Source organism: Tenrec ecaudatus, chromosome 3 (assembly GCF_050624435.1).
Source record: "Tenrec ecaudatus isolate mTenEca1 chromosome 3, mTenEca1.hap1, whole genome shotgun sequence".
Lineage (NCBI taxonomy): Eukaryota > Metazoa > Chordata > Mammalia > Afrosoricida > Tenrecidae > Tenrec > Tenrec ecaudatus.
Genome location: NC_134532.1, coordinates 139,032,520 through 139,104,608, shown reverse-complemented (window position 1 = coordinate 139,104,608; position 72,089 = coordinate 139,032,520). Strand labels below are relative to the sequence as shown.

The following is a 72,089-nucleotide window of genomic DNA, read 5'->3' as shown; positions in this document are numbered from 1 at the left end:
CTAGGTGGGCACTGGCTTCTGGACCTACAGGGTGGTCTGCTATTTTTTCCTTAGTTCCTCAAGCAAGTGTAAAAATCCAGAGGGAATATGCCCAGTTTTCATAAAATGCCCAGGAAAGGGAGCAGCCCACTTCCCCTCCTTCCTGTGGGCTTTTAGGCATCATGGTTATGAAATATGGCTGCAGCATTCTTTTAAATCCTTTTAAGTAGCAGTCATCCTGCTCTCCCCCTCCCTCTCACCCCCCTCCCTGATACTATTAAGCCCTTCACAGGTATCAATCGTCGGGAAGTAGGAAGAACTGCACTTTAAAAGGATTTTAAATAATGTCTCCAAGAAATATAGCAGCAGATTGTTCAATGGGGGACTATCAGCCAAGAGTGTGCTACAGGCTGGGCAGGGAGTGTTCTTTTTAAAAAGGTCTTGAGATAATGTAAGTGTACTTCTTGGCAACATTACTCAGAGCCATTTGAAGAGGAGATATCGTTGCTGCCCCTATCCCCTGGGAGTATGCACCCACAGAAGAGGCATGAAAGGGACACGTGACAGATGATGTTCCCACACCCTTGACATTGTCTGGACACAGAGATTTTAGCCTCTATCCAATACACAGAGAGTATCCAATACTCAAGGTCTTACTTAGTAAAGAGATCTTCCCTTAGTCTAGGGATCAAGGTCAAATATCTCCAAGAAAATATTTGAACATTTACTTAGTTACCTTTGGGGGGAAATGACATTTCTGTGCTTTCCAAGAGGATCGTGTGAAAGAAGTATTAGTTTCCTTTCGCCATTGTTCCTTCGCTTCTTCAAAAACACTTGAAATCTGAACTAATCAAGCTCTAACCAGCCTATTGTATCTTCTTTAAACCACCTACTCCCGTACTTTCCAACCAAACTCCCTGCCTTGAATCTTTTCCGACTCACAGGGACCCTATAGGACAGGGTAGGACTGCTCTTCTGAGACTCTAATTCTTGATGGGAGTAGAAAGTGTTCTCTCTCCTAGGAGTAGCTGGTAGTTGTGAACTGCTGACCTTGCAGTTCGCAGCCCTGGTAGCATAGTTGGGCTACAAACCACAATCTCAGCATTTCAAAACTGCCAGCCTCTCCCACGGAAAAAGAGAATGTGGTCAAGAGCTATAGTCTTGGAAACCCCTCAGAGGCCGTTCCCCCATGCTGTGTAGGGTCAAACAGAGGAAGCTGGTGCTGGGTCTCGGCATTGACTCCAGGCAGTGAGCAGGTTTGGATTCATTTCCAGTTCCCTCCTTCCTCCACTCGCACTCAGACTTATAGAGTGGATAGAGGTGGGAGAGTTTATTTAGTATGTTGTAGAGGAAAGAACCATGACTTTGGAGTCAGAAAAATCTTGAGTTTAAAACTTTTAAAACAATTTCCCCACAGCTGTTGAGTTTAGGAAGATGCCAGTCCTCTGAGCCTTAGCCTTCTTTCTCATTTTGAGACAAAAACACCTGCTAAAAAGCATTGTCACTAAAGTTTAATGGAAACAAATCATGTGCCTAACACCTTCCGTGCTGTCTGTGGAGCTTTAATGGGGTGGGTTTTTTTCCTGTTGCTTTAGTTGTTGAGAGTGTAGGAAACGCCCATACTTCTTTTGCAGATTGAGTCTGATAGCCCTCAGAAACATCTTTAATGGCTGCTCCATGCTGTCTGAGAACCATGGACCACGTGGAACCTTCTCCTAGAAGTGGAATCACAAGAAGTCAATAGAAATGTTTCGAGGGAGCGTGGAAATCCTTAGGTCATTTTACAAGGAGACCCTGCACGGATTTCCGTGGACTGGAATGTCAGGCGAACACTGTTGTGTCCTTTTTTTCATCAGAGATCAAACATAAAGCCGGCAACAGAGCTCAAAATGCTCGGTTTTCCTTTGCAACCTTTTAGAGTCTTAAAACGTAGAAATTCATTACCAAATGTATTACATATCCATTTGCATCCTTGGCAAATTGTTGCCTATTAGGGCCAGGATCAAATAGTGCCACCAAAGAAGGACACTGAGCTGACAGGTAAGTTGGAAAAATGCAACTCAAATGATGTGAGGGAAAATGATGTTCCTCTCGCTTTAGACAGTGGAACAGGTCTTGTGTCATTGACCACAGTGACAGAAAATCAAACTGAACCCCATTAAAGGGAAAAGCCATCCATTTCAGTTAGCCCGGCAGGCACCTGGAAGCTCCTCTCAGTATAAAAAATGGAAGGGCACTGGTGAAGTGGGAGGGCTCGGTTCTAATGACTATGTTTGCACCTCCTGGGGAGGCTAGGTCTCTTTTTTAAATATGAGGGATTGATTTTGAAAATAGTCTTCTCGGCTTGGCTAGTTCCTTTCCTGACTCTCAGTGACAAGAGGACATGATTAGGTGAAGACCTTCTCAGTGAGCTCAGATGAACCAAAACAAGGGAACCATTTTTTTTAACAGCAAAAAGCTGGCAGGGTCTCGTTTTTAAAAAATCCTTAGATTCTAATGTATTAAGCAGTAGTGCTACCTTAGGAAACTTGTAAGAAGAAAGCACCAAAGAAGTAAGAGAAAAGAAAAATCCTTTGGAGAGTTTCTGAAAGCATTTCAAAGGATTTTGTTAAAAATCTACATATAACCTCCTCCCTGGTTGATGGACAACAGAAAAATGGGTGAAGGGAGATGTTGGGCATGGCAAGATATGACAAAATAATAATTTAGAAATTACCAAAGGCTCTTGAGGAAGGGAGGACCGGGGAGGGGGGGAAATTGAGGAGCTGATGCCAGGGGCTTAGGTGGGGAGCAAATGTTTTGAGAATGATGAGGGCAATGCATGTACAGATGTGCTTTACACAATTGATGTATGTATGGATTGTGATAAGAGTTGTATGAGCCCCTAATAAAATGATTAAAAAACAAAACAAACAAACAAACAAAATCTGTATTATTGATACCAACAAAATATTGGTAAGAAATAATCCCTTTAACTCTTTTTTTCTGGGGGACACAATAGACACTGGTTTTTGCATCCACGCTTAATGGTAGAAAAACTAAAGTTGATTTTTAAAATATATTTATTTTAAAAAGTAATAGTCTGAAACAACTAAAACACTTTGAACTCAACTAAACTGTGTGCAGTCAATATGCAATCTGAATGCTGAGTGCACACTTTAAGAAAGTGAACTGTCGGAGAAGAAGGTATGACCAGGACCAGAAGAAAGCTTCTTAATATCCTACGATATGCAGATGACACACCTGGACTGCTGAAAACGAGGGGGGCTTGAAGCACTTGCTGATGAAAACCAAAGACTATCACCTTCAATGTGGACTGCAACTCAATATAAAGAACACCAGCATTGTCACCACTGGACAATAGACAGCATCATAATAAGTGGGAAAATGTTGAACTTGTCAGCAAGTTCATTTTCTTTGCAACTGCAGTCGACACGCCGGGAGCAGCAGTGAGACAGTCAGCCCGTGTACCGCACTGGGCAAATCTGCTGAGTCCGACCTCACGAGTTGCAGAGCAAGGATTTCGATCTGAGGGCTAGGGCGCACCTGACCTGAGCTAGGGTGTTTTCCATTGCCTCATCTACATATGAAAATTGTATAATGATTAAGGAAGGCGGCAGAAAAATTGGATGATTTGGATTATGGTTGAAGAAGAAGAGTGAAAGAACTGTGAGCTAACAAATGAACAAACAATGCTTTGGAAGCAATACAGCCCATAGGTTCCTTGGAAACAAAGATGCCCAGACTTTAAATCATGACCCATAGAAATGTTGTCAGGAGAAACCAGTGCCTGGAAAAGGCTATCGTACTGGTTCAAGTTGAGGGTCAACAAGAAAGAGGAAACCCCCAAACTCGATGTGTCGGCACAATGGCTGCAACATAGGTAACAGCTGTGAGGATGGCCGAGGCTGCGGCCGTTCATTCTGCTTTACTCCTAGTGTACCATGAGTCACAAGGGGTTAGTAGCACCTTGCAATAACAATAACACACTACATGAAGTGCAAGAGAACTGTAAGACTGATGTAAATGTCCATTATTACCCATGAGAAACAGAAGTTGCTTCCACCATAGACCCTAATCACCAGCATCATCATCAGGATTACTGTGAATGTTTTGCAGGGTACTATAGAAAGGCTTATTCTTTTATACCATCCAAGAATGGCATTCAGATGTATTTCTCCCTAGGCATATCTAGATTTCAATTTAGTTTGTGGATTACAATAACTCAGAAGTCAACTGAAGGCAACCCAGTATTTCAAGATTTTTACGTTTAAAAGATGTTTCATGCAGCATCACACCTGCCTTCTCATGTTTCATAATGGATATTTTTTTGCTTTCTTTTTTTAAAATCTTTTTATTGGGGCTCATAAAGCTCTTATCACAATCTGTACATACATCAATTGAGCAAAGCACCCTTATACATTCGTTGCACTCGTCACTCTCATAATTCACCTTCCACTTGGGTTCCTGGAATCAGCTCGGTTTCCCTTTTTGTTCCCCCATCCCCCTCCCTCCCCGATCCCACCCCTGGTCCCTTGATAGTTTATAAATAATTATTATATCTAATCTTACACTCCCCGGCGTCTCCCCTCACCCGCCTCCCCATTGCCCATCTCCCAGAGAGGAGGTTACACATAGATCTCCGAGGTCGGTTCTCCCTTTCTACATGCCCTTCCCTCCTGGTGTCGCCACTCCCACCACTGGTGTTGAGGGGTTCGTCTGTCCTAGATTCCCTGTGTCTCCAGATCCCCACTGCACCGCTGTACATCCTCTGGTATAACCAGGTCCGCAAGGCAAGGTAGAATTGGGGTCATGATGACTGGGAGGGGAGGAAGCGTTCAAGAACTAGAGGAAGGTTTTGAGTTTCATTGTTGCTACACTGAACTCTGAGTGGCCCATCTCCTCCTCACTACCCCTCTGGAAGGGGTGTCCAGCTGTCTACAGGTGGGCATTGGGTCCCCATCATGCACTCCCCCTCTTTCACGGTGATGTGATTCTCGCCATCACCCCACCTTTGATGTTGGAGACCTGGTCTCCTCTGTCCTTCATGGTCACCTATGTTGGTGTGCTGCTTCCGTGTGGGCTCGGTTGCTTCTGGGCTAGATGGCCGCTTGTTTGCTTTCAAGCCTTTAAGTCCCCAGACGCTATATCTCTCAGTAGCCGGGCACCATCTGCCTTCTTCACCACACTTGCTTATGCACACTTTCGTCTTCAGCCATTATGTGAGGAAGGTGATCACACAATGATTGTTTTTGTTCCTTTGTATCTGCTACATGGTCCATTCAACACCTTGTATTCGCTTAGGCCGTGTGCTTCTTCCATGTGGGCTTTGTTGCTTCTGAGCTAGATGGCCGCTTATTTGCCTTCAATCCTTTAAGACCCCAGACGCTATATCTTTTTTTGATTTTAACTTTCTAGTTAAATATAAACTTGTAATGCATCCGCAATATCTGCTGTTGCAGTAAAGCAAAGATATGCACATTGTCTACTTAAATAAGAGAAGGGCCAAGCCTTTGAGCAGATGATCTTCAAGACTAGGCTATGAGCTAAGAATAGAGAAAACATTTCTTTGGGCAGGAGGTGTTATTGTTGGGAAAGAGAGGGGCAGATGTGGAGATAGAGGTTCCAACCACAAAGTAAAGAATGAGAAAACACCATCCAGCCCCTCTGAATCCCATGGTACTTGGAAACAGAACAATTAAGTGTAACATGACTTTTAAAAAAGGAAAAGAGTTGTTCACCCATGTTAGGCAAGAATCTTCGTGAGTTGACACTGAGTTGAGTTCAATAGTTGCAATTTGCTTTCCCAGCATTGCTGCTTCAAACCAGTGGTTCCCAACCTTCCTCATGACGTGACCCTTCAATACAGTTCCTCAATTTGTGGTGACCCAAACCATAAAATTATTTTGCTACTGTTATGAATCATAATGTAAATATCTGATATACAGGATGTATTTGCATTGTTAAAAATTGAACTTAAAGCACAGTGATTCATCACAAAAGCAATATGTCATATATTGTGAAATATTTATTTCTAAGGATAAATAAATGGAATTTTGTCTTGAAGCATGGTGTAGCTGGGTACTCGTATGTGGGCGTATCTGCATGTGGGCGGGCCTGCCTGGAGACGGATAGAGAAGCGGTGTCTCTGTTCCTAAGAGCATGGAAAATATGTGTTTTCCGAGGGTCTTAGGCGACCCCTGTGAAAGAAAGGGTCGTTCGACCCCCAAAGGGGTCGCGACCCACAGGTTGAGAACCGCTGTTTTAAACAGAGGAAGTCTATCCGAAAGGTGGCAAGTCTGTCCTCTTGCTCCTGGGCAGACAGTCAGTCTGCACTGGTTGCCTTACTCAGCCTGATAGCTGGGTTGATTCCAAATAACATGGGGTTGGAAGACCCGCAGCTTCAAACATCCCCATGGCATCTGGATGATTCACTCGGCAGCTTGAGCTATTCCAAATGTTGCTTTTTGTGTGTCGGAGACAAAGAATAAATACATTGGGTGTGAGTGATGGGCAGCGAGGGAAAGCTGGAATGTTTGCTCAGACTCAGTTTTTTGTGAGCTGAACAGCTTTCCAAAGCCCCTTTTTTTCATGTCTCTCCAGATGTTCCTGAGGAAGATGCAAATGAGCATATTTTAATGTTGCAAAACTGTCATAATTTGTTCAAGGAATCTCTACTGAATGCCATCAAATCCAGAGAGTCTACTCTCTGAAGGGGACTGTGGGTAACTGTAGATCATATCATCAGAGAATGTTTATCAAAATGCACCCTTTTATTTCAGAACAGCAAGCATGCTTCCAATATTCTCATACCTACAGTATTATTTTGTTTTCTTATAAATACCAACTCGTAAGGGTTGGCCTACAAACATGACCTGTGAGGCGTCCCTTCACACCACTACCTGTGATGTTTATAAATGGCCCCACTTTACAGATGAGTAGCTGAGAAGAGAAAATATAAGCGACTGGCCCGCATCATACCTGAATGGGATCAGGCATAAAAGCCAACATTTCCCTTTCGGGTTTTCCTGCCATTTATGTTGGCTCCTTAGTTATTTTTCAGGATGCATCATGTATAGGGTGGTAATAGTCTCAAAAGGGCACCCTGTGGCTAACAGCAAAGGTTCAAACCCAGCCGCTTTGGCAGAGAGATGTGGAGGTATGTTTCCATCAACATTCTGGTCTTGGAAATGCCATCGGGCGGTTCTTCTCTGTCCTACAGCAGTGCTCTGGGTCAAAATTAACTCAGTGGCACACAATCACGACGGAATCACAGGCTGCCATTTTAACTGTACACAGTGGATGCAAGTACAGAGGCTCCACCTGACTGGATCCTTTATTGAATGACAGCAACTGCTCCAACTTGGGCCAGCCAGCACTGAAGCTGCAGAGCAATTAAAAAGAAGCGGAGCGATAGAAAGATCCTAGAATTTTGATTCTTGGAAAATCCTATGGACGTGCTATAGGGAAAATATGCCTAAATATACCTAGCGATAAACGTACAATGGAAAAAAGGAATTTTCTTCCAGTACTTGTTGGCAATGAATATATGATGGCAAAAAATAGAAAAACTATTTCATCTAAATGTTTGTAAATATGTTTTGGAATCTGAATGATACAGTTTAGAAGTATATATGTGCAGAAGTATATATGTGTAATATCTCTAAATTTCATCTAAAAGTGAAGAATTTGGACTAAAAGATCTGTGTATGTCATATTTTAGCTCATAATAGCTGATAATATTATGATTCATATTTTTATTTTTCTATTGATAAAAGTAATTCTCTAAGATTCTTATATGAACTTTATACTATTAAGTAAACATATATATAAAATAATGCCTTACATTTTTTGGTCTTCTTTCCCTAATTTAGACTTAAAATTCAAGACCAGAACTCATATTTATCAAAGTATCAGATTATAAGTGATGTTCCAAAATGCAATTACATGTATGATCAGCTTTGAGAAAATCCTATGTATGTAAATTTACAATTATTTCATTAAAAAATAATTCACTGAAATTTTATTTAAATAATGTACTCTCCTAGTGCATTTTAAATTAGATTATTTTAACCAAAAAAATGCACTTGACATGTAAATTCTCCATAATTCAATTTTTTATAGTTATACTTATGTTAATGAATATCATCAACTTGGTAGAACAGCTGAATAACAAAAATTGTGAGTCTGGTTTTTCATATAAATTCATTAAATCAGTAAAGGGGAAAATATTCTTCATTAAAAACCTTGGCTTAGTTCAAGAAAGAAAATTATCTTACCTGTGCAATAGCTTTGTCATAGTTTGTTTCGCACTTTTAATACTGTCTGACACTCTTGCTATCAAACCTTGGCTAATCTTAGCAGATGTTTTTTGGTCAATGAAGGTAGCAAAAATAATGCTGTAGGAGTTCATAGGTTAGATCTAAAAGGGTAATAGTATCCACCTGGTTGTTTGGGATACTCATGCTGGACAAAATTATTCACCTTGTTAAGAAAAAAACTATTCCACAGAGACTTCAGTGCACGAGAGGCCATGTGAAGGTTCTCAGGTTGACACTCCCAGGTGAGCTCAGCAATTGGTCATCCCAGCCCAGACTTCCAGGTATGTGAGTGAAGAAGCTTCCAGAGATTCTAGCCACAGCCATCACCCTGACCTTTGAGTCTTCCTAGCTAAGGCCTCACTCACCCATTGTGGCACAGAGAGAAGCCAGCCTTAAAATGAACTGCTCGAATTCCTAGCCCAGATCATCCACCAGCATAATAAAATGCTTGCTTTAGTGCACTATGCCTTCGGGTGGTGAGTTCCACAGCAGTAATAACAGTACAGTCTGGAATGGGCCTTCAGGTTAGGATATGCATGCCAGTAGATTATTGTGACTGTTGATGCTATCTTGTCAACCTCAACTCATCGCCACCCCGTATATGATCTCTGAAACTGTCCATCTTTACCGGAATGGCTGGTGGGCTGGAGTCAGCAACACTGCACTGAGCAAGCCCCCAACACCTAACTGACAGCATCATGTAGCTCCTAGTGATTCTATGTTGTGTCTGTGTGTGGGGGGGGGGTTGCTTCCAGCCAGTCAGTTTCTATTCATAACGACCCTATACACGGCGGATGAAACACTGCCAGGTCCTGTTCCACCCTCACAATGGTTCTAATGACACCACAGGAAATAGTAAAATGATCCCATATAGTTTGCTAGGCGATAAAGCTTCACAGATGCAGGTGATGCTGGTGGTTAGGTGCCATCAAGTCTCCCTTTCACTCCATGGATGACTCACTCATTCAAATACCACTTGGTTGATGTTTTCTGGAAAGTGTTGTTCAATGATACTTTGTTACTACAAAGCCCATAATGACTTTTAATTGTAGTATTTACAATTATATGCTTTTAAAAGTCTCAATGGATGTCACTTTCTCCTTCTCAGAAAAGATACAATATGTTTCTCTCTAAACCTCTACATCAGCACATAGTTTATATTTTCCTGGGATAGGCTGAGTAATAAAATGCTGGCTTCTGGAATTAACTCCTGCCATAAACTAGTTGAAAGTCAAATTCACTGTCATGGAGTTAATTCCAACTCATACTTACCCTCTATGACAGAAGAGTTAGTACTGCTCTTAAGGTTTTCACATCTCTAAGTCTTTACAGAAGCTGAAAGCCTCGACTTTCCCCAGTGGAATGGCTGGTGGACTTGCACTGATGACTATAGTTAGCTGCCCAACTCATAGCCCACTCTAGCAGCAGCACTGCCCTTTCTAGTGGGAGTGGCTGTGCTCTTCTCAGACTGGTGGTTGTTGTTATGTGCTGTTACAGCAACCCTATGTACAACAGAATGTAACTAATTAATAGAGGGGGAAAAGCTACCACTAAAAGTCACAAAAACAGCACTAGATGGTATAGCTCAACAATAATGGAAACAAAGAAATGTTAAAAGGCATATCAAAGAACTCAAAAACTGTACCACCCTGAGAACACAGGCACACAAAACAAAATAATAACCCAAATCCCACTTGTCACGGAGTCGATTCCCACTTATGGTGACCACGTGTGTCTAGTAGAAATTTGTGCCAAAGACATTTCATTGACCAACTTTTCAGAAACAGATTGCCAACCTTTCTTACAATGCACCTCTGGGTGGATTGAACCTCCATCTTTCATTAGCAGCTGAATGTACTAACCCATTGTATTACTCAGGTACTCCAGCATCAGGACAAAGAGTTTTAAATACATCAATACTCCTCAATGCATCGTTGCTTAACATTTGTAATGAATAATGATCTCACATCAAAAATTAAAATTAATTCAGGTTCAGTAGCTGCAGCCGATTGTTGAGAAGTCGCAGGACCAAGCAGGATTTCATTTCATTTCATTTTGCATGTGGTCATCATGACTCAGAATCCGCTCCATGCTAAGACAACAATCTTCTGGTTCACAAAGGGTCTCGTATGTTTGGGGGAGCCCTGCTGGCAAAGGGTGAGGAGTTGGCCTGCAATCCAAAATCACAGCCTCTCTGAGGGAGAAATGGGGGGATTTTACTCCTGTAAAAACTTACACTCTTGGAAATTCACAGGGACAGTTCTCCTCTGTTCTACAGAGTTGCCAGGAGTTGGCATGGACTTGATGCCAGTAAGGGTTTTTTCCCCCCATATATTTTATAATTGTTTGTTAATATTAAACGAATACTACTCAGTGTGAGCTAACAAAAATACTCTTTTAGAAGGTATTTAATATGTTATTTAATTCATTACCAATAGTAAGAACTTATAAGGTACATCAACAGGTTAACTCTCAACAAGTTACTCCATAGGGGTAGAGTAAAAATTTCCTTGACTTAGATGGTTGTTTAGATAGACACTATTTTAACATCTAGAAAATGATGAAGATTAATGATTAGAATTTCTATTTCTCTTGTGTCTCGCTATAAAACTATAGTGAAACTTTATTAAATAAGAACTCAGTAAAATGCAATGTTGAATTATTTGCAAAGAGAAGAGGCTAACATTTGCATATGAATTATCTATGTGTAATTACAGCAATTATTAGAAACCAGAATCTCTAGGGAAATGCTTTAAACGAATTGCCGGAAGGGACTAATTAGCATTCATTTTCCCTGTGTTTCATCCTTGGATAACATACTGGTTTCCATACAGCCAGAGATACAGAAGGAGTTACAAGAAAAATATCGAGTGAAAGACAAATATTTTAAACAAATCACACAGGCTGAGTGGATTGTTCAAAACTAAACAATTTTTCCCAGTTGGGAGACAGGAATGGAGAGTGTGTCACTTTGTTTTAGATGACAGTTGACATATAGCAGGCCTTGACTGCTCAGCAGAGGAGGAATGTATTAAATGCCTACATTATAAGAACATTGATGTATTTTGCAACAGAACACAGCTTGTACAAGCTGTGCTGATACCATTCTCTGTCCAAAGACGGCAAGTAATGATAACGATGAAGAGTGAGCAAAAGAGGTGAAATCAATCAAGTTAGAAAGAATATTGGCCATCAGGAGACAGATGGCAGGCCTCGAGATGTTTAGAGTTGACTGATATTTCAGATGCATAGCTATTAACAAAATATAGAATAGATGTGACAATCATATTTTCGTTATTCCCTAGACTTTTCTTACTTATGAACCCGAAAACCTTCAAGTCTCAACTTAGAAAGCACTTATCTTTTGGAAGACTGTGGAGATTGCTTCAAAAATGTGAATACATCACATAGGGAGTAAAATGTTCAGATGTGGGCAATGAAATTAAGCTTGGAAAATAACCAGTGGCTAGATATAAACAGCATACCCATGTGCTATATATTTATTTTGTATATTTTGGGGCTGCTTTGCTAAATCTAGAAGTAAGGAATGTAGAAAGATAGCTGGTTTTTCAAACTTTACATTAAAGTGATGGACAAAGAAAATTAGTCAAGCATTCATTTTTAGAATAATGTACCTTAAAATGACTCATTTGTTCATTCATTAAATTGTGCATTCTTCCACCTCATTCATCCTAGAAGTTCATGTCACTCCATTTTAGAAAAGTGTATATTTTTTACTAGCTTTCTCACCTCTTTCATGAACTATGGTAATAAATGCAAAACCTTTCTCATCAGTCTTCTAATATTTATCATCTACTTTGTAGAAGAGTTTAAAAATTTTATTTCTTCAGGTTTCTATTTAAACATGACTGCTATCATATTTTCCTTAAAGGGTTTCAAAAAGTGTGTAGAAAAAAATTACATCAAAAGACAGTACATTTTCCACAAACTGTTGGAAGCTCCTTCGTATGTCTAGAAAAAAATTGCCAGTGAAAACCTTATGAATGACATAGAATGAACATAGAAAATGGGGAGTGGGGGGGATGATAATAGAAAACGTCTGAGCAAAAGATTTCAAAAGCCAGCTCAAAAAGATGCACAAACTGCTATTATGAAATGTGCAAAGACCCCAACAGGGAAGAACATGGTCAGCATGCATCACAGGGAAAGAACTGAAGAAACATTTTAAGCCTTAAGTCTCAGGATTCTGTGGGAAATTATTAAATCGTGGCAGTAGCATCAAAAGAAGATGGAATAAATCCAGAGTCTCCCAAAATATTTGGCCAATATTCAATCATTTCAAGAGTCAATAAAAAAAAGTTCAGGCTACATGGAAAGTATTGGTACAAAGCAAGACTCCAGGAATTGACAGAACACAAATGGAGATGTTTCAGTAAAGAGATACAGCCCTCGAAACACTCACTCTTTATCCCAAGATATTTGGAAGAAAGTTACTTAACCATCAGACTGGAAGAGATCTATAGAGGGGTAACCTCCCCACCCCACCCCACCCCAAAATAAAACAAAAACAGATTTTTTTTCTCCCAAAGCTATGTATTCAATTTCTTTTTACAAAACAACCTCATCCATCTTCAAAATACTCTCCATTACATTTCATAATTTGCCAGATCTGAGATTCCATTCTTGGAAACTGTTTCAAACTCATCTGCTTGGATGGTTGACAACAGCTCCCTTGTTCTTTTCTTCGCCTCTTCTATCAAATCACTGTCCTTTCACATCCCTCTGCATTTGAGGAAACAAAAAGAAGTTACATGGGTCAAGGTCAAGTGAGTAAGGTGCATGGGGCAGGAGAGGCATGCTGTTTTTTGCCAAAAACTAGTGCATGGAGATGGCTGCGTGAGCATGTGCATTGCCATGGTGGCAAAATCAGTCCCCCGTCTGCCACAAATCAGGCCTTTTTGTCACACACAATTACACAATCTTTTCAGAACTTTTAAATAGAAACTTGATTAACAGTCTGACTCGGTAGAATGAACTCCAAATGCTCTAAACCCTCACATAAAAAAAACAAATGAGCATTGTTGTGGGGTTTTTTTTTGGGGGGGGCTACCCCCTCGTACACGTGTGCCCATCCTCAGAAAGGTGATCCAACAGAAAGTGAAAATTATCACCAAAAAATTTCAATGTCACACACTAGTAAATTTCTGCTGAAAATATTTCAAAAATGGTTGCACCCGGACATCAAAAAGACAGGGTTAGAAAACTGACCCAGATACAGAAGACTTACCATGAGGCCTAGCACTGCTAATGTCAGGTGGATTTGGGCAGAATGCAGAGCAACCAACATAAAGATTGATCTGCTTCATACGGGCCCCAATCAAAAAAACAATTATAACTTCAGTTACATTTAACTATTAGCAAAAACTGATCTCCTCCCATGGATATAAATAGAACCAAACTCACTGCCATTGAGTTAATTCTACTCATAGTGAACCTACAAGACAAGCTAAAACTACCACTGCGGATTTCTGAGATAACTTTTTTTAATTAGTTGGGATTTAATACATATGTCATATCATTACAAATTTCAATTACATCTAGTAGAATTGTACAATTGTTACCTCAATCAATTTCCAAGCAATCTTTGTCTCCACGGGCCCTTTTAAATCATCTCCCGTTCCCCCAGAACCATCACTGAATGTCCCTCCCCACAGACCCCTTATTGTACCTGCTGCCCCTATAGATTCATCAATAGGTTTCATATACTACAAAACGGAGAAGCATATAACCCAGCCTCAAGATGACCTTCATGAACAACACCTCTGAGATACCCTCTACTATGAACAAGCAAAAGTTGAACAAAACTGTACGGTCCAAAAAATACAGAAAATTTTGGAAACCAAATCAGAAACAGTCTGCTTCAGAGGGGAGGATCTACTGACAAAGTTACGATGTTTCAGGCCAGACTGATGCCTTTGGTCTTCTATAGTCCTCTCTGCCAAGCATGCCATCTAATGATGGGAGTTCCCCGGGGGCTATTTCCTAGCTAGTCCACCAATGACTCTTGGGCTCCCGTTGTCATCCTTCTGTGGATTCTCACAATGTAGGCTGTGATGCTGATTCCTCCTTCCACTGCAGATTACATCAATGACTGGTGATGCTGTGCTTCCTCCTTGTGGACTTAGTTGACATCTCACTTAGATGCTTGGAGACAAGCCTTTAAGACCCCAGACACTGTTTTATCTGATAACCAGGCACCATTGAAATTGTTTGCCACATTTTCCTATAGCACCCGTACATTCTGTGTCCCCTTCCTGAAAGCAAATATTGAGCAGGGTCATGACATAAGAGCTAAATGTTCTTAAGTTGGACCTAGGATGTAGTGCAAGCTCCAAACCCATTCCTGGACGTATCCCACACCCCCTTTTAAAAATTTGCTGTAACTTGGTAGTTAGAACATGTTATATCATTCCATAGTTATATAAGTACATGTTACATCATTTCATGCTATGTCATTCCATAATACATGTTATATCATTCAGACAGAATTGGACAATTGCTTCCATAACCGGTTTCCAAACATACTTTTCCTTCCTTGACTCCTTGACATCGTCTGAGACAGCTCTTAATAGGAACAGAAAGTCTCATCTCTCCCATGGAGAGTTTGGTGATTTTGAAATGCTGATCTTGCAGTTAGCAGCCCCATGTGTAACCAGGGCTAATCTATGAATACAGGGACTGGGGAAAATAATGGTCCATGGTTAGGAAACAGCCTTCCATTGGCAAGTGCACCGTAAGGAAAACGGAGCATGAAATTGGTTCTTTTGCTGGACATCATGGTCACAGTAAACCTTCCTCAAAGAGATTCCACCAATTTATTTCCAACACAGGAATATTCTTAAAGTAAGCTATTTTAACACAATATTAACCTGTCCCAAGAGGGATATGCACAGAATAAAAGTTTACCTTGAGGCATAGAGTGTGCATATAAATGTTACATGTTTGCTAACATCCTTTAATCAATCCTGTTGTTCTTAGAATAAAAGGCCAACTTTTGATCATGGCTAACCATGCCACACAGGTCCCGAGTTCTCCATGTGTCTTCAACACCTACTCCTCTTTCTCTTCTTTGCTCGCTGTGCTCTGATCATACGGAGTCCTTTCAGTTCCCTCTATGCCCCACGTCCATTCCCGTTACCAGAATTTCCTGTTCCTTAAGCTAGAACGTTCCCCCAACTCTCCTGTGGCTGAATCCTTAGGACCTATTCAGGCATTCAAGCCCGAAACCACCAATCACAACTTCAGAAGGGTCTTCCCTGACTAGTTCTCTTCTGGAGCCTCTATAGTTCCTTTTTATTCGACAGCACACACCAACAATAACAGCAGCATTTCTAGTTGAACTAGTGGGTAATTGTTTGTGTATGATCTGCCTGTCCAGGTAAATGTATGTTCCAGGAAGAGAGAGGCATCCTATGTACAATAGAAGGAAAAATTGTCCAGACCCGCCTCTCCTCAGAATTGTTGTCTAGTTTGAGCCCATTTTTGCAGCCACTGTATCAATCCATCTCAATAATCAAAGGCAAAAGAGAGGATGACCATTCTGCTAGTCCAGTTAGACTAGAGAAACAACTTCATAGAGACTCATATGTATATAAAAAAGAGCTTTATATATAAGAACAATTGAATATTGAGAAAACATCCCAGCCCAGTCCAGATCAAGTCCACAAGTCTGATGTTAGCCCATATGTAAAATACCAATCTATAAAATCCTCTTCAGACTCACAAAATACATGCAATCACTCAGAAGGCAGGGAGATCACAGGCCAGAGGCTGGAAAGTCTGGTGGGTCCAGTGGTGGTAGAGGCATCTCAGCACTGGCAGGAGTCTCCAAGTGGCTCCATCAGCAACAAGGCTGTAATGTAGCTCCATGTACCTTGTCAGCAAGCATGCTTCACAGGGAGTGAGCGTGTGCCCCGCCTCCAACAAGTTATTTATCTCCTTAGTGCCGCGCCAAGCAAGGTCATCAAGCTGCAACCTGACTGACAGGTTAAACTCCACCCCATTCACTCCTAAATCTCAAATTAACAACAGATTATATAACTACCACAACCCTCAAGAGAACAACCCTCACTCAGCTAGGTCTTCTCATCCTTATGTTTAGGAAGCATTCTGGCTGCACAGATTTTTGTTGTTGCTCTGGTAAGCCACAGTGCTTTCCATATTGTCCACTAGCATCATAATTCAAATACATCAAGTTTTCTGTAGTCTCTTGTTTCAGCATGCATATAACAGAATTGAAAATGTCATGGCTTGCGTCATGTACAACTTAGTCCTCAAAGTGATTTCTTTATTTTTGACATTTTAAAGAGTTCTTTGGCAGCATATTCACCCAATGCAATAATTAGTTTGATTTCTTGACTATAGCTTCCATGGATGTTTATGGGAAGCAGAAAAATTATTCCCTAGCGTGTCCCCCACATAACAACGCCAAATCTACGGTGCTGTTTGCAAACACATGGTCACTGACTATACACTTGGAGATCAACTACTTAAAGGTTATCTGGCTGAAGGTTATCAGCCATCTAGAGCAATCAGATCCTATGGTCTATCCACACACTTCTGATAAGGATAATGGATTGTCGCCCTCAAGGAGAGTCCAAAGAGAACCAAGGTCAAGGCAACTCAGGGATGCCCAAGGTTAGGCTGCCATCTTGACTCTAGAGTCTGCTCATTTTATTACGTATGTGCCTTCGTGTCACACGTATGACTCAAGTGCAACCCTTCCTTTTACATATATGTGGTTACCTGTAATTAGGGGGGTGTGCACGCCCCCTGCGTGTATATCAGCCTTGGTTGGAAATATATCCGCTCTCGCTGTGCAGGGTTATGACGGTCCTGGAGGTGAGCGCTCCATGCTTTATTCTGTGCTATGTCTCTTTAATTTCACCCCTCAATTACACAACCACCCCTTGGACCCATTCGATTGTGGGAGCTGGCACCCCACAGGTATTGCCTGTGAAAACAACGTCCTTGACCTCAATCCTTTCTCCATTTCACATGATATGGCTTATTGGTGCACTTGTGATGCCTTTTGCTTTCTTCATATTGGGGAATTAATTAATCCACAAGTGTGGATGCATTTCTTGGAAACGTTGCTGTAGGTCACCCTTACTCCTAAAGACAAAAGCGTGAGACTCTAACCCTCTGTCAGAAGTTGAGTGGTGCCACACATGAAGAGGACACAATGGCTAAGCCACCACAGACTGACATTGCCCTGGCTCTTGAGTACAGGTGAGAAAATAGGACATATTGACCAGCAGTGACATTCTGAAAGAAATTCTCCCTGCCCACACCACCCAGGAAACATGGGGGGGGGGGCGATGGGGATAGCAGTAAGGGACGGATGATTCTGAGTGCACACTTGTCACTGAAATTTGAAACGAATGATTTTTTCTGTCACCTGGATTCACTCTTCAGAAGTCTTAGATTAATGTGCTCTGCAGAGGAAAAAAAGAAAAGTGCCGGATGTTTTTACTGTGAAAGAAGAGAAAGCTGTGAAGGCGGGGTCGTGCAGGAAGGAGAGGAGGTTGACAAACAGAGACCCACAAAAAAACAAAATGTTGGCAGCCAAAAAAGGTGCTGTATATTAGTTACTATGATCTAAAATGGCCCAGTAGAGCTCAGGGTAACATCTGCCTGGCTCATTTCCTGCCTGTCTACATATTCATGCCCGCTTCCAGCATTCTCCAGAGACACTTGAGTATAGAGGAAGGCAGTTCCAAGGAGCAGCAGCCTCCTGCTTTGCTGAAAGGGTACAAAACTGCTTCCTGATTTAACTTCTGCTGTAAGTAACTGACTAATGCACATTTTATGCACATAGACGAGATGAAGGATAAAGCCAATATTGTCGTAAATTTGAAGAATGTACACGGAAAATGGCAAGGGACGCAGACTGAAAAGAAGTTGATTCCAATCCTTGCTTCACCTCTTCTTCACTGTGGAAGCGCGTGACTTCACTGAAGCTCCAGCTCTTCATCCATCAGGGAGGCCTCGCACTGTGTAGTGAGGGGGAGGTGATTTCTGCGAAAAACTTAGTGCAGAACAAGGAATAAGTGATACTAGGTTCAATCCTAAAATCAAATCCAGCACACACAGAACCATGTAAGCAAACAACAGTACTGTTTCACTCCAGTTCTTTTAACTCTGTATTATACTATGAACTAGCTTTAGTTTATCTGTGGCTTCGTCGTTCTTGATCTGTTTATTAAGCATCATTGAGAAAATGACAGTTCCAGAGAGAAATTAGAATGGGAGGATTTAAATTTGACCATCCGAAACACTTTGCCTTGTAATTTCAACAATCTAGAGTCAATCAAGGATTTCAGATATCATAGGTTCCCACTCCCATCTTCTAGACAGTTCCATAAAAAGTTGACTGGCATATGGCTGCTGATCTCATTTCGTGAGATTGTTAGCATAGACATTCCAGGGCCTCTGTTTGCCATTTCAACATTTAACCACCACTAAATCCAGTTTATCTTTTTTCATATGTTCAAACTCTCTTTGCATGCTCAGCCCATTCTTTTTTATTCTGTCCACTACAGATTTAAGGGACAGCTGGTCATCACTGCCTTTGTAACTGTCCTTCATATGGTCCACAGCAGCACCGTCCAAGAGAAACATAACGTGAGCCACGTGCGTAAATTTAAATTAACTAGTAGCTACATAAAAAGTAAAAATAAAGAGTTGAAATTATTTTAATAATATATTAGTTTCTAGCAGCTGCAGTAACAAATCAACACAAAGTTGGTGGTTTAAAATGACACTCATATATTTTATTATAGTTGCAGAGGCCAGAAATGCAAAACCCGGTGGGGTTTGCTTGTTTTTGTGCATATGTGCTTTTTAAAAATTGTGCTAAAACATTTTCCACTTCAACATTCTTGACATGTGCAATTCAGTCACATTAATTTTGTTCATCATATCATTCATTTATCATTGCTACCCATTTGCCAGGTTATTATGTCACTTTTTTCTTTAATTTTTTTAAAAGATTTTTATTGGGGGCTCGTACAACTCTTATCACAATCCATCCATCCATCCATTGTGTCAAGCACATTGGTACATTCGTTGCTGTCATCATTCTCAAAACATTTGCTTTCTACTTGAGCCTTGGTATCAGCTCCTCATTTTTTCTCTTCCCTCCTCACCCCACCTCCCTCATGAACCCTTGATAATTTATAAATTATTATTATTATTTTGTCATGTCTTACACTGTCCAATGTCTCCCTTCACCCACTTTTATGTTGTCCGTCCCACAGGGAGGAGGGTATATGTAGATCCTTGTAATTGGTCCCCCCCTTTCTACTCCACCTTTCCTCCACCCTCCCGGTATTGCCACTCTCACCACTGGTCCTACAGGGATCATCTCTCCTGGATTCCCTGTGTTTCCAGTTCCTTTCTGTACCAGTATACACCCCCTGGTCTAGCCAGATTTGTAAGGTAGAATTAGGATCATGATAGTAGGGTTCGGGGGTGGGTGGGGAGGAAGCATTTAAGAACTAGAGGAAAGTGTATGTTTCATAATAGCAACACTGAACCCTGACTGATTCATCTCCTCTCCATGACCCTTCCATAAGGGGATGTCCAGTTCCCTACAGATGGGCTTTGGGTTTCCACTCTGCACTCCCCCTCATTCACAATGATATGAATTTTTGTTCTTTGATGTCTGATACCTGATCCCATGGACACCTCGTGATCACACAGCCGGTTGTGCTTCTTCATGTGGGCTATGTTGCTTCTCAGCTAGATGATCACTTGTTTATCTTCAAGCCTTTAAGACTCCAGACACTTGATAGCCAGGCACCATCAGCTTTCTTCCATTATGTCACTTTCTATATACTTTCCTATTTCAGATATTTTATCTGGTGCCTTCATATAATGTTTGTCCTTTTGTGGTTTAGTTGCTCATTTAGCATATTTTCAAAATTGTCCATGTTGCAGCATGGATCAGAACTTTATTTCTCTTTTGGCACATCAACAATCCTTTGCACATCTGTATGTGTACAAATGTGTATGCCACAATTTTTAAACACTCATCTGCTCGTGGAAATTTTGTTTTCTTCCACTTTTTGCCATAGAATAATGCCTAGTTCTGGTAGTTACAGAATCTGGTGTCAATTTAAGAGGATTTCAAGTGAATGGGTGGAGTTGGGCCTGTAAATCAAGATATAACCAATGAAGCCTCTGTGTGGGCATGGCCTTCTCCTGAGAATTCTGGGAACCCTAGTATTATCCTCCTTGGAGGCAGAAGACACTTCTCTCTCTCTGTTCACTCCCTGAGACCATGTTCTACTGACAAGACACATGGAGCTATGCCCTGGGAGTCTGAGAAGCCACATGGACCTACTCTGATGCAACTAGACCTCTGGTGCCAGAGAAGACATGTAGAGACCCCTGCCAGTGCTGAGATGCTTACAATGCCACTGTATCCACAAGACTTCCAACCCACTGGCCTTTGACATGTCTTCATTTGATGTCATTACATGTGTTTTGGAAGTCTGAAGAGGACTTTATAGATTGGTATCAGACAGATGGGCTAATATCAGACTTATGGACTTGAACTGGAGTGGATGGGGATGTTTTCTCTATATTTAATTGCTCTTTTATATAAATCTCATTCTCATTCATATATGAGTCTCTATGAATTTGTTTCTCTAGTCCAGGGGTTTTGTAACGAATTGTTTTGTAAGTTGTACATACAACTATTTTTTAATGTCTGTAGGTTACACACCTACAGTATGTATGCCATTGTAACATTGATGGCTGGTGTTCCCAAAAGTGTCTTGGGATCTCAGCAGGAAACCGTTGACAGACTCAGGTGGACTGGAGTGGAGAGTTGGTGAAGCATCCCAAGACTAGCAGGGAGTCCTTTCCATCCCAAGACCTGAAGGGCCAATGAAAGGTACAAAGCAATTTGTTTTGTAAACTTTCACATTATTTTGTAACGAATTTGAGTGAAAACTTTCACTCTAATCACATTTAGTAGATGCTCTTATTAAATGTTCACCTAAGATAGGTAATAAGAACCTTCAGTTTAATTAGAAACTAAAGGCTCATTTAGGACATGTTGAGTTTGAAATAATCTCCAAAAAAGTTGTGAAAAAGCTCTAAAAATTTCTCATAACCTAGAACCTGAAGAGCCTGACTGCTTATGCAGCTTTATGTCTTCTGTTTGCATCAACTTTCAGAATCTCCAAAATGAATAAGAAGTCCATTCTTCTATCAGGTCCAATATATACTGCTGACAGAAGAGAAGCAACAGGTTTCCCCAAAGCTTTCAATCCTTATTCTATAGCTTAACACGATCACCTGAAGGTAAGTTTGAACCTGCAGAGCAAACACACTTTACCAACATTACTGTATTATTATGATGCAGAGAGAAGAGCAGAGTGGTATTCAATTCCTTATAACTCAGAAATTTTAAGAGATAAATTTAATCTGTTTTAGGTAAGAAGTGGGCTGCTGACCACAACTGTCTACTCCCACAAAGGCTTATAGCTCCCCAAACTCTATATACAGTAGCTGTGAGTTGGAATTCACTTGGTGACAGTGGGTTTGGGGTACATAGACCAACCTGGAAAGCTAGAAACCTTTAAGGAAAGAAATCCCTATTTAATGGGTCACAGACGAGGGAGGGTGTTTTCTTCCTTTACGAAGATAGAAAATTAGATAGAAAAATAAAATACACAAACACTCACCCTACTAAATAATCTCAAAATTTTCCTCTGCATATATCCTCTGTTCTTCTCTACTCCTCTATGCCAGAGAGCTGGACCCATAGGGAATTCATCACTGGACCTACTTAATAGGCTTTGGTTTGGCAATGCTGACTCCTTGGACCTAAAATTTTAGCTCCTGCCAGGTGGTTCCCTCTTCCTGAATTTTCTGGATGCTGCTGATCTCTCTCTCTCTCTCTCTCCCATTGGCCCTTCAGGTCTAGGCCGGAAAGGACTCCCTAATATTTTTAGGCTTGGGATGCTTCACTACCTTTTAGCTCTCCACTCCAGTCCATCTGAGTCTGTCATCGGTTTCCTGCTGAGATCCCAAGACACTTTGGGGAACACCAGTCATCGATGCTGTAATGACATACACACTTTAGATGTGTGTCCTACAGACATTAAAAAATAGTTGTGTGTACAAATATACACAGATGTGGTAGGATGGAAAAATAAAATGAATTTAAAATCGTGGAGAGTTTGATCTTCCTTCCAAAAGCTTATACTGCAGGGAAAATCAAATAAACCTTACAACGATGCTATGCACCAGAAAAATAATTGGATAACAAATAAGTGACCCATTCTTTAGAAAATACCATGGTATTACACTGCATTCTTTCATAGAATTAATTTTCAGGATTGTTGTTAAGTTCCAACTCAGAGTCCCTAATTCTGCACTATCCTTACTGGTATATCCAAGGCACTGTTATAGCCATTGTGTCAATTTATCTCATTGAGGGATGTGGTGATTACATAATCTGGTGTCAATTTGAAGAATCAGAGTGAAGGGGGTGAGTCTAGCCTGTCAGTGAGGTCGTAGTTTGATGACATCAATTGCAGAAGCTTAGGAGATAAATAGTTCGCTGGAGTCAGGATGTAAGCAGACTCCCTTGGTGACATTGCAGCTGACAAGACACATGGAGCTAGCCTAGTGCCCTGAGAACCTGGAGGAACCATGTGGAGACCCCTGCCAGCACTGAGATGCTTACAATGCCACTGGACCCACAAGACTTCCCACCCACTGGCCTGTGATATTCCTGCATTCGATGTCATGGCATATGTTTCCTGAGTCTGAAGAAAACTTTATAGATTGGTATTGTACATATAGGCTAATATTGGACTTATGGAATTGATCTGGACTGGGCTGGGGTGTTTTCTCAATATTCAACTACTCTTGTATCTAAAGCTCTTTCTTTTCTCTTTTTTTAAAAAATCATTTGTTACAAACTATACATCAATTGTATCTGACATATTCGTACATATATTCCATTGTGGGGTTTTTTTGTAGATATTTACTTTCCATTGAACTTTTGGGATTAGCTGCTTATTTTTCCCTCCCTCCTCCCTGCCCCACCAAACCTTCATGGCCCCCTGATAGATTTTAGATTGTTAATTAGTTTAAAATCCCACTCTAACCGCTGTCTCCTTTCCCCTCTGGTTTCTGTTGTTCTTCCCCCTGACTGGTTATGTGGTATTCATTGTGATTAGTGCCCCCCTCCATCCCCACCTCTTCCACCCTTCTCCTTACCCTTTTTTCCATTCCTATTTCTATTTCCATTCCTGTTCCTGGGTTCCATGTTGTGAGTTTTATCTCTTGCCTGTACCTATGTACATGGCCCTGTCTAGTCTAGATTGGGAGTAGGCATTAATCAGGCCTTAAGGGGACAGAGGTATATTGTGTGACCCATTAGTGCTCTACTGCACCCTGATTGACTCAACCCCTCCCTGCGACCCCTCTGTGGGGCATGCCACACTGTCCATAGATGGGCTTTGGGTCTCTGCTCCAATCCCCCTCCATTCTCACCAATGCATTTTTGTTCGTTTGTTTGTTTGTTGTAAATCTTCTGATGCCCATTGCCCAGTCTCGACACCTCATGATTGCACTGGCTGGTGTGCTTCCCATGTGGGCTTGTTGCTTCACTGTTGGATGGCCGTTTGTTTAACTTAAAGCTTTTAAGACCCCAGACACTATATATTTTAATAGCCGGGCACCACCATGTGTCTTCACCACATCGCTTATGCACCCATTTTGTCTTCAGCAATTGTGAGGGGCAGGGTGTGTGCACCATAGAATGCCAATTTGCTAAAACAAAGTGTTCTTGTATTGATGGAGGGTATGAGCTGAGGTCTAAGGCCCGTCTGCATTTTCAGTGCATTGCCTTATAGATATATGTACATAGGCCAACACTCCTATTACTATGGATGAATGTATTTGCATACTTGCGAGTCTGAGTTTTGTTTCTCTAGGCTACCCAGACTAACACAAGGGACTTCCTCTTTGTCCATTGATCCTCTACCTTACCAAACATAATATCCTTCTCCAGGGACTATTCTCTTCTGATAACATCTTCATTTTCCTACTAATCCATGATATATTTAGTATTTTTCATCAACACCATAATATAAAGGAATAAATTCTTCCATAGTCTTCCTATTTTGTGTCCAAATTTCACACACATATAGAGTAATTGAAAATACCATGGTTTGAATCAGGTGCACTTTGATCTTCAAAGTGATACTTTGCTCTTTAACACTTTGAAGAGGTCTTTGTAGCACATTTTCCCAAAGCAATGCATCATTCGATGTCTTCTCTTCTGCTTCCATGATGCTCTTTATGATGCCAGTAAAAGAAATACTGGAGGCTTTCCCTGGCTCGTGACTACCAGGCTAGGAAGCCAGAAGACAAACCAGGAAGCAGGACACAGCAAGAAAACACAGCTGGTAGATGGAGAGGCAGATGGCAAATAAGATGTTATGACAGGCTCCTAGGGTGGGAGAATAATATGGTGGGCTGTTGATACAAGTGAAGAGCCCTGTTAGTGAAGTGGTTATGTGTTGGGCTGAAATCCACATGGTCCGCAGTTCAAAACCATCACCAGCTCCTCCAGAGAAAGACTAGGCTTTCTATTCTCATAAACAGTTAAAGTCTCAGAAACCATGGGGGATCGTTGTGAGTCAGCATTGACTCGATGGGAGGGAGGTTTTGCTGTTGTTGTTTGTTTTAGTTGGCACAAGTACAAAGAACTGGAGATTGATACGACAGAGGTAGGAACCATGCCAACATAGGAAAACAGGAGAATTTTTTCATTATCACCTATTCATATGTGTGAAGTAGGCCACATCCCCAAAGAGACATCATCAAGCTGCAACCTGGGTACTTGCTGCACAGCCTGGAGTTGTTTGCATTATGTTAGGTCCAAACTACTGAGGACCCTAGTACAAATGGACACAAATCCTATCTGTCATGCTGATGCTGCGTTCTTCTCACAGAGTCTAGCTTCTCAGATTATTTGTTCAGCATTCAGATTGAGTAAGTACAGTGAACAGATACAATTCTCATGTCAAACTGTACAGTAGCCCTTTATTCTGCTGAATGACTATCTCTTGGAATATGACTGTCTCTTGGTCTACGGCTGTCTCTTGGTCTACGACTGTCTCTTGGTCTATGCACAGGTTCGGCACAAGCACAATAGAGTGCTCTGGTATCCCTGTGGTTCACAATGTTTTCCGTGAACCTGTTTAACGTGGAAAGGGGTGAAGATGCCATTTTAAGGGCCATGATGCACCTCATCCAAGTCACAGTATTTTCAATCAGCTGGTTTGCATTCGAAATCCAGACAATGAACATGGAAGACTGCAGAAGCATCGGTGTCCTTGAACCGAGGTGCTGACAAAAACTGTTGAAAGTACCATGGACCTCCAGTAGAACAACTAAACCTGTCTTGTAGAACATATAGCCAGAATACTCAGAATTTAAAATGGTCAGATTTCATCTCAATACTTCAGACGGGTTATCAGGAGAAACCAGCTTTTAAAGGAAGACATCATGCTTGAGAAAGTAGAGGTTCTGTGAAAAAGAAGACTTTCAACCAGATGGATTGGCACTGTGGCTCTAACAATGGATTCAATACAGTAACAATGATGAGGACGATGCAGGGCCGAGCACGGTTCTCTCTGCTCTACATAGGCATGTCTGACATCAGTAGCAGCAGCTCAGTTTTGGACATGGTTTCTAATGATTACTAGTCATGTGAATGGAAATATCATAGGAGTAGTTGGATATATTGGTAATCAAGAAAGAGGTGGGTTGGAAATATAAATTTGATAATCATCAACATGTAGACAGTATTCACAGCCCTGAGCCACTGCTAGCAGCTAAAGCACTTTAGGGAGTGGAGAAGCAAAAGGCACAACCTACTGACAAATAGCTCATTTGGACTATAGAATACTCAAAAAGATGAACCTCCAGTAGGTAGTCAAGGGCAATAGAATAGTATGAGCACGTGGTTGTTATAAGGGTCCGAACTACTGCTCACAACTACCAAAGCTACATTTAACCTCACAAAGAATCTGCAGCCAAATTAACTCCCTGGGTCCTGCCGTCTGATATAAATGATTCATTCACATCTCTCCTCTAGGACCAAAGCTCTTGAAGGAGTTACAGTGCTGAGGTCACCCTTAAGCTGATTTACTGCACTGAACATAAATTTTATGTCTTCTTTCTTCAACCATATCATTTTGGCTTTTACACTCAGCTTCAGCAATTCATAAAAGCTCCTGGATCATAATTACAATCATGAGCATGATGATCTCAATGTTTAGTCATGGCCAAAAGACCTGCCCTGCTACCAAGAAAAAAGGGGAGACTCCTCGTAGGCAGACACAGGGTACAGAAGACAAGGCTCATCCTCTCTGGTCATCTATTTCTCACCTCTCCTTTACTGGTCAGCTTTGTTCCCTGTGGGGTCTGACCCATGTCATGAACCTGGACATTATACAGCCCAGTTTATGGGGTGTGAGAGACCATGAAAGCCTCCGGTAATAATGGATGGAGACGTGTTTCTACTGTGTGAAGTTCAGAGTTGTTGGGACTGCAGTTATTGCCGATCCTGCTACCGCAGCATCGTCATTCTCATCATCACCAGACATCGTGGCCCATCGACAAAAGCCTGGTACGTCCTCCCACCATTTCTTTCTCTCTCAGTTACTCCTATTAGCATGCTGAGAAACCCAGTCTAAAGGAACAGCCAAAGCTAATATTACAAAAGACACACACACACACTTACTGCCATTGAGTTGCATCTGACCCATAGCCAAAATCAGGGAGACAGTTTTATGGTGTGTCCACTTATTTTCCTGCCCCATCTCCAGCCAGTATGCCAGAATGGATACTCGTATAAATCTTTGTTTTACACGGGGACTTCAAAAACATTGTAAACCAACCAAAGGACAGTGGCAGGGTTCCATGAACTTTTGAAGTCCGCACGTATGTGCTAGTTAATCATTCGTTACCAGTTGCTATCACCTAAACTCCGAGTCGTGGAGACCACATGGGTGTCAGTGCAGACCTCTGCTGCAGGGGTTTTTCCAGGGCTGATTTTTCAGAAGCAGAGCTGCAGTTCTCTCTCCCATGGAAGCATCGCAGGTTTGCCTTAAATCCAGCCTCTTGGCTCACACAGTGTTCCCCAAAGTGGGTGATATTGCTCACGGGGGGATGCTGGGGGTGATCCAACAAGTCTTCGAAATCAGATACGTATACTTTATCCTGGATTACAGGGTATTGTACACAAGATTTTAATTGCCAGGGGCACTGAATAATATTTTTTTCTGAAGAGGGGACAGTAGGCCAAATAAGTTTGGGAACCTCTACCGTAGCAGCTGAACATTTGATATCTGATTCTTTGCTGCATCCCGGAACTCTAACCTTTTGTGTTCGTTTTTTCATTTTTGTTTTTGGTTTGTGTTAACTAGCATCTCAGGTGTGAGTCGTGCTCCAAGGACACACCTGGCTTCGAGACTATGAGACATAATTTGGATGCCCAACGTACTGAGTAAATAAGACAGACTAACAGCTGACGATAACAAGAATGTGGCACCCTTACTGGCACTGTGGAAGTCTTGAGATAATTTTATATGATTAAAATCATTGATTCATTTAATTCATATGCGAGGGCCACCAACGATGTTCCAAGAATGCACCTGACATCACAGTGAAGTTATCATGAAGGAGTGCATATAGTAATGAACAAATAAACATGGTCTCTCTGGTCACAGAAATGCAAGTACAGTAAGGGGTGTCATAGGGGATATACAAGGGAAGAAAGAAGCGCTAGAAATGAAAATCCTTATGTTTGGATAAGGTAGGAAGTAGGAATCGAGACCACTGTCTCTGAGAAAGAGCCATAAGCGAAAACATAAGGGTGAGCAGGCAGCAGTCAGGAGAAGACCAGGCTAGGATATGAGATGGGAAGCTGTCTTGAAAGACGAAACACATATCTGAAGCAAGAAAGAAAAGTTGAAAAAGGTCAAAGAGAAAAACTGAAGCACCAGAACATAGAGGAACAATTTCCTGGGTCGTTGGCTGTAATCGGACCCACAAGAACACTGCCGGGGAATGAAAGTTCTGAATCTTGATGGTAATGGTGGTTACGTAATAGCATACAAATTTCACAATTTACCAAACTGTGTCTTTAAAACAATAGAATCTATTTTATGTAAATTAATTCTCAACAAAGTGAGAAGGGGAAAATTGAGTTTGCACCTGTTTTTCCCTTTTTATTTTTAAATTTTGCCTCAGTTTGAGATTTCTATGATCCTGGCTTTACCTAATATAAAGACAAAGCAAAGAAATGTACAAAGCTGTTGAATGTCTGAATTTGGTCACGAATTGGTTTTCTTGTTTATTTATCCATGGTTCACTTTATTTGAAAAAAATGTATTGAGATTTCAGCGGTCAACTTGAGATTCTTGGGACCATTTACTATTCTATTTCTTCAGCTGGGAGCAAGGCTCTTAAACTTCTGAGCCTCAGTTTCTTCATTTTTGAAGAAGGATGATATTGTCTCTCCTATTGGGTTGTTATGTGGATTGTCTCATTGAATTTTACAGTAAGATATGAGCTCAATTATAGCTGCAAACCAGTTCTCTGAATTAATGAAATGAAACCAGACCTAAATTTTTACATCTGTGAGATCCTGAATGATTGCAGTAGCAGGGGAAAAAATAAATTCTGAAAGAAAATTTGGAATTCTGGAAAGAGAAACTCAGAGGAAGCACAGCAAGCGCTCTCAGCATCCAGCAGTATGAGACTGAATCATTGACAAGTCTTGGAACGTAACACACACTCAAAGCTGTGTGGTCAACTGCTGTTTTGAGTCGGGCACTGTTCCAATACTGTTCAAAATCAGACTGGCAAGAGACTTGGATATTTTGCAACATAGATATTGTCCTTTTTTTCTAAGAGAAAGAATACATTTCTAGGAGAGTTTGCACCTATAACTTTCACCATTCTGTTTACTGTTCTGGTACACCCCAAATTACAAGTAAATAGACCAAACTCAAACCAACTAATGGCAACCTACATGGGTCAGTGTTGAGTTGTGCTCCATAGGTTATTCAGTGGCTGACTCTTCAGTAGTAAGTTGCCAAGTGTTTCTTCAGAGGCACCACCGGGAGGACTCAACACCACCACCTCCACCACCTCCACCACCACCATCACCATCACCACCACCACCACCACCACCACCACCACCACCACCAATACCAACACCACCACCTCCACCACCATAACCATCACCACCACCACCACCCCACATTTTAGTTAGTAGCTGAGCATTTTAACTGCTTCCAACACTCAGGATATTGCTAGATGCTGACTCTTTAACACAGTTCTTATCCTCTTTCACTTTGTCACTGTCATTCTCTTTGGAAACTAACATCCAACCCCATCACTAAGGCGTGCATATTTATGACTGGTGGTGAGGTGTGAAAAGAAGGTGATAATGGAAGTAGCATTTCTCCTGCTCTGACTTCACGAGGGGGTAGAAAATCACCATCATCCACACCAACTATTTACGGTGGATTTCTTAGAGGCTAAAACCAGACATTTCCCCATCTTGCAACCTTTCTTACCAATTCGACACTAGCCAGGGTTCCATAATTCATTGTAATGGACATGAAGAATTTCCAGACAATGCTCACTATTGTTAGAGAAGTTTACAGTTTATTAGGGAAGTTAAAGGCTTACATTTCAAGTCAGACATGTTCAAGATACAGTTGTCAAGTCAGGATAGTTTCTTCTCTCCTGAGGCCTCTCTGGCACTCAGTCACATGGCCTGGCCTCTGCCCTGCAATGTTACAAAGCTCTTGGTACAAAGTTGCCCTCATTTATGCCGAGACATTTGTAAGACAGCTACTTGGCCAACTGACTAGAGGAGATCCATATTTGTAGCCATTCCAAAGAAAAGTGACCCAGTAGAATGCAGAAGTTATAGAACTGTATAATTGAGATCATATGCAAGTAAAATTTTGCTGAATATCATCCAACAGTTGCAGCAATATACTTATTGACAGGGAGATGAAAAAGGGTCAGGCAGGATCCAGAAGAGGACACTGAGCAAGGGACATCATTGCTTACTTCAGTTGGATTGTGACTCAAAGCAATAAATACAAGAGAAATGCTTGCTTGTGTTTTATTGATTATGCCAAAGCATTTGACTGTGTGGATTATAACCAACTCTGAATAACATTGAGAAGAATGAATCCTAGAGCAATTCACTGTGACCAAGTAGAACCTGTGGATCCAAGCAAGACCAGAGCCTTGATCTTCATCAGCAAGTGGTTTTTGTCCTCACTTTTAGCAAGCAAGATCACCATGCTTGGTAAAATAGAAGGCAGAGAGAAAGAAGATCTTTGATGAGATGGAGCAAGAGGCCACTGTTTGGAAAAAAGAAAAAGATGGGGGCAGGGAATTTCCTGGTTTAAAATCAAGAAAGGGGGGGCGGGGAAAAATCAAGAAAGGAGTGCATCCGGCTTATATCCGTTCACCACATTTATTCTATCTGTGTGCAGAGCAAATAATCTGCGGAGCCGCACTATATGAAGAATAATGTGCTATGGGTATTGTAGGAACGCTAATTAACAACTGGCAATATCCAGACGACACAACCTTGCTGGCTGAAAGTGAGAACTGGAAACGCGTGCTGATGAAGATCAAGGATCTGGATCCACAGTGAATGCTCAGGGAAGCAGCAGTCCAGAAATCAAAGGATGCGTTGTATTGGATACATCTGCTACACAAGATCTCTTCAAAGGGTTGAAAAGCAGGATATCATCTTGAGGAGTAAGGTGTGATTGACCCAATTCATGTTACGTTCCTGGGCCTTGTAAGCATGTGAAATTTGGACATGGAATAAGGAAGACCAAAAAAGAATCCATGCATTTGAATTATGGTGCTGGCCAGAGTGTTGACAGTAGGATGAACTGCCAAAGGGACAGGCAGATCTGTTTTAGAAGCAGCGTAGCCAGAACGCTACTAGAAGCCAGGGCGATGAGACTTTGTTTGACGCACCTTGAAAATGTTCTCAGGAGAGACAAGACCCTGGAATAGGACATCATGCTTGTAGAAATAGAGAGCAGAGAGAAAGAAGACGCTTGATAAGATGGACTCACCCAGTGCCTGCAACAATGGCTCAGTCACAGTAACAATTGTAAAAATGGTGGACGACCGTACAGTGTTTGTTCTTTTGTACACGGGGTGGCTATGAGTCAGAACTGACTCAAGAGCAGCTCACAACATTGAATACCCAACAGGCATCCCGCTCCACGTAAGCCTCAACCTGGAGGCATTCAACTCAGTGTCAAGGGTCAGCACGGCCAGTTTACTGAACGGAGTGCTCACAGGCACCCTAATCTACAAGCCGACCTTCTGCCACAAAACACTCTGCTTTACTTGCTCTGTGGGCTGGGAATCCACCACCCTCTCTCATGCTCTGGCTCTTGGCTCTGTTGCTCCTCTGAACTTCCTAGTGTCGGAGCTGTCTTCTGGATCAAGGAAGTTCAGTGCACAGGGATGTCCGGGTCCAAAAGCTGTGCTCCACTCCTGTGTCTTCTCTTTTGCCAGTAGCAAAATACCCCTTCCTGCTTCTGATATGGCTCATTTTATACCCAGCACAAGGCAATGACAATGAGTCTTGTGCTCAATAACTCACAACTGAATCATATAATGCAAAAATATCTTCCTCTGCCTTCTTGCCTAGATCCATCAAGAAAAAGGTTGTCTGTGGGAATTACAAAAGTTATGCCTGGCAGAGCCTTATTAAATAATTAATTCACTGCAGGGCAGGTGTTGTGAATATGGGGACCCTGCATGGAACAGAGGCCCTGGTGGTGCTGTCCCATCAGCAATGGGTTTCTAACCACAAGGTTGGCCAGCCTCTCTGCTAGAAGGATGAGGCAATCGGTGCCCTTAGGGGTGTAGAGCCTCACAAATTCTATACAGGGACACTATGAGTTGAATCTGCTCGATGGCAGGGAAGTCGATTTGGTTTTTTCGAAGTGGAGCAGGGAGCCAAGGGGCAGCCCCCTCAGCATTCAGAAGGTGTCTGAGCTCTTATCTAACCAAGCACCGGTGGTTAGTCATTGCAGTTGCATCGATTCTGACTGAGTGAAACCTCATAAATTACACAACAAAACTGCTCCATGAGTTCTTTTACTTGAAAAAAAAAACACCCCGTAATCTTGATAAAAACAGATGGCTGGAGCTTTGCTTCGATGGTAGCACTGGGTATGTTGGAAGCAGCCACCTTTAGGCTCTCGGGCAAGCACACACTGTTTGTGCCCTTCATACCTGCTGAACATGGCAGAATCATTGCTTGGGCCTTGTGCTCATCCAGGACGCAAATATGGGGGAGAGAATGTGAAATGGTGAAACTTTTACAAAGAAAAATAAAGCAAAGGACTAAGGGCATTTGATTTCAGATGCAGATAATAATCATTACACCCTTGAAGAATCTCTTGAGTTTTTTCACACGAATCTTTTCTCCTTTCTTCTTCATTGCTTTCTTCATTGTTTCTTTTTAATTTCATGATTTCTTTCTCATACCACAAGATAAAATGTGTAGCTTCTCAACGTCATACATAGACGAAATTCCGTGTTAGAGGATGAGACACTTCACTTAGACATCTTTTGGTTTTCAACTCCCCAAGAAAATGTAGTTTTCAATGGGTAAAGGCTGCTCTTGCAACCAACGTGGGGTGTCTCTGGAGCGAGGAATTGTGTTGATGGTCCCTGTAAAAATACACAGGCAGCCAGCATTGTGGGGAGCCAGAGACAGAGGAAATGTTCTGCATGGTACAACCACTCACTGCAAAGGGACTGCTTACGTGGAGATGAGAGTCGACATTCACAAGAGGGAGCCTTCATACAGAAATGAAGACTGGTTGCCACGGAAACCTACCTATCTCTTGCTGCTGGTCCTTTGACTTCCAAGTCACTGGCTGCGCTCATTGAAAGCATGGTCTGGTTCGTGCCCCACATGTCCACTTTCAGGAAATCACTAGGCGTTTGTTTGGGGGTAGGACTCACTCCAGGCTGACTCTCTGCTCTTCTAGGAATCCTTGAGAAGGCTATGCTGTCTGTCTTTATCTTTGAGTCGTGCTATTTTAAGTTGTAGGGCTCCTCCCAGTTTCAGCAGCTCTCGCCATAACTGTGACTAGAGATTTGTTAAGCTGCTAAGATCCTTTCATTTGGGGTCAAAGTCAAGGCAGGACCTGCACAGACTGTCTTCCTCCTTGGAGAAAGAAGAAATGTGAAAGTAGCTGTCAGTGTGGATACTGGAGAGCATATGCTACATTCGTAGGCCATGCCTCTTCCGCTCCCTGAAAGGGTTCACGGGCTATTGCCTTCACAGGTCATCAGGGACGTATATGGGCTAACAGTTGCTTCTGTTGACCATCTCCACCCTCCCTCTTCACTTTCCATCTCCTTCTAATTTGAGACCCAATTCACAGATGTTGAAGTCACGGAGGATACAGATCACCAGCACCACCACCTCCTAAGCATCCTAAATTACAATTTGCCCTTAAGTTGGCTCTGCCCACCTGCTTTTGATGGAGATAAGGGAAGTATGAGTAGACTTGTCACCCTGATTTTACACCTCAAGAAACTAAAGCCCAAGTATGCAAAATTAATTAAGTCTATGTCCATAGACTTCAAATGAACAGCTAATAGACTCAGCTCCTCACGAATAACTTGGTTCTTCCAAATACTCTCTGTGTCCTTCGCTAGACAATAAAATAGTTAGGGGTGGAGAAGAAATCTGAAATATGTGTCTCAAAGCAAATAAATAAGCCAAACTCCCCCACACACCAAAAAAAAGACTCATGCCACCGAATCAATTCCAACTCATAGTGACCCTATAGGGTAGGGTGGAAGTTCCCTTGTGGGTTTCCAAGACAGCGACTGTTGATAGGAGTAGAAAGCCTCATCTTTCTCCAGGCAAGTGGCTGGTGGTTTTAAACTGCCAACATTGTGGTCAACAGCCCAACACATAACCACCTTGCTACTGCCTTACACTGACTGACATCCATCATAAGTTGTCACTCTGAACGAGAGGTTTTCTTTCCATGATCTCCACCCAGGGGAACGTGGAGCCATAGAAGTTGTTTAATGATAAGATCTAAAAATCAAAATTCTTTTTTCTGCTCTGTCCCTTGCATCCACCTTTATTATGGAAAACTGGGAATAAATGGTCCTCTGCACAGGGACACATTTAAACCTTATTAAGATCTGTTTCCCAAACAGGGAAAATTGGTTTACATTTATGAAAGCTCTATTATCAGAAATTGTTTTGTCATACAGTTATGTTTTGAGTAAATCAAATTCTACATTTTGAATAAATGTTGGCACGGTTGTGACAACTGGATTATTCTTGAAAACGTACCCTTTTAAGAGGGGTTGGATGACATGCCTTCGCTCAGGTTCTATGTTCTTCCAACGTCTTCCAAATGAGAGCCAAAGAGAATGAGCAGAGATGTTGGAGGTCGTGCAAACACAGCTGAAGGAAGCATATTGTCTTGATTTCCGCTTGAAATCTGTGCTAAATTAGTCTTAGGAAGCTTAACATCAAGGCTTCACTTTCCAAACCAGCAATCTGCTGTTTCAGTTTTTGTGGCAACACATGGCCCTTTTGTGGCCCTTAGAAAAATGAAAACGTTTTAGGATTGCGTTAAAATCATGCTCAAGTTCAGAATAAGATGCAGTCCCTGTTTTGTTTATTTGTTTGTTTCATATTCTGTTTCTAATTATTGATACAAATATTTTATAATCTTTGTACTGTTTTAAGAGTTCTTAAATCCCTAGTGACTGTTTGCCTCATTGAGTGTTTAAAGGACAATCTACAGATCCTATTGAAGTAGCTATAAGGCCAAAAAGATATTTTTTGACAGGGAGCCCAAATGAGGATTTATATAACAGATTTTGGTCTTGTGAAAACTACTCATAATTTGTGTTAAATTTCTGCATTGTTTCCTTTAAATGAGGTTCAAGAAAGCCAAGAAATGGGACTAATCCAAGATAAAAGTAGGAACCAAGTGATTCAAGTGTTCATGTATTTTCGTCAGGGCGTCGGGTTGACATGTAAATGCCATTGTTGATGTCAGCATCCCAAGTCAAAGATAAACATGGCTGAGCTGCTCTTACTTCAGATCTGGGTAACATTTTTCTTCATTAATGAGCATGTCTTTCTCTGGAGAGAAAAAAAAAAAGTTTTATCTTACATTTAATGACTTTAGGCCAACAGAGATCTGTCTCTCTGTCACCCTTAATTAAAATAACAAAATTCCCAAGTGCATCACATTTGGGTTTGGCTGTTTGCTAATGTCCTCTTACTTTCATTTAATCATGACTTTAATATCTACTACTTATGTAAAGAAAATTAATTCACTTAATGTTTATTTTAGTCCTTTCTCTTGAAATTCACATTTAAGTGAGTTCATTACTGTGAAAAGCACCAGGTTTCTTTGGCATGAGTTTTCCAAAGTTAGCTTAGTTTCATGCCTGGGTCTCTATGGATATTTAAAATTTGTTTTCTTTTGTTTGGGTAAAGTTTATTTTATGACTGCCTGGTTGTTATAAGAATGGAATAAATCTCATCACTTGTTTCTGACACTTGTTATTATCCATTTCCTTGGACGTTAACATCATCTTCCAGAAGATAGCTGAGCACACCAGAGTCCTTGTAACAATTTTTGAGTCTGGTTCAGTTTGGTGCCCCTTCATGACAGAGCAGTTTAATGGGAAATCAATGGACCGGGTGTTAGAAGACCTGTTATCTAAGTCTTATACAGTCTTTGGGGCTACACATCTCTTCATTAAGAATCCCTTTCATGATATGTGAATTATATGCCAATAAGACTTTTTTTTAAAAGAACCCCTTTCATCAGTATTTGTTCTTCCTGGGTCACACGCTTGAAAAGCTTACCATTGCCAGAACATCAATTCCCACTCGTGGTGACTGAATGTGTTACAGAGGAGAACTGCTCCATTGGAATTCTTGGTTGTAATCATTATGGAACAGGCCTGTCTTCCGTGGATCTACTGTGTGAATTCATGGTCCCAACTTTCAGTTCATAGTAGTGTGGAAACTGCTTGCATCCCTCAGGGACTATGAAAACGTAGAGCTACCAAAACGCACAGCATTTGCGAAGTGAAAGAGTAAATCTGTTTGCCATTTTTCCTTAATAAAAGATCTAGAGCTCAAAATGACCATGTTACTATAGTAAGTAAACACAGAGAAAGAGTTTCTTGAAGAGGACACAAATCAGCAGTATCTTTGCTATACTGAGATCATTAACATGGAAATCCATTTTTTAACTTAAAACCAGGCTGTTTTTATTTACTGTTGAGTCAGCTCAGACACGTGACAAACTTATGTGCAACAACCAAAGATTTCCTGCATCTTCACCATCTTCATAATTGTTGGTATGTTTGAGCTCATCTTCAAACATGATATCACATGCTGTTTCCATGGAGAGTCACAAGGTTTCTGATGGATAATATTGAGAAAGGTCATCAGACCTTTCTTTTTAGTCAACTTTTTCTGGAAACTCCATGAGTTTGTCTGGGTAGACTAGAGAAACAAAATTCATAGACACTCATGTTTTATAAAAGAGTTTTATATAAAGGGTAAGTGTGCATTAAGAAAGGGTAAATGTACATTAAGGACACCAACCCAGTGTTGTCCAAGCCCATAAGTTTGTCGTTACCCGATAGGTCTGATACAAATCTACCAAGTCCTCCTCACTCTCACAAAACACACGCAAAGATGCGGACTGCAGGAGGAGAGCTGAGTCAGTGAATGTGTAAGCATTTCAGCATTGGCAGGGGTCTCCACGTGGCTGCTCCAGCACCCAGGGCAGGTCCATGTGGCTTCTCCCAGGGATATCTCGCAGGAAGTGAGTCTTGCCAGCTGAAGCAGAAATTGGCTAAGGCAGTCTCAAGTGGTTCGAGCATCAGAGAACAGGAGTCCAGAAAAGCAAGGCTCGCCAAGCTATTTATCTCTCCACCCTTCAATTAAACTGCCTTTCAATGAATCCTACATGTGTTCATCAGCCAGTTGGCACAATAAAGCTTAACTACCACACTCCGGGAAAACACGTTCACTGGTATTTGATATACCCGTTCCATAACAATTTAAAAGCTGCCAGACAGCACATTCTCTGACTTGAGCAGGTAATTCTTGGAATGAGATCATTATGTTTTTAGGAAACACCACTCAAATACAACTTTAGGACCATTTCAAAACAAATAGCATTGATTTGGTGTCTAAGGCAAACATATTTGCCTAATCCAACACCCTTTTTTTGGAAATGTATCTTCCGTCTCTTGTTCATTCAAAATAACTAGATCAATTGGCCACAGATATAAATTGGACCTGGAGTAAATATCTAGCTCATAGAACATATGGAGGACAACAGATCCTGTATCTTGAGATTTTGAAGTAGAACACTTAATCTACTCAAACAATGACAGACACAACCAAACACTACATAGCATCACTCAATGAACTTTTGTTAAGGGTGATGGAAAACCTATGGAAACACATAGCAGTGATGGTTATACAACACAATGAAAATAATCAATGTCACTGAATTTTGCAGGTGAAATGTTAAAATAGCATTTTCTGTTATATGTGTGTATAAATGTATATGTGTGTTTATATGTGGTATTTTTTCAGAATATAATGTACTCATGGCAACAATAGAAACACATATACAATAAACAGAATGCATAGGAAAAAATGAGTGAGGAGGTTGTGTGGTTTCAAAATATATAATATATGTATTATTTGAATAAGATTATAATATATCTATTAAATTAGTAAAAATGCTATTAAAGTTTTAGTTCACAGAGGCATGGATTTATTTCAAACAAAATATGTTTAGATGTCTCTATAGTCAGGAGGTTGTTGCAGACAATTTCTTTCAGGAATACATTTGTCTTGATCTGTTAAGTTTCTTTAAAAATAGGATTCTCTTTATGCAATAGGAAAAAATGATTTGAGGTCACAGCTAAAGTTACAGTTTAAAGGAACTTCGAGTAGACAACTTCACAACTCATTGAAGCTTTACAAAAAGTTTATGGGAATTCTGCACCCAAACAACCGCGTTTAGATGAATCAAGGGTTTTCAGGAAGGCTGGAAAGCCTTCAAATATGAACCACTCAAGAGAAGACTGTGACCTTGAGATGAAGAAGCTGTGGAGGGAATCCAGAAACTGGTGGAAGAAGACTGTAGCAGTGACATTGATGTAGCAGCTAGGGATGTTGGGATCTCACATGGCTGGTCATTTTCACTTGTTAGTGACCATCTTTGCCTCAGCAAGCTTGTGGCTTGATGTATGCCCAGAGTGTTGTGCAAAGACCAGCTGGCTCAGAGAACTTATCTTTCCATTAGTCTTTTAAGCAAGTTTGAAACATTATTATGGAAAAATCATAACTTTGGATGGCTCTTAGATTTTCAATAGGATATACATAGTAAGAAGCCAATCCAGGCTTTCAAGAGGCATCGCTGGCTCAGTTAAATTAAAGGTAGAGGGGACAACTCAGAAGGTTACAAAGATCGTTTGCCGTTGGGGACACTCAGAGGTAAATCTTGATATGTTTTCTCAGCGAGCATAGGATGGAAGATAACTGCTTAGTAGGGAGACCTTTTAAGAATATTGAAAATTGCATCAGTAAAGAAAAGGCGAAGAAATTTGTGTAGAGGAGTTTCTTTTTCCCATAATAACAGTGTACCTGCTCATTCTCCCAGGATAGAAGGGGCTCTCCGTCGACACTACAGACCTGATTTTGCCCCTTCGGATTTCTTTTTGTTCTCCAAAGTCAAAGGCTATTTCGAAGGAAGACAATTTGAGTTCCTTTCGAATGCCATAACTTATTTTGATATCGTATAATCAAAGTGCAGAATTCTCCGGGAAAGGGTAAGAGATATGGGCGCACCATTTTCAGAAGTGTGTAGATCTAGATGGAGGATTGTTGAGAAATAGTAGCTTCGCATTTTTGGTATTTTGTTTAATAAAGGTTTCTAGGATTTGTAGTAATACTTTTCGACTTACCTTTGTGTGTATTCACGCAGGATTTTGTTCTTGCTGTTTGTTTATGTGGTTTTTTTCCTTTTTTAAAATCATTGTATTGGGACTCTTAACAGCTCTTATAACATTCCATACATCAATTTTATCAAGCATATTGTACATATGTTGTCATCATCATTTTCTAAACATTTCCTTTCTGTTTGAGCCCTTGGTATCAGCTTCTCTTTTTATGCTCTGTTTATGTGTTCTTAATGTAAGTCTAAATTACCTGGAAAGAGTTGAGCACTGTGCCAAGTCAACGACAGAGTTCAAAGTAGTCATCATGTATGTCAAGATCATGCCAAGACAAAATTATGGAGGACATAAAAAGCAAGTGTGGTAAACTGACAGCATAATGTCAATTGAAAAAAAAAAGCTGGGCAAGAGACATAAAAAGTGACTGCATTTCATCATTCATACCTTTACTGATCACATCCAAGCAAAGTGTTGCTGAAGACTATCTAACAATGGCTGCAGCATGCACGGACACGGGCCTGGATTCAGAGTGGGCTGCGGAACAAGGCCTACCATTGCTGATGTCAGCTGGATCTTAGCTGAAAGAAGAGAACACCAGAAACGTGCTTACTTCTGCTTTATTGACTGTGCCCGACATCCACCCGTGTAGATCATAACCAATTATGGACAGCCTTGAGAAGAACGGGAATTCCAGAGTACTGCGTGGTGCTCATACAGAACTTGTACAGAGATCAAGAGGCAGTTGTGAAAATAACACAAAGGAATGTTGGATGGTTTAAAATCAGAAAAAGTGTACATCAGGGTTTTATTCTCTCACAATATTTGTTCATCTGTATGCTGAGAAAATAATCAGAGAAGCTGGCTTATAAAAGAAAAATGTGACATCCAGATTGGAGAAAGACTCTTTAAGCAACCTGAGGCTTATAGGTGACATACCTGGATTCCTGAAAGTGAGGAGGAATTGAAGCACTTGCTGATAAAAATCAAGAATTGTTGCCTGCATTATGGATTACAACTCAATATAAAGAAGCCCAGAATTCTCACAACTGGGCCAATAGGTAATATCATGACAAATGGAGAAAAGGTTGAAGTTGGCAAGAAGCTTGTCTTGCTTGGATCCACAAAGCAATGCTCATAGAAGCAGCAGTCAAGAGATCAAGAGGGAAGGCATTTCCCGGAGGCCCCTCCTGAGAAGGCCATGTGTACAAGGAAGCACCGTCAGGCTGCGACCTGGCTGACAGGTTGGATACCACCCCTCCACTTTTATATATCTTCAAGGTAACATAAAATGATGTAGCTCCACACATGGACTGCCGAAGGGAAGCATCATTCTGTCATGGAAGTTTAGTCAGAGTGTTCCTGAGAGGCACGGATGGCGAGATGTTGTCTTACATGCTTTGCATATGTTGTCAGGAGAGGCTTGCATGTAGGAGAAGGACATCGTGCTTGGTAAAGTGCAGGGGCGGCGAAAAAGAGGAAGGCCCCCAAGGAGATGGACTGACAGAGTGGCTGCATCAATGGGCTCAGGCACAGGAACAATTGTGAGGATGGTGCAGGTCCGGCCAGTGATTCGGTCAATTATATATAGGGTTGCTATGGGTCGGAACTGACTCAGCGGAACCTAACAACAACCTCTCCTGAAACGTACCTACGTTTTCTGCTACCTCGAGCTTAGTTGTGGGTGTTGGTGTCCTTGAATGTGAATGTGCCCCAACTAACGTAGTTGCCATGGTTAATTTTTATAATACTTTTAGTGTCAGTGCTGTTGTAAAAATATATCTAACATTTTTAATAAAACATGGAAGCACTTGTTTTCCATATGCGGTAGAAATGCTCTAAGATCAAACACCATTAAAATTAGTAACCAAATTCAGGGAGGATAGAGAAACTCTATTTCTCTCTTCTACCACAGACTCCATCCCCAAACTTCTCATCCTGCAACACGCTTGAGTGATTTGGAGAGGGTTGAGGGTAGGGGGGTGGGGGTTGAAAGAGGATGGAAGGGAGGGGAGTAGGGTGGTGTTAGCATATCATTTCCCTGAATCTCAACACAGGAAGGAAATGGGGCTAACTAGCAATTGACCCAGCTGCCGAATTCCATTTCCATGTAGTCTAACACGTCTCCTTCAGCACAGGCAGATTCTGATTTTATTTAAATCCTGTTCAGAATTAAATCCCTGAAACATCAAGCTGAAAAAGAGAGCCAGGTCTGAGATGGAGAGGGAAGCGAGTTTCTCACTGGATGAGTCCTATTGAAATGGCAGCGAGTGAGATGACTGCTAAGTGCCTGCCAGCGGAAGCAGACAAGAGCTGCCCTCCTATGGTTGTAGGCTCCGAAGGGCAGAAGCAGAGTGCAGCTTTTATTGTGTTTGGTTTTCTTTCATATCTGGTTTTGACTCACCTGCCAGTGTAATTAGATCAGATGCAGATTTTGTGAAGAAAGAAGTCATAAGTTATTCAATCAAAGGACTCAGTGGGCTTTAAGAGACCACAGTCATAATGGTCCTCTAGATGGGCTTGCCAATAGGTCCCAAAACATAACAGAAGTGAATGCCCAAATCCCTTGTAAGTCAGAATAAGAACTGGAGAATAGGCTTAACAATTGTCCAGTTAGTTTTATAAAACCAAAACCCTGCAAACCAAGCTCACTGGCATTGAGTCAATGCCGACTCATAGTGACCCTCTAGGACAGGCTAGAATTGCCCCTGTGAGTTTCTGAGTTTCTGTAACTGTTTATGGGAGGGGAAAGTCCCATCTTCCTCTAGGAGAGGCTGGTGGTTTTGAACTGCTGAACTTGTGGATTGAAGCCCAATGCATAACTACTATGTCACCAGAGCTACTAAAAAAATCCCACCATCATCAAGTTAATGTCAACTCATACTGATCCTATAGGACAGGGTAGAACTGCCCCTGTAGGTTTTCCAAGACTGCAAACTCTCTATGTGTTGTTTCCCCTTTCCTAAGGATACTTCCCATTTTTTAGGATTCTGGTATATTATTAAAATCATACCAATACCAACTGTCCTTGAATTGGCTCTGTCGGAAGGTGACTCTCTGTGTGTCAGAGTAAATTGTGCACCACATGTTTTAATGGGTGATTTTCCCAGTAGATCACCAGACCATTACCCTGAGGCACCTCTGGTAGGACTCTAACGTCCAACCTTTTAGTTAGTAGTCATTCACATCAGCCATTTATGCATCCAGAGACCAGGAAATCGTATATCCCTCTTCTAAAATCAAGGAGTTTGTCAAAAACTCCTTGATGATCTCGCATCAAAGTACAAATTAATGACAAAACTATTTGTGAAACGATTCCAAGGGTTATAAATATTAACAGAAGACAAAGCTGCCTAGAGAGTAAATCTCCTGTTGTGGGAATTCAGTTGTGGGTGCCAGTGGGCTCCAGGAGGATATGATACAGGAGAGGAGAGGGCTGTGGTGAGGTAAATTTGTGAGGCTACCCCTTTTCCAGCGAGGTTACAAATGGGAAACTATCTGACTGCACGGATGCCTGCCTGGCCCACAAAATCCTCTTGGACTCAGGAAAAGTAGCGCACAGTGCCCAGGTGCCCTTTCTACCCCCACCTCCACTCCACGGAAGCATCTACCCACAATGCCCTCGATATTCCCAGAGGAAGGATCAACTTCCCTGAATTTTCAAAAAACGTTTGGGATATTGAAAGAAGCCAACTAATAACAGTTAGATATGTTACAGATATTCCTCAATTGAGAAAGACCACTGGTTTTGGATGAGAGGCTCTGAGCAACACTCTTGTCTTTCTGTTCATATGTTAGCAATCCTGTCTCTCCCAGATATTGCCTCCATCCACGTCTGTTCTGCCAGCACCTTTTTCCCACCACCTGTCAAAATACACACGTGTGCTCTCCCAATAAAATCAGTTATTCTGTTTCTAAAAGTCCATTTGACGAACGAGGCTTAGATGAGGAAAGGCGTCAAAGATTATGTGGAAAAATGCAACAACAGCAAAAATCTGCTAGCAATTCACATATAAAATTATAAGAGTCATTCACAAGAAACACTCTCAAGCGCTTTGATTCATGAGACAGAATCTGGGTGTTTCCCAAGCAAACAGAATATGCTCATCCGTACAATATATACGTTCACATTAATCACAGCTGTTCAAAAGTCAAGCCTTTCCCTCTAAAATGGAAATCTGTATGTCTTAGTTTGTGTTCCCAGTAGAAATAATGCGGCACAATTGTCGAGAAGCAAACAAAACAATCCTCTACATGCTATTCTTCCAAAGAAAAACTTATTAAGACATTTTCAACATCCCTCAAGCTGATTTAAGTGTATCATTTATGGACCTTGTTCATAGGATTGTACTACTAACCACAAGTCCAGCCATTCAGACCCTGGAAGAGTGCTCTGAATGAGCGTGATTGGTCCCATTAAGATTTATAGTCTCAGAAACCCTATGAAGAAGTCCTACTCTCTTCCATAGGGTTGCTGTTTGTCTGAATTGACTAGCCGGGTGTGGGTATGTTTTAGTTTTTGTGTGTGTGTGTGTGTGTGTGTGTGTGTCTTTATCTATGTACTAATTAACCTGAGAGGTTTATTCCCTCTTCAAAGGGCAGGCAGTTTCCACATTATGGTGTCACAGAAAGTTTCCATAGACAAGAATCTACTAAGCTCAAAAAGGAAAAATCCTCTATCTCTAAATTTAAATCTAGAGAGAGCTGATCAATGGAGTCAACCGTGGAGTTGGGCTTTTGCCTTTAATTTTCCTGGTAAGGACCTCTCATGTTCCCCATTTTTCTGTCTACATAAAGTAAGAGTGTTAGGGGGTTCTTTTGTGATACACTTTGATGCTTTCCTTCTCAGGCTGGATAGGGACACAGGAGGCTTGTCTCCCTCAAATACTGTCACCAACAGAAAGTAGCTGTCCATGCCACAACAAAGGGGCTGGTACAAAATCAAGCACACGAGTCAGACCCCTATGGGAACGTCCAGAAGTGAGCATACTCAGACCAAAGACCCCTAGCTCTAGGTGGGAGGTCCACCTGGGTGCACAGACTAAACACCAGCCACATGACATCATACAGGTGCACCTAACTCAGCCAATACCCTCACCCCGCCTCCCCAACCAGTGGGGATAGAAGGGGGTAAAGGACACAGGCTGAGGGCAGACCTGTCTCTCTTCCCTTGTTCGGGGCGCTCTGTAAGTGGACTGTTGGAATCTCTCCAGCTTGCACTGTCTCTAAGTGCATGGGGCCCACTGGGGCCACAGGCTCGTGGCTCTCTTGGCCTCTGGAGATTTCCTTCACTTGATTCCGCACACGTGGCTTTGCGCTTCTGTTCCAGTATTCTTTTCCCATGGTTTTTCCACACTTTCCTGAAGTGGCCATCTTCTGTCACACACTCTCATGCGGACACCACGTGGCCTTGCACACGTTCCAGAAATTGCGTGTACTTTTTGAGACAGTCATATTAGAAATGTCCCTTTCCCTCTTAAAAGTTACTTGGCTTTACAGTGATGCTGCCGTATGAGTCCTTTAAGGGTGGAGACACAGAAACAGGCAAACCCACCCCAGAAACCTAACAAGTTCACAGGCTGAAAGCTCAGTGAGGCCAACCAGGACCTCTGGCCTACTTGGTAGGTTCCCCCACCCTGCAGGATATTTCTGAATACCTCCCTCACCTCGAGGTGGCCACCCACTACAATAAGTGAACACGATGTAAACCTCCTCTCCCGGTCATTAGTCTCCTACAATCTGGTCCTCGGAATCACCAGCTGGTCTCTTCACTTCTGTGCCCTCATTGTTCGCATTGTTCTTTCACGGAAAATCTATACACCAACTAGGTGAAAATTCTGATCGCGTCATCCTTGGCCCCACAATCAGTAACCATTGCCTAAAGCATTTATTAAAAGGCTATTATTTTGTTTCTAATAAGCTTTCATGATTGCTTTTAACTAACTCAGGGAGTAGATGTACTATGGTAGAAGGGTTTCTGACCCATCTGTTGAGTGTATAATTTCCTTTTCATTGGGTAGCCCCGTCCAATAAAAAAAATATTATTAGGTGCACTAACTCAATCAGCAAACAAATGACAGGCAGATGGTCTTCAAAACAGTACTAACCATGAATGCCACAGAGCCACATTGTGTGCCGCTGGCTTTTAGGCAGCCTTTGTCTGAAAACATTCTGCTGGGTTAAGTGATGCAAAATAAAACAGAAAGAGAGAGAAGCTATGTGTAAATGAGGGAGAAGTTAACAGCCTCTGAGGTGTTCCATGAAAGGCTATGATAATTTTATTGGGAACAGCAAAAAAAAAGCATTCCACTTAAATACTATAGCCCTGTAATGGGGCTGAAATCCAATCGTTTTTGTTCAAATGACACTTCTGTTCTAAATCCTGACGTTAGTCAGATGTTTCATGCCTCAAAAGGAGTCTTATCCTTCATAGAATATTCTCGTTTTGTTTGCATTCAGCTAAGTAATACACTTGGTGGGTAGAAGCATTTGTATGAGAGAGCTTTAGTGGTGAAAGTAAGAAGGAAGGTGAGAGGGGAGGAAAGGAGTGGGCAAAATTTTATGAGATTTTAAAGATTCTTTGTAGGTCAGAAACCGGGATGGATCATTTTAAAGGGAACAAGTGACAGATGACACGTAGATAAATAGATAAAATACTGAGATAGATAAGGATATCAGGATTTTTCCTTTTTTGTTGTATAGAATTTTCATAGAATTTAATGGCTGAGCAAAGAACTAACTCCCTCCTGGCAATTCCTTAATGTATATCAGATACAAAGCACTTTTATCTGAAATAACCCATCATCCCACAAGCATGAACTGTATTTAGCTTCATGATGGATATGAATTGGATATACCACACAATTCCCATGTGAATGTTAGTTTACCTGGGCTATCATTAATTTATCATTACCTGATAAATTAAGCTTTATCAACGAGTCTTTGTCGGTTTAACCTTAGTCCTTAACCTTAGAAGCAACTTAAATTTATTGAGTTGTGCTTTTTATGACCTCCAGGTGGTACCACTACATTTTATATGAAAAAGGAGAAGAAAGCATCACAAATGTGGCTGATTTTTAAAACACTCTTTGTTAAAAAAAACAAAACAAGCTTATGGCAAAATAAAAAATCCAGAAAATATATTAAAGTATAGAAAAGAAGCACTAAAAATCCCATCAACCCTAATGAGATAAAAGATAATTTTTTCAATGCTGATTAATTATTTACATTACACACCCATGAATTGACTACCTATGCTATTTTCTGTGTGAGTTTTCTCATTTCTTGCTCCAAATCATACTGAGACACCAGTGACAAAATTCCGATGTTTCAGCTTTGTCATGCCATCAGCTCACACCCCACATCAAACAATGTTGAAACAGCTTTTTCTATCTTCATTATCTCTCTGATCTCTATCTCTTTCTGCCTCTCTCTGTGTCTCCATCTCTCTCTCCACTAACTATCTGCCAGGTGTAGGGAAGTAAATTGTAACTCATGTGACATCATGTGTGTCAGAGTAGAACTGCCTTCTACTGGGTTTTTTTTTTTAAAAAAACAATTTATTAGGGGCTCATACAACTCTTATCACAGTCCATACATATACATACATCAATTGTATAAAGCACATCTGTACATTCTTTGCCCTAATCATTTTCTTTTTTTTCTCCTCTTTTCTTTTTTTACATTTTATTAAGGACTCATACAACTCTTATCACAATCCATACATATACATACATCAATTGTATATAACACATCCATACATTCCCTGCCCCAATCATTCTCAATCAGGTCCTCTTCTTTTTTTTCCCCTCCCTCCCCGCTTTCCCCTCCCTCATGTGCCCTTGGTAATTTAGACATTGTTATTTTGTCATATCTTGCCCTATCCAGAGTCTCCCCCCCCTTCTCTGCCGTCCCTCTCCCAGGGAGGAGGTCACATGTGGATCCTTGTAATCAGTTCCCCCTTTCCAACCCACTCACCCTCCACTCTCCCAGCATCACCCCTCACACCCTTGGTCCTGAAGGTATCATTCACCCTGGATTCCCTGTGCCTCCAGCCCTCATATGTACCAGTGTACAGCCTCTGCCCTATCCAGCCCTGCAAGGTAGAATTCGGATCATGGTAGTTGGGGGGAGGAAGCATCCAGGATCTGGGGGAAAGCTGTGTTCTTCATCGATACTACCTCACACCCTAATTAACCCATCTCCTCTCCTAAACCCCTCTATGAGGGGATCTCCATTGGTCGACACTTAAGCCTTGGGTCTCCACTCTGCACTTCCCCCTTCATTCAATATGGTATATATATACATATATATACACACACACATACACACACATATATACACACACCACACATACATATACATACATACACACATATATCTTTTTTTTTTTTGCATGATGCCTTATACCTGGTCCCTTTGGCACCTCGTGATCGCACTGGCCGGTGTGCTTCTTCCATGTGGGCTTTTTTGCTTCTGAGCTAGATGGCCGCTTGTTCACCTTCAAGCCTTTAAGACCCCAGACACTATCTCTTTTGATAGCCAGGCACCATCAGCTTTCTTCGCCACATTTGCTTATGCACCCATTTGTCTTCAGCGATCCTATCATGGAGGTGTGCAGTCAGTGATATGATTTTTTGTTCTTTGATGCCTGATAACTTATCCCTTCGGGACCACTCGATCACTTGATGGCTTATTTTTAGTAGTACATTTCTACCCCTGGATGAAATCAAATCTCTAATCTTATCACTTAAATATGCTAACTGTGCGACACGGATTTCCCTTTTGTTCTGTGAGAAACAAATAAACCCTGTAGACAATGTATCTCAGTGCTAGATTGGCTCAAGAGTCTTACTAAAATGCAGATTCTGCATTTCTAACACATTCTCAGATGATGCCTATACAGGTAACTATTCTATCTACTCTTTATGGGTTATTTGGTGGATCTTATATTTTTATCCAAGATATGAAAATGGGAGGAAAATATCTCCCTGTATGATTTTCAATTTTTAAAAGGAATAACAAACAAATGGAGTTCTTCTTTCGTGGTTACCCAGAGAAGAGCCAAACTTTAAATAACCATGGTTTATGATCTAACAAAGATCTGAAATACCAATTACAGATCTGTGTGGTGTTTTAATTACAATCATATAATCAGCCATGCCTCTTATGAAATATACAAATATTGATATTAGTATCTAATCACCTGCATTTTGAAATCCCATTTCAAGGAGCTCCATTTGTGGTGGTGGTTGTGTTAGGTAGTCTAGCGAAGGGCTGGGACATCCATTAACACATGCCAAAGGACCAAGCTACGGAAACAAAGGAGTGGCACACTGTACATGCTCAGAGGTTCAGGTTTCCTGCCAGGTACGCGTGAGTGGGTGTTGCACCTGGATTGGCCCATCTAATTCAATTCAGCCAATGGGGTCCACCAGGGGTTGTCCACCATACCTCCTCGTGGAATCATTGAAGAGGCAAGAGCCCGGAGTCAACCACGTGACTCTGAGAGCAGCTTCCAGGCAAGCTGCATGTTCAGGAGGAGCCCTGTGGGTGCCTGTGTAAACCTGAAACTTCTAAAGCTCATAAAACTCACTTGGGCTGAATTCTTTCTCATGCAGAGCTAAGGACTGAGGTATATGTATCCCCAGAGAGATCTAACAGTTGTATAGCTTCAATTGTGTCAGACTCTAACTTATAGAAACTCCAGGAACAATGTAACCAGACTCAGTGATCATTAGTCTTTCATTAGTTAATTTCAGGGGTAAGACAGAAGGTCTTTATCCTTAGACCACTTTTTTCTTGAAGCTCCCTGAAACCTGTCTAGTAATAGAGCAACACAAAACCTCCACTGAGTGGTGGCTTAATTTGAGGTACATTGGATGGATGTGAGTTGAATCCAGACCTCCTTTATGGAAGACAAGAATTGTACCACTGACCAACACTTTCCTCTTCCATTGCATGGTATTTTATCCTCAATGAAGTCTTCAGAAGTCGCTGTCATAAGCCTCTCAGAGATGCCAAAGATCTTTTCTTGGGAAGGTCTTCTCCCGGACTTCAATGAAGAGAGTTCCCTCAGTTGCCTCCCAGGAAGGAGGGTCAAGTGATGGACTGATTACTGTCACATGATACATTCATTGTAATACTCTCCCTGGCTAAGTCTCCTGGTTCCTTCCTCAGTACTCTGCTATGGAGGTTTCAGTGGCTTTACCACATCACTGTGTCAGAGATTCGATAGTATAGTGGTAGTTCTGAGTGTCCTTGAACATACATTGAACATCATAAAGTCATGGGTGAGCACTATATGTAAATGCATTTTGCTCTTCCTATCCTCATGAATAGCAGCATAACATTATCAGATACAGTACCAGAAGATGAGTCCTCATTTTGGAAGGCATTCACTTATGACTGAAGAAGAGCTGACTTCTCAAAGTAGTCCCATCATGAGTTGGAGAGAAGCCTTCAGAGAAGTAAAGCCTCCACGGCCTTCATTTGCTGATGGAGCACAAACACAGTGAGAATAAACGGCTGCAGACATCTATTCAGAATTGGAACTTGGAATTAGGAAGTATGAATCTAGGAAAAATTGAAAGCTGTCAAAAAATGAAATGGAAAACATAAAGATTGATGTCCCAGTTATTAGTGAGCTGAAATGGATTGGTATTGGCCATTTTGAATGTTTTAAAATCAATAGTTTATTATGCTGTGAAGGACAGGTTTAAAAGGCAGAGCATAATAGTCATTGTCCAAAAGGACATGATAAAACCTATCTTATAATGCTGTGTATGATAGGATAATATCTATCCATATTCAAGGAAATCCAGTAAAAAAAACTCCTATTCAAATTTATGCACAAACCACTAAAGTTAGTAGTACAAATATTGAAGAATTTTACTGTCTTTCATCTGGAAATCGACTGGAAAGTCAATCAAGGTTTATTGATAATTGTTCACAACTGGAATGCAAAAGTTGGAAACAAAGAGGAAACAACAGCTGGAAACTATGCCTTGGGGATAGAAATGAAGCTGTAGGTCACATGAGAGAATTTCGCAAGACCAATGACTTCTTCTTTGCAAATATATTAAAAAACAAACACGTAGACTTCTCCAGATGGAATGTGCAGAAATAAAATTGACTACATCTGAATGGAAAGATAATGTATCAGTATCAGCAGCTCAGAGGAGGCCAGGGGGCAACTGTGGAACAGACCATCAACTGCTCACATGTAAGTTCAGGTTGAAGGTTTAAAAAAGTAAATCAAGTTCACGAGGGTCAGTATATAACCTTGAGTCTATCACGCTTGAATTTTGAGAACATCTCCAGAACAAATGTGATGTATTGAACATTAATGACAGAAGACCTGATGAGCTGTGAGAGGACATCAAGAACATCATTCTTTTTTTTTTTATTTTAACAATTTATTGGGGCTCATACAATTCTTTTCACAGTTCATACATATACATACATCAATTGTATAAAGCACATCTGTACAGTCTTTGCCCTAATCATTTTTTTCTCTTTTCTTCTTTTACATTTTATTAGGGACTCAAACAACTCTTACCACAATCCATACATATACATACATAAATTGTATAAAGCACATCCATACATTCCCTGCCCCAATCATTCTCAAGGCATTTGCTCTCCACTTAAGCCCCTTGCATCAGGTCCTCTTTCCCCCCCCCTCCCTCCCCTTCCCCCCTCCCTCATATGCCCTTGGTAATTTATACCTCGTTATTTTGTCATATCTTGCCCTATCCGGAGTCTCCCTTCCCCCCTTCTCTGCTGTCCCTCTCCCAGGGAAGCGGTCACATGTGGATCCTTGTAATCAGTTCCCCCTTTCCAACCCACTCACCCTCCACTCTCCCAGCATCGTCCCTCACACCCTTGGTCCTGAAGGTATCATCCACCCTGGATTCCCTGTACCTCCAACCCTCATATGTACCAGTGTACAGCCTCTGTCCTATCCAGCCCTGCAAGGTAGAATTCGGATCATGGTAGTTGGGGGGAGGAAGCATCCAGGATCTGGGGGAAAGCTGTGTTCTTCATCGATACTACCTCACACCCTAGTTAACCCATCTCCTCTCCTAAACCCCTCTATGCGGGGATCTCCATTGGCTGACACTTGGGCCTTGGGTCTCCACTCTGCACTTCCCCCTTCATTTAATATGATATATATATACACATACATATATACATATACACATATATACACATACATACACACACTTATATCTTTTTTTTTGCATGATGCCTTATATCTGGTCCCGGGGGGACTTGGGGTGGGGGGGTAAGGGGGGTAAGGAAGTGGTGTTAACAAACCCAGGGACAAGGGAAAAACATGGGACCCCAAATGGTAGAGAAGGGGGAGTGGCAGGCCTGGTGGGAAATGATCAAGGGTAAGGTTGCTTAGAGAAGAGGTATACTCTAGCCCAGGTGGCGATGAAGCATGGCAGTAGGGCAGGAGGAAGGTCAAGGGAGATGGAGGAAAGAGCTAGGAGTCAAAGGGCATTCATGGAGGTCTAGACAAAGACATGTACATGCAAATATATATAGGAGGATGGGGAAATAGATCTATGTGTCTATATTTATAGGTCAAGTATTAAGGTGGCAGAAGGACCTTGGGCCTCTACTCAAACACTCCCTCAATGCATGAATACCTTCTTTTATTAAATTGGAACTCTATGATGCTCACTCTCCCGACACAACGGCTGGAGCCAAAGTGGGTGAACAAGTAAATGTGGTGAAGAAAGCTGATGGTGCCCGGCTATCAAAAGAGATAGTGACTGGGGTCTTAAAGGCTTGAAGATAAACAAGCGGCCATCTAGCTCAGAAGCAACAAAGTCCACATGGAAGAACACACCAGCCTGTGTGATCGAGTGGTCCCGAAGGGATCAGTTACCAGGCATCAAAGAACAAAAAATCATATCATTGACTGCACACCTCCATGATAGGATCGCTGAAGACAAATGGGTGCATAAGCAAATGTGGTGAAGAAAGCTGATGGTGCCCGGCTATCAAAAGAGATAGTGTCTGGGGTCTTAAAGGCTTGAAGGTGAACAAGCGGCCATCTAGCTCAGAAGCAAATAAGCCCACATGGAAGAAGCACACCGGCCAGTGCGATCACGAGAACATCATTCTTGAAGAAAGCAAAAGGTCACTGAAAAGAAAGAGAAGACCAAAGATCTTCTGATATCTCTCAAGAGAGACTCTGAAACTTCCTCTTACTTGTAGAGTAGTTAAGGCCACTGGGAAAAGTCAAAGATATTAACAGAAATTTAAAAGGGCATCTTAAGAAGACAGTGTAAAATATCATAATGAAATGTGAAAAGACATAGAGTTAGAAAATCTAAAAGAAAGAACATTCTCAGTTTATCTTCAACTGAAAGCACAAAGAAAAGTTGAAGCCTAGATTTTCAACACTGGAAGGTTCTATGAGCAAAATACTAAGCAACAGAGGAAGCTTCAAGAGAAGATGGAAAGAAGGCACAGTCACTGAACCAAAAGGAATTGGTCTTCATTTAACATTTCAAAAAGCAGCATATAAGCAAGAACCAATGGCACTGAAAGCAGAAATCCAAGCTGCACTGAGGCATTAGTGAAAAACAAGACTCCAGAAATGGGCAGAATACCAATTTAAATGTTTCAACAGCCGATGGAAGCACTTACTTGTGTATACTGAGAAAATTCGGAGATAGCGACTTGACCAACTGATTGGAAGAGAACTGTGCCTGTATCCATTCAAAATAAAGATCCAACAGAATGGTCCAGTTATAGAATAATATTATGTGCAATAATATTTTGCTGAATATCATCCAACAGTGGTTGCAGCAGCACATTGACAGGGAGCTGTCAGAAATTCAGGCCAGATTCAAAAGACACTATGGAACAAGGGATAGCATTGCGGATGTCAGATTGATCTTGGCTGAAGCCAGAGAATTCCTAAAAGAAGTTTACTTGTGTTTTATTTAATATGATAAGGCATTCAACTCTCTGGATAATAACAAATTATGGATGGCCTTGAGAAGAACAGGAATCCCAGAACTCAACATTATACTCACGCAGAACTGATATGTGGATCAAGAGGCAGTGTGCACAAAAAGAACAAGAGAGTATTGCATGGCTTGAAATCCGGACAGGTATATGTCAAGGTTGTACCATCTCACTGTATTTATGCAATCTGTATGCTGAGCACCGAGCTAGAGAAAACTGGATTATATGAAGAAGAATGAGGGATCGGGTTTGGAGGAGGCGTATTAACAACCTATGATATGTAAACAACGCAACCTGGCTTGCTGAAAGTGATGAGGATTTGAAGCACTTGCTGATGAAGATCAAGGATTGTAGATTTCCGTTTGACTTACAACTAAATCTAAAGAAACCCAAATCCACACACTGGACCAACAGGTAACCTCATGATAAATGGAGAGAAGATTGAAGCTGTTAAGGATTTAATTTTGCTGGGATTCAAAATCAGTGCTTATAGAAGTAGGAATCAAGAGCTTATGGAAGTAGGAATCAAGAGATCAAGTGCTAATGGAAGTAGGAATCAAGTGCTAATGGAAGTAGGAATCAAGTGCTAATGGAAGTAGGAATCAAGTGCTAATGGAAGTAGGAATCAAGTGCTTATGGAAGTAGGAATCAAGAGATCGAAGGATACATTGCATTGGGTACATTTTCACAAGACCTCTTTAAAGTGTTAAAAAGCAAAGCTGTTACTTTGAGGACAAAGGTGTGCCTGACCCAAGCCAAATCATTTCCAATCACCTTTCATATGCATGTCAAAGTTGGGCATTGAATAAGGAAGCCTGAAGAAGGGTCGATGCATTTGAATTATAGTGCTTGTGAATGATATTGAAACCACCATGGAAGGAGCAAATAATCTGTCTTGGAACAAATACAGCCAGAATGCTCCTTAGAAACAAAGATGGCTGGATTTTGTTTCAACATACTTGGACTATGTCATCAGGAGAGACCAGTCCCTGGAAAAGGACAGCCTGCTTGGTAAAGTAGAGGCACAGTGAGGAAAAAGGAAAACCCTTGACTGGATGGATGGACACATAGACTGTAGCACTGGACTCAAGCATGCGAACAATTGTGGGTCGGCACAGGACTGGACAGTGTTTAGTTCTGTGGTTTATGGGGTCACTGTGAGGTGGAACAGACTGGACACCTACCAACAGCAATAACAGCCATCAGAAGTCATCTGGACTCTCAGTTACTCTGAGATATTATTTAGGCCTCTGTCCGTATCATATCCAGAACGTGAGTATGGATCTTTGGGTATCACACTCTTTCCTTCAAGAACAGCAACGATTTCTCCCTGCTTTGAGCGGTGACAAAACCGAAACTTTGTATCCATCAGTAGTTAAATCAGCATTATCCTGAAAGACACCTGCAGCCTCTCCAAGTATCTTTTCCTTTTGCAAGAGGGAAAGCGTGTCTCTGCCATACTGCCCAATTCAGGAATATGGAGAGTTTAACATTTAGAGTCATCACCCGAGTATCCCAAAGCGAGGAAGGTCTTGAGTGTCATAGGAGACGGAGTGAAATATATTTACACACACACACACTCACACACACACTTCCAAAAGTTCCTGGGAAATTTTCATTATCTGTTAATTCTGTTTTCTATAAACTTTTTGAAGCGAGTTTGCACACGCATGTATTGTTTATAGCTGTCATTGGGTTGATTCTAACTCTCAGCAAATCTATGTGCAAAACACCACATGATCTGCACCAACAAAAACCGCGTGGTCTGCACCATCCTTGCATTCAGCCATACATTGAAGATCATTGTTGGCATCATTGAGGGTCCGCCTATTTTCATGTTAACAAACATAATGTCCTTCTCCGGAGCCTGCTCCCTGAGAAACACGACCAAAATACAGGAGACGAATTCTTCCTTCAGTCCTAATGCTGAATGCTTCTTCATGTAGTCTTGCTTCTCAGATTATTTGCTCATTATATGGATTGACCACAAGGTTACAACCTTGATGCACACCATCCCTAATTTTAAACCAGTGTCTATTTTTAATAATATTCTACTTTATTTTGGTCGTGGTTAAGAATATGCACTGAGGGCATACATCAATTCAACAATTTCTACATGTGCAATTCTGTGACTTTGATCACATTCTTCAAGTTGTGTAATTATTCTTACCGTCCTTCTCCATTAACATAAAATGCCACCCCTAAGCTTTCTATAACTTCCTTTCTTCCAAGATCATTATATCAGGGGCTCTTACAGCTCTTCTAACATTCCATACATCAATTGTGTCAAGTATATTTGTACATATGTTGCCATAATTATTTTCTAAACTTTTACTTCCTATTTGGGTCCATAGTATCAGCTCCTCTTTTTCTCTACCTCCCTTCCTCCACCTCACCCTTGTGGACCCCTTGTTAAATTATAAATTATTATTATTTTCATATCTTACATCGACTGCTGTCTCTCCCCCCACCCCCCACACCCACACACACTGTTTCTGTTATTCCTCCCCCTGGCAGGGATAGGGAGGTGATTATATGTCCATTATTATGATCAGTTCCCCCTTCCTCCACTCCTTTCCCCATTTTCCTCCTACCCTCCTGGGATCGATACTCAATATTTCTGTTCCTGGGTGGTTTATCAGACCTGGATTCCATGTGTCATGAGCTCTTATCTGTACCAGTGTACATGCTCTGGTCTAGCCCTAAGTGAAAGGCAGGACAGTGATCATGGTAGCAGGGAATGAGGAAGCCTCAAGGAACCAAAGGAATATTGTGTGTTTCATCAGAGCTATATTGCACCCTGGGTGATTCATCCCTTCGTTGTGACCCTTCTGTGAGGGGGATATCCAATTGTCTATAGATGGGTTTGGGGGTCTCTGCTCCAGCCCCCCTCATTCTGAACAATGCATTTGTTTGTTTGTGGTCTCCTGGTGCCTATTACCTGAACCCATCCATACCTGACCTCACAGGCTGGTGTACTTCTTCCATGGGGGCTTGTTACTTCTCTGCTAGAAGGTCACTTGTTTAAATTAACTTCAAGCCTTTCAGACCCCACATACTATATCTTGTGATAGGCAGGCACCATCAGCTTTCTTCACCACATTTGCTTATGCACCCATTTTGTCTTTGGTGATTGTGCTGGGAGGGTGAGCATCACAGAATGCCAGGTTGTTAGAACCAAGTGTTCTTGCATTGAGGGAAGGCATGAGCAGAGGTCCAAAGTCCATTTACTACCTCAATGTATTGCCATATAAATATATGTACCTATCCCAATACCACTATTTTCATGAGTTAATATATTTACATATGTACACGCCAATGTTTATACCTCTATCCATAGCTTTGTTTCCTAGATCTTTCCTGTTTCCTTTTACCTTCCTCCTGTCCCACCATCACGCTTGCCTTCTTCTGCTTCTTAGCAACTCCTCTGAGCTAAACTGCTGTTGCTCTAACACCCCAGGATCTCTAGGTCCTCTTCGTTGTTTATTTTAATTCCCTAGTCGTTCTCCTGCTTTTGCGTTGTTTGCTCACCACTCCCTTCCCACGACTCCTCACTCCAAGTGCCTCCAGAACCGTCAGTTTTAATGCTTTCTCTTTTGGCTTGCTTCCCATGCCTATCTTGTATAGCAGCGGTTCTCAACCTGTGGGACGTGACCCCTTTGGAGGTCAAATGACCCTTTCACAGGGGTTGCCTGATATATAACAGTAGCAAAATTACAGTTATGAAGTTGCAACGAAAATAATTTTATGTTTGTGGTATCACCACTATATGAGGAACTGTATGAAAGGGTGGCAGCATGAGGAAGGTTGAGAACCACTGCTGTATAGGTAGGCAAGCCAGCAATACAGAAGATAAAACAAAAAGAAAACAAAAGATTGAATTAAAAGGTAAGTAAATAAGTAAGTAGCAAAAAAATTTAAAAAGCACACTTAGTTCTAGGTCTGTACCACTGCCTATATTTAAACTACTGCCTACAAGTTTTGTATAAGCACAATTAAACTTTCTGCAATTACCAGCCTTAGAAATATATCATTTGTTTTGATCCATGCAGTCAAATGTGTTTGCATACTGTATAAAACACAGGTGAACAATTTCTGGTATTCTTCGCTTTCAGCAAAGATCCATCTGACATTAGGTATGCTATTTCTTATTCCAAGGCCTCTTCTGAATCAGTTTCCAATATCTGGCAGTTCCTCATCAATGTGTTGTTACAGTCTTTTAAAAATTGTCTTCAGCCAAACTTTGCATATTTGTGAGATCAGTGTTGTTTGCTGTTTTTCTCACTCTGATGGGTCTCCCTTGTTTGAAAAGGACAATACTAGCTCTTTGATTTGGTTACCTTAAGTAGCTGTTTTCCAAATTCCTTAGCATAGTACTTAGCATAGAAATTTTCCAGATTTCTTAGTGAGCACTTCCAGTTTTGCACCATTCATTTAAGTATCTCAGATTGTATCCTATCAGTTCCTGGAGCCTCTTTTGAGCCAATGCATTTAGTGCAACTTTGACTCTTCCTTCATTATAATTGGTTCTTGATCATATAAAGGGGGCATCAAAACTTTGTGAAAAAAAAAAAGGAATCCAAAGAAAATGGATTTTTCCCCAGAAACTTTTTGAATCTCCCTCCTATGCTACTCCTGGAATGATTAAGCATGGACCAGTCCTTTTCTGGCACAGTGGTCCTGTGTTTGCTTTCATTCTTCTTTTGATAATCCCTGTATCATTCAGTGCTTTGCAGATAGACTGCTTCAATATTGTGGCTCTGGGCTTAAATTTCTTCTTCTTTTATTTAAGCTTGACATATGTTGAGAAGGCTCTTCCTTCTTGCCTAAGTCCAAGTCCTTGTAGATTTCATTATGATTCCTTTGTCTTCTTGAACTGAGTTTTTAATTTTTCTGTTCAGCTTTTATTTCATCATCTTTCAATAACTTTAGAGCATGTTTCAGAGTCTCTTCTGCCATCTACTTTGGCTTTTCTTTTGTTTCTTGTGTTTTTAGCCTCCTCCATGTATGATGTGCTTGATGTCATTTCCCATAGTTCCTCTGTCATTCATGTTCAACGAGTCAAATCTGTGCTTGAGATGGTCTAAAAATTCAGCTAGAATATACTTAAGGTTGTATTTTGACTCTCATGGATTTGTTTTTATTTTAGTCAGCCTCAGCCAGAACTTGATAATGTGTATCAAAGTTGGCCCCTGGTCTTATTTTGTTTTGCGACTTTGAGTTTCTCCATTTCCTTTTCACACTGGCATAATCAATTTGATTCCTGCACATATCATATGGCAAGGTCCATGTATATATAGATACTGTTAATGTCCTTGGAAAAAGGTATTTGCAGTGAATTAGATGTTGGTCTTGTGAAATTTAATCGTGTCATCTCCAATGCTATTTCTATCACCAAAGTCATATTTTCTAAATACCGATCCTTCTTTATTTCCAACTTTGACAAATCAAATCTCCAGTAATTATTATGTGTCTTTACTGCATGTGTCATCGATTTTAGACACACAGAAGTAGTACAAATTTTCATTGTCTTCGTCCTTGGCTTTGTGTACACAGGCTTGAATAATAGCCCTATTAATTAGCCTTCCACATAGACATGTGAACTTTATCCCATCACAGTCAGCTTGACAGTGTATACATCTTCAGATGAGATCTTGCTTAAATGTTCTTTGTGATGAATGTGATTCTACTTCTCTTTGATTTGTCATTTCCAGCATTGTAGACCAGATGATTGTCTGATTCAAAATGGCCAATACTCAAAATTTCTGCTCCCCAATGCCTAGAACATCAATCTTGATTTCCAACTAAAAATAGTCCACTTTATTTCTGATGATTTCCAATTTTTCTAGATTCGCCTTCATAAATTGTATGTTCCGGTTATTAATGAATGTTTGCAGCTACTCCTCATTTTCAATCACGCCACATCAGCAAATGAAGGTCCTGAAAGCTTCACTCCATCCATATCACTAGTGTCAACACTATTATATGGAGGCAGCTCTTCTTCAGTCATATTTTGAGTGCCTTCTAGCCTGGGGGCCATAAACTCTGACACTGTATCAAGCAATGTGGAAGCTATGCCCCTAGTGTTTAAGATATACATATAAATAAATTAAAAGAGAGTGATTTTTGTCAGGGAAATAGCTTCACACAGTCATAGAGCCTGGAAAGCCCCAAGACCACACATCAGAAATCAGGTTGAAAGTTTCTGCTTGGACATGTAACTTCAGGGACAAACCCAAGGTCATCCAGGGGGATCATTGGCCACAGCCCAGGAACCACTACATAATCACACATGTAATCATTTCTCCTTCCAAGCAATGTGAGCATCTATTGTACTGATCAAAGAGTTGCCCTTTGGGAAAATTGCTCCTCACCCCCTGCTCTTCAGAGAAGTCCTACAAAGGGGTTACAGAGTTCCTGCTGTCACTTTGGGGGGTCACTACTAAAAAGTTTATTCAGCTCTGAACTTGGTACACAGAATACTATTTTTTAAATTTCAGCAGTTTTATTAGTGTATAATTTGCATATTATGCAATTCAATGGCTTAAATATATTAAAATAGTCATGCAATTATCACCACAATCAATTTTGGAACATTTTCTTCATTCTGGTACTCATTATTATTAGCTTCCCATTCCACCCCCAACTTTCCCTGCCATCGCCTAAGAAACTATTAATCCAGTTACTGTCTCTATAGAGATACTAATCCTGAATTTCCTACAAAGAAACACACACACACATAACCAGGGATATTAATACATGTGTAAGAGCGAGCTTTATATCTAGAAGTAATTATATGTCAGCAAAATGTCCCAGTGCAGTCCAACCATGTCCATAAGTCTGATGCTAGTTCATAAGTTCCTTTTCAGACTCACACAGTCACAAGCCATAACGCCGAATGCAGGAATATCACCGGTCAGTGGGTCCAAAGTTTTGTGGATCCAGCGGTGGTGGAAGGATCACAGGGCTGGCACAGGTCTCTGCATGGCTTGAATTGGCTCTTCAGCAGGGAGATGAAGCAGAGAGAGAGAGGAGGTTCCCAGAACCCTTCTCATGAGGAGGTCATGCCCACAAGGAGGCACCATCAGGCAATGTCCTGATTAACAGACTAGACTCCATCCATACACTTCAAGATGCCATGAAATTATGCAAATACCCCACAAACCAACAATAATAACAAAAGAAAGCACAAGAAAACTTCAATTCAAAAGAAAGCAGAAAATAATAAAAACTGGATCAAATTTAAAATGAGTCCAAAGAACAACAAATGGTATGATATTAATTTGAACCTAACTATATCTGCATTAATCCATTATCCAATGAACTCTGTTTGATAGCAAAGCTCTGTGTACCTGCTCAATGGTCAATGGGGACTCGCTGGAGACTTAACCCAGGTGGGGTTAATCCTGCAGATGGATTTTTGAACTTTCAGTGTCATCCATAGCCTTATGCAAACTGGAGGTTCAGTGCTGTCTACTTTTGAGTGGTACCTGAATATCTCATAGAACCAGGGACATGAGTTTTCATTCCTCAGTCAGTTGATTATAAAGAACTTCCATAAGGCCACAGGGGAAGGGACAAGTGTAGAGACCACAAGCACCTGGGCCACCTCCTCAAGCAATTTACTTGTGCCTTGTGGTCCTGTTCAGGACCATTCATATATGCACCATTTTGTTTTAATGATGGCGTGCAGCTGGGCACATCAAACTTTATGACTGTGGATCAGGCACATCCTATTCACAAAGAGCAGCTTAGACAGTAAGGTTGCTTGACAGCCGTGACAAGTATTTCGTCACTTTTAAGGAACAGTACCAAACCAGTTTGTTTCCAAGAAAGAGTCTTATCTATTCTCACGCACAGGATGGCTTGCCTTTTATTCCCCAATTGTAAGGGTTTGCACTGTGATTAATACAAAGAGACGTTCCACTGATCTGCCATCAGTAAGTCATACACTATTGAGTCAATCAGCAAACAACAGCTTGCACAGCAGTCTAAGCCTGTTGAAGAGTCTTTTCTTGTTCCAGGTCCAACTAAAAGCCAACAGATTTTTTTTCAGTCATTTGATAAATTGACCAGGGAAGCAAACCTATCCTATGTATTAAAAAAAGATGGAAGGAATACATGAAGTCTTTGTACCAACTAGAATTGATCTGTGCTCCGCTCTTTCTGGAGGTAGCAATGGTACTGAAGAAATCTAAGTTGCACGGAACCGTTGATGAAAAACAAGATTCCAGAAATTGATGAGAAATAAATTGGAAATTTTCTAAACTATAAACTAATTTATGCTGAGAAGTTTGTAATACAGCTACCTGGCAACTCTCTCAATGCGATCTATGTTGTGCCCATTCGAAAGAATGGTACAGGGCTGTAAAGTTGTGGGTAGCGTTGCTGAGTCTGAGCCAGCATGATGGCACTCGACAACAGATTCTAATATCTCAATGAACGCAGACCCATTCAACTTTATGTTCCGTGCATCATCTTCCCACCCGCTTAATAGTTATTTCCACAAATAATTTCCAGGTTTCTTTTTGGACATTTTAGAACAATCAAGAAACTATTTTGGAGTTGAATGTACCTCCCAAATGTAACAATTTTCATTTCACCTTTTGGTGCTGAGTCTTAGTCTAGAAACAAAAATAGAGGGTAGAACTAGGTCTTGAGGACACTCAAGCATTATTACCTCAGGCAAATCTCAGACCCTTCATGTGATATAAATTCATCTCATCAGATGGGGATAAGAAGGCTGCTTCTGTTGGCAGGAATTGTCCAGTAGAATTTAGGGAATCAATGTACCCAGATTCCTGTCTTCCTATATGTTCCCCTCCTAAGTCACAGGAATCCATTTTTCCAAATCATCGTCTTCATTTTCACTTCAAACACCTACCCACCACTCACTACCACTGAGTTAATTCCAATTTATAAGCACTCAAAGTAGGGTGTCTGACATGGAAAATCTTTCCAGGTGCACGTCACCTCAACTTGCTCCCACCGAATGACCAGAAGGTTTAAACCATGACCTTATAGAGGTTCGGAATTCAATTGAAATTGGAATTCAGTCACTCTTACATAAAAAAGTCTTGGTTCTTAGCAATATTCACTTTATTACCGTAAGAAACAATCCTGCAGGAGGCACGAGTGGCAAGTTTTAGGTCTTTTATACACCATTTGTACTGTGACTCTGAAGGCTTGAACTCATCTCTTTCTTGAACTCACCATTTTGTCTAAAAATGATCGACCAGCCAGCTTGCCTCTCCTTCTCCCTCTGACAAAACTTCAGGAAAGCATAAAGTGTATTATTGCTCAGACCCGCACTCTCATCAATACTTAACCTACTAGTGATGATATTTTTCATATAAATATTGCCACTTCACAAAATAGCTTCTACAAGCTGCCCGCTCTTACAACTGGAAGTGGAGTCACCACGGTCACTAAGGAGAGTCAGACTTCAGAACCTCATTACAGTTTTGTTTCTCTGCAGAGGTGCTGTTTCTCTCTAGGGTACTCTAGTTACCAAATGCCTTAGGCTAGATTCTCTAGAGACACAAAAGCAATGAAGTAGGCATGTAGGTAGGTAGGAAGCAAGCTAGATGACAGAGAGATAATCTCAAAGAAATGGCCCACATAGTTGTGGAGGCTGGCAAGTCCTAAGTCACCAGGATCAAGTGACAGAGACTAAAGGCTTCTCTTGAGTCACATAGTAGCAGTGCCTAATGAAGCCAAGATCAGCAATCTTGGTCAAATGGAGATCTGCTGGTTCCAAAGCATCAAAAGTTGATGACTCACAAGAACACGAGGATCCAAAACAAGTGAGAGAACTTTGCCAGGACATCCAGATAGCGATTACAGGCATCAGATCAGTGATTCTCAACCTGTGGGTCACGAACCCTTTGGGGGTGAACAACCCTTTCACAGGGGTTGCCTGATTAATAAAAGTAACAAAATTACAGTTTTGAAGTAGCAACAAGAATAATTTTATGGTTGTGGGGTCACCACAACACGAGGAACTGTATTAAAGGGTCGTCGCATTAGGAAGGTTGAGAAGCACTGCATTAGATGATCCCTGCAGCAATTTTCTCTTTTTTTTCAGAATTTCAATTAGATTTTATTTAAATCTAACATTGGCTGAAGCTTTAGGATCGAGCATAGGCACAATTGTGAAGATGGCAAAGGATTGCTCAATATTTTGATCTGTAGCAGCCCTATAGGTCAGAATCAACTCAATGGCAATTAACAACAATAATAGCGATTTTATAGTTAATAGCTCTTCTAGGTTTTCTGTTTCCTTTTTTCCAGGGTAACAAGCATTAGCAAACTGTTGTTCTTGCTGTTAGGTGCCATCAAGTTGGATCCAACTCCTAGAGACACTACGTACAACAGAATAAAACACCGCCGACCGCGGACCATCCTTACAACAGAGTACATTGTCATTTTTATTGATATTTGCTTACGTACACTAATTTACGAACTAAAACAGGAAAATTACACTGTTGCTAAATTTAAATGAATAATTACTGAACTTTCTACAGTCCAATATACGCAAGGCTTCAGGAAGTTTATATAGATTATCTTTGATCCTTACCAAGACCTTGCAAGGTAGTGATTACTTTTTTACTATTAATAAATTTGAAGCTTGCAATATGAAATAACTTGCTAAAGTCTTTCTTTTTCTAATGCTTATAATATTTATTTATTAATTCATCCCATAAAACTCATTATGCTTTTACTGAAACAGTACATTTGTATTCTCTAGGGTTTGTTACTACAGTAAGTACATGTGAAAGACAAAGTGGCAAACAACCAGAGGGTGACAAGCTGTCGTTTGTTTCAGCTTTTTGCTTTGTTTATTTTTTTAATCATTTTATTGGGGGCTTGTACAACTCTTATCACAATTCATACATGCATACTATCCATTGTCTTAAGCATTTTAGGACATATGTTGCCATCATCATTTTCAAAGCATTTTCTTTCTACTTGAGCCCTTGGTATCAGCTCCTCATTTCCCCCTCCTTCCCCTTCCTCTCTTCCTCTTGAACCATTCATAATTTATAAATTATTATTATTATTTATGTCTTACACTGTCCAATGTCTCCTTTTACCTCCTTGTCTGTTGTCTATCCCCCTGCGTAGGTCATTGTGATCGATTCCTCCTTTCTCCCCCCATCTTCCCCTTACTCTCCTGGTATGGCTACTCTCAATATTGGTCCTGAGGATTTTATGTGTCCTTGATTCCCTGTGTTCCCAGCTCTTATCTGTACCCATGTACATCCTCTGGTCTAGCCAGGTTTTTAAGCTAGAATTAGGGTCATGATAGTGGGGAAGGGGGGGTGGGAAGAAATACTGAAGAACCAGAGACTGTATGTTTCATTTGTGCTATACTATACCCTGACTGGTCCATCTTCTCCCCATGACCCTTCTGTAATAGGATGTCCAAATTGCTCATAGATTGGTTTTGGGCCTCCACTCCACACTACCCCTCTCATTCACATTATGATATTTTGCTCTGGGTCTTTGATGCCTGATACCTGATCCCATCGACACCTCATGATCACACAGGCTGGTGTGCTTCTTCCATGAGGGTTTTGTTGTTTCTCAGCTAGATGGAAGCTTATTTATCTTCAAGCCTTTAAAATCCCAGACTCTATATCTTTTGATAGCTGGCACCATCAGCTTTCTTCACCATATTTGCTTATGCACTTGCTTTGTCTTCAGTGATTGTGTCGGGAAGGTGAGCATCTCAGAGTGCTGGATTATTAGAACAAATTGTTCTTGCATTGAGGGAGTACTTGATTAAGAGGTCCAATGTCCATCTGCCTGGAACAATTTTTCTTCCTGGAGTAGAACTTTCTAGAAATCCTAAAACTGCATTATATGTCTAGTGAAATTATATCCACTATCTCGATGCATCTACCAATTGTCCGTTTGTCATACTGTGGTGGCTTGCATGTTACTGTTGTTTGAAAAGTCGTGTCACTAGCATTTCAAATGCCAATGACACTCAAATAGCACTGAACACCTTTTGAATCGCAATGAAACTTTGTCAGAAACTGGAACCCTCGGGAATGAAAGCAGAATGTTGTCACATAGTGCTGGAACAGAAGCCTCTTAGATTGGAAGTTACTCAAAACATGACTGAGGAAAAGCTGCCTTCTCAAAACTGATTCAACCACATTACTGTGGATAGAGTAACATTTTTGCATCTTCATTTGTTGATGGGGCAGGACTCAGAATGAGAAGTTTTTTTTAACAGCTGCAAACATCTATTAATAATTATAACTTAAAATGTTCAATCTAGAAAAAAATAGGTGTAGAAATTAAATTGAACAAATAAAAATCAATATACTAGGTACTTGGTGAGCTGAGATTGACTGATATTGAGGACATCGACTAAGACAATTATATGGTTTGGTACTCCAGGCGTGACTCCAGGTGGTGGTACATTCATTGTCAGAAAGGACATTTCAAAATTTATTTTGAAGTACAATGCTGTTTGTGATAGGATAGTTTCTAGATGCATACAAGGAAAAAATGTTAATGCAACTACTATGCAAATTTAAATGCTAACCAATAAAGTTAGTGATGAAGAAATTGAAGAACTTACCAACTTCTTCTGTCTGAAAGGGATCACATGGACAATCAAGATGCATTGATAATTATTGGTGATTAGAAGGCAAAAGTTGGAAACAACGAGGAAAGAACAGTAGTTAGAAAATATGGACTTCATGATGAAAATGAAGTTAGAGATCAATTGATGGAATTTTGTAGGACCAATGACTTATTAATTGCAAATACTTTTTATCAACATCACAAAGGCAACTGTACATGTTCCAGCGGGAACCTACAAAAACTGAATGATGACATCTGTGGGAAAAGAAGATGGAAAAGCTCAGTTTCAGCAAGCAAAACGAGGCCATGGGCCGAGTAATCATACAGAGCTAAGTTCAGATTGAAGGCAAGGAAAATCAACGCAAGGCCACAAAAGCCAAAATAAAACCTCACCCACCTACATTTTGAGAATATCTCAAGAGTAGATTTGACTCATTGTGCATTAATGACAGGAGACCTGAGAGCCGTGGGATGACACAAAGAACACCATACATGAAGAAAGCCAAAGGTCATTAAAAATTCAGGAAAGAAAGGACAGATCAAAGTAGATATCAGAAGAGACTCTGAAACTTGCTCTTCAGTGTAGAGTAGCTAGAGTAAATGGAAGAAGTGAGGAGGTGTAAAAGCTGATTAGAAAATTTCAAAGGTCAGCCGTGAAGACAAAGAACATATTACAACCATGTTTAAAGATCTAGAGTTAGAGCATCAGTGAACTGGTCACCCGCACCATGTCTGGTTTGTCTGGCCGAGCATGGCCCTGGTCCATTGACATTGTTGCTTTTTCTCCTGCTCAGCCCCAATACAGTCGATCCTCGCCATCTCCTTCATCTGCCCCTTAATGCCCGCAGGTGCCTCCGTGTGGAGAACCATAAGGACCTGCTGGGAACCAGCGTGTACCTACCAGGCTAGGGGCGTTGGCATCTGCGAACCCACCTCAAGATCACTGATGGTGCTGACCATATTCTGTATGCCAAGGAGGATGCAACCAAGGGGAAATTTGCCTTTACCATGGAAGATTATGACAGGGTGGATACCTGGCCAACTGGTGATCGTAGACATGAAGCACAGAGTGGAAGCAAAAAATTACAAGGAGATTGCAAACGTTGAGAAGCTCAAGCCTTTAGGGGTGGAGCTGCACCATCTGAAGGACCGCAAGGAATCCATCATCAGAGATTTGGCCTACAAGAGGAGACCCAAAGAGAAGTAGATGCGGGATACCAGTTGAGTCAATGAACACTCGAGCCCTGTGCTTCAGAATCTTTTCCATGCTCTGCCGCATAGGACTAGCCACCTGGCGGGTCTTCTACCTTCGCCTCTTCTTTGAATAAATGAGGCACAGCCCCTCCCGCCTTGTATCTCACTCAGAACATCACTGGGAATGAGCCTGGTGAATGTAACCCTACCAACAGCACCATGGAGGCACATTGGAGCTTTACTTACCAGGACTTATCTCTCTTGCGGTAGGGGGACATGCATTACCACCTAGGCCTAACAAGCCAATGCGGAACTTATTTTTACCTTGGCCAGATTTGGGCTGGCTTTGCAACAATTCTCCATTGCGAAAACTCGGGGTTAGCTAGCGAATGCCAAAGCCATCATTGGTAGTAGGCTTCCTCTTGTGATTGGTTTCCTTCTCCCACCAGCTGGGGCTCCTGCTCTTCCTTCCTTCATCAAGACCTACATGTGCCCCCTTTGGGTTTCCTTGTGAAAACACCCGTAGCTTTCTCGGACCCACACCTGAAATGTTTAGGTAACACCTGGTGATACCTTTTTCATAACGCTTTGTCTCTCAAAAGCCTGAATGCTGTGCCACCTCATGTAAGTCAACAAATGCATTTGAACTGTAGCAATTCTCTTCTTTTGGTAGCAACTCTTAAAGAAAATTTCAATTTGTTTCAAAAATTAAAATATGTGTGCTCAACTGCTCGATCTTTTTCCTCCTTTTGTGTATGTGCCTTTAGTTCCATGCAATTTTGCCACAGGTGTAGATTGTGTGGCAGCCACCACAGGCACAGAACAGCTCCTAGGCTACCATTTCACAGCCACGGTCCCCTCCTGCCACCTCTAAATTTGGGAAACACTAATCAGTTTTCTTCCATAATGTTGTCATTTGAAGAATGTTATATAAATGGAATCATAATGAGCAGTACCTGGGGGGGAAAAACCATCATGCCTGGTAAAATAGAGGGGGAGTGAAAAAGAGCTAGATCCCCCAGTGGTTCTCAACTTGTGGGTTGAGACCTTTTGGGGGTCGAATGATCCTTTCACAGGGGACACCCTTTCATAATAGTACCAAAATGACAGTTATGAAAATAATATTATGGTTGGGGGGGGCACCACACCATGAGGAGCTGTATTAAAGGGTTGTGGCATTAGGAAGGTTGAGAGCCACTGCCCCAAAAGATATGTTGACGCAATGAGCTGCAACAAGGAGCTCAAATCAGAAGACATTTGTGAGCACGGTACAGGAAGTGGTAGTGTCTCATATTGTTTTACACCGAGTCTCTACGAATTGGACCCAAAACAACACCCTTAGCAACATCTCTGGAATTTTTCTGACAATGATCATGATAGGAAGAGTTGATGGAAAGTAAAACAGTAATTGTTTTTAAAGTATTTTAAGTTAATTATGTTATATTTGTCTGCAAAGTTTAAACCATTTGATGGATATTTTTTTCTTTTTTTATAATTATTTTATAGGGGGCTCTTACAACTTTTGTTACAATCCATACATCAATTGTATCTGACATATTCATACATATATTCCATCATTCTTCCCTAGACATTTACTTTCCACTGAGCCCTTGGGATCAGCTCCTCCTTTTTTCCCCTCCCCCGCCATCCTCATGGCCCCTTGATAGATTGTTAATTATTTTCAAATCTCACACCAACTGCTCGCTCCCTTCCCCTCTGTTTTTTGTTGTTCTTTTCCCTGGATGGGGGTGTGTGGTTATGCGTCATTCGTTGTGATCGGTGCCCCCCTCCCTCCCCACTTCTTCCCCACTTTTCCCTACCCTTTTGGTATCTCTAGTCCCATTCCTGTTCCTGGGTTCCATGTGCTGTGAGATTTTTCTCTTGCCTGTAACTATGTACATGCTCCCGTCTAGTCTAGATTGGGAAGCGGCACGGAGGTCATGATAGTGGAGGGTGGTGGTGGTGAAGAGGCCTCAAGGGCACAGAGGTATATTGCATGACCCATTTGTGCTCTACTGCACCCTGCTTCACTCCACCCCTCCCTGCGACCCCTCTGTGGGGGGATGTTCCACTGTCCATAGATGGTATTTGGATCTCCACTCCAACCACCCTCCATTCTCACCAATGACTTTTTGTTTGTTTGTTTGTTTATTGTTTGTTATGAGTCCTCTGATGTCTGTTGCCAATCTCCATGATACCTCATGATTGCACCGGCTGGTGTGATTCTTCCATGTGGGCTTGTTGCTTCACTGTTGGATTGCCACTTGTTTAACCCAAGCCTTTAAGACTCCAGACACTATATCTTTTAATAACCGGGCACCATCCTCTGTCTTCACCACATCTTCTTATGCACCCATTTTGTCTTCAGCGATTGTAGGGGGTGGAGTGTGGTGGTCAGCATCACAGAATGCCTATTTGTTAGGACAAAGTGTTCTTGTATTGAGGGAAGTTATGAGCCAAGGTCCAAGGCCTGCCTGCAGCTTCTGTGTATTGCCTTATAAATATTTGTACAGAGGCCAATACCACTATTGTTATGAATTAATGTAGTTACATAAGTGGACACTTCTGTTAATCTCTCTATCTATGCCTTTGCTTCCTAGAGCTTGTCTCTGTTTCCTTTTGCCTCCTCCTGCCCCGCCATCACTTTTCCGCTTCTTCCACCTACTTCCTCTCTACTCGCTTGGTGTTGCTCTGGTACTCACAGGATCTCTACCCTCTCCTAGATGCTCTTAGTTGTTCACCTGTCCATGAGGTGGTCTGCTCACCACACCCTTCTCTCCACCTCCTTCTTCACCCTCTACCTTCCAGGGTCATGACCCCATCGCCTTCTCCCCTGGCTTCCCTCCCATGGTTCAACCCATATAATTAGGCAAACCAACCATGTCCTAGTCTGGACAATAAGAAAATGTATGGTTGAAGAAAGAAAAGGAAAGAGAAAAAGATGAGAGAAAGAGAAAGAACCAAAGAAAGAAAAAGAAAAGAAAAACCCTACATAGGTCCAGGTCTGTTTGCTGGTCCCCATGAGACACTCCCCACTGGGCCTAAGGGAGATCCAGGTACTGCCCCTCCTCGCCTGAAGTCCATTCTTGGGGCTCCTCAGGGGCTCTGTGGCTCGGTTTCACTCCGGTTACTAATCTATTGTGCTCCATTCCCACGCTGTCTCTCTAATGTGTGGCCCCATTTTGCTCCCTGCCACCATATGCTCCAGTTAGGGGACAACATGTCTTGAGTTGTTGGTAGACCCACAGTCCTCACTGTGCCCCAGCAGCTCCATGCAGGGACCTCATCCTCTGGGGGTGGTGTGCCTATATGGAGTTTAGGCCGACTGCCCCTTTCTCTTTTTCCTTCTTGGTTTGCTTCCATCTGAGTATGGTAGGTTGGTTCCTTTCCCCCACCAGAAGGTCTCTGCGGCACACACTTCCAGGAAGGGGTCAGGCTGGTTGCGGTTGGGCCGGCCCTGTAGTCCAGTCTTTTCATGCATTCCTCCCCGTGTGATGTTGCCCTCCTGGTCTGGTGCACTCTGTGTGCCATTCCAGTTCCGTGGGGACACAGGCAGTCCTCTCTAAGCTTTCTTCCAGATAGAAGGAGACGTTGCATCTCTTCAAGGCTCAGCTGCCATGAGGATAGGAACAGCCCTGACTGTTGGTGTGAGTTGTTGTTTTTAAAAATATATTTAAGGTTATCCATTTAAAAATGTGCAATAAAAAAGTTCTTTTCCCAAGGCTTAGAAGGTTCTTTTCAGGAAAGGCGGGTCTCCCCACTTCCTCCATGTACTTCTTCGACGGAACGTGCTGGCTCCGGACGAGGGAGCATCCTTCTTCCTTTAGTCCTTTTCCTTTCTCAGCTTCCTGCTTTCCCAAGAAGAGTGCGGACCCTCTGGACCACGTGTCCTTTTCGCACCTCAGGCTGAAATGAGACCGTCAAGCAAAGGGAACCAAGTTACTCCTCACATCTAAACATCTATTATGAAAATGTGCACAAAAGAACAATGCGGGCGCTCTCCGAATATTCATTAGGAGGAGAACATAAAATGGGCTTGGGAGACAGATCTGCGAAGTGCAGACGTGTAAAGCCAACACATGAACCTGAAGTCTCTGAGCTTTAACACATGGTCCCCTCATCAAAGGTCTGTATACGCAACTCAGCTGCTGGACTGACAGAAGATTTGAGGTTGTTAACACACACTTCATTAAAATACCAGCTAACATCCAAGTTCGAAATCCCACAGTTTGTGTTAGTTGATAAAACTCAATTGCTTCTAATTATTGTTAGTGCAGCTTTAAAATAATATTTTGTTGTAATAAATGATTCACTGTGACAAGTGAGAGTTGGGCACTTGAACTGGAAACATCAGGCCAGGGGGAATGTGCAGCCTCTGTCTGCCTTGTTTTACTGGAAAATTCCCCAGCATTCAAGAGAGAGGAATGATGACCACTGTTCATATGGATTTTCAAAGGGTGAGGATGACTCAAACATTGGATATCACGTGCATCTCTGATTAGTTACTGCACTGGAAGAGGTGGACCACACCGTTGAAATGACCCAGGCAGACTGGTGGCTTTCAACTTCAACCAAGAACATTGGGTCTTGAGATTATTCTATTGTACTGAGCACCTTCCCACCTCCTGACCTTTACACTTACTTCTGGCCCTAATTCCTACCCACTTTATCCCACACTTAGCCGAACTCACAGTCTTCACGTGTCAGTTAAAATGTTAGTCCTGAGAATAGCTATCTCTGACCCGATGTATAAACAAATTAGGCCCCCATAGTATATATACTTTCAGCACACACTGCATTGTCTCCATCAAGGCACTTTTATCTGTACTGTGATTATTTGCAAAACCATTTGTTTAATTCACTTTCCCTGTTAAACTC

The 72,089-nt window shown here is 41.4% G+C and overlaps 1 pseudogene; it reads left to right on the top strand.

The window, feature by feature from the left end:
- The first annotated feature begins 17,505 nt into the window (after positions 1-17,505).
- Positions 17,506-67,345, top strand: LOC142442367 (transmembrane emp24 domain-containing protein 10 pseudogene; annotated as a pseudogene).
- Positions 67,346-72,089: the final 4,744 nt, after the last annotated feature.